Source organism: Adiantum capillus-veneris, chromosome 19, assembly GCF_014529385.1.
Source record: "Adiantum capillus-veneris isolate H3 chromosome 19, ASM1452938v2, whole genome shotgun sequence".
NCBI lineage: Eukaryota > Viridiplantae > Streptophyta > Polypodiopsida > Polypodiales > Pteridaceae > Adiantum > Adiantum capillus-veneris.
The window spans coordinates 139,465,483-139,537,571 of NC_140949.1; the positions used below are offsets into that span (position 1 = coordinate 139,465,483).

Below are 72,089 nucleotides of genomic sequence, written 5' to 3' on the forward strand. Positions count from 1 at the left end.
TTTTGTAAGGTAGAATAATTTAAAACAAAATAAATTTTATGAATTGAAATACCACACAAATGCTAAGATGTGGAAGAGATGCATAACCAGTACCAAGGAGAGCCTTGAGTGTTGCCTTAGATTCTCTTTTTTAGAGGTAGATTGATCTCACCTTTCTCCTCCTCTCTTTACTACGCAAAGCAACCGTAAGATAGTCTAGGGCTCTCCCAAAAACATCGTAGAGCTTGGCGATGCCCACCAATGTGAAGTATGCTTCACCAAGGCATGACACCAGATGGATATTTTTAGACAAACATGGAGTGCAAATTTCTTGCCAAGCATAGTGTCTTGGAATGCAAGAATAGGAGGATATGCAAAAGAAGAGTTGAGCAAGGAAGCTTTAGAGCTGTAGAATGTGGTTGATAGATGCAACACAAGGATAATGCCTCAGATGCAATCAGTTTTTGTTACTATGCACCTTGCATGTAGTCATTTGGGTTTATTAATAGAAGCCCTTGGTTGGCACATAAAGGCATTCTATAGTACAAACACCTGAATTGATTATGGCTAAGAGACCCTTATTCTCTTGGAAATAGGGGCAAGGCCTAGGCTTCATATCATCATTGGAAAAAGGATTGTAAGGCAACTAATACGTTTACACAACCCGGTAAGTAACCTACAACCAAAGTAAATACATTCTTGAAACTTGACCGAGCTTTGTTGTTGAGTCCTACTCAAAGAATGCATTTACCTATGTTACTCTCAAACCAAAATTTATGTCAAATTTATTATACTATGCTTGCAATAATCTCCCAAAGTGGATGCAATGGTGCATTTTGCCGAAATAAAGCAAATTGTCAAACCCCTAATCTGGTAGATTAGACACACACCTCATCATGGAAAGCATAAAAGGAATCAAAACCAACCACACTAGGAGGATTAAGAATTGGACACCTGTAAAAATTGGTTGTAATAATTTGATCTTTGCAAATTCTATCCACATAAGGCCAATTGGATAAAATTTATATGTTTGTTGTAATTGTCATGTACACGTGCACATATCTTGGACAGTACACCCTCATTTTGAAATTTAATTTAATTTGTATTGTCATGTGTACACGAAATTAGGTGGCATAAAATTCAAGAAATGAAAATTCCAAAATTCTTCTCAATGAACAATATTCCTCACAGGAGGCAGCTCTATTATCCCTTCGAGAAAAAGATCAACATAGTCACCCAACCAACTAGGCTCATTAGACGGTTTCTCAGGTTCATCTACTTTATTCAACTTCACAAGAAAAATGATTACCCTTTTTGCAATCCTGTAAACATACGACTTGTTGATACTACATGTGGCTCTGCATTGCCATTAACTCCCTTAATGGTGACCTCTCGACCTTGAGTATCAATGTAAAGCATACATCCAATCTGACATGTCACACAAGCTTTATGCTCACAAAGCCAATCCATACCCAAAATTCCATCAAAAGTACCCATGGGCTAGATATGAAAGAAAGCCTAGGCACGTTTACGATCAAGTTTAAACGGTAGATTTCCCACAAAAAAAAAATTGTTACAAATTCCTTGTCACTAGCTAATTCGAAAGTCAATTTTTGTGGTGTTTTGTATAAAGGCAACATCGACGTTTTAACACAAGATGTAGACAAGAAAGAGTGAGTACTGCCAGTATCAATAAGTAAGGTAAAAGACGTACCCTCTTATAATATTGGTGCCTGAAGGATCTCTATAGTTGCATGCACACAAGCCCTCTGGAGATTAGATTGTTGAGATTTAGTCACATCTTCCACTGAAAAGTCGACTCCCGACTCTATGGATAATCTAACTCTTATGCTCTTGGTAATTACCCACCATGACCACCACTCTTCTTGAATGTAGTTTCAGACAATCCCTCTTGCGATGATCAGGTTCCAAACAATAAAAACACATTTTCTTTAATGGCCTTTTGCAATTCAGTTGGAGAAATAGAGAATTTTTATGCCACCTAATATCTTAATTTCCTAAATTTGTGAGTCATAGAGAATTTCATTTAGAGTATGCATATGCTAAATGAATCACTAACGTGAGAATTTTCCCTCAAATAAACATGAGATAATTTTTTGTATTTGGTCCATACCTTGCAACACAAGCATTCTCTACCTACTAAAAAGCATGATAACCTATATCTAAAATTAGTAGACCTTAATTTCAAGCATTACAAAGCAGACCATACTGACTTTTAAAATTATTAAATTGCGAATTTTGAAATAATTGACTAGGAAAACAATTGTTTTTCTCACACGCTTCCATCTTCAAAAGTCTTTCCAAAGAATGCAGTTGAAGTATAAAGGAACATTCCCCAAAAATTGTCAAGTTTTTTCCATCTCATAAGTGACTTAGTGGAAATCAAACTCTTCAAAAGTCATCCTACATACTCTTATAACAATTCTTGATAGTTGCTTCGTTGACACAATATAATAGTGTCCGATTACCAACCTAGTGTTAACTTCCAAGGTAGCCCCTTCAGTCAACATGTTCCAAGAGATGACACCTCTGAGAGGATGCCCATCAAGAACTTCTTGTGCTTTCTTGTTCGCACCACATTTGGCATACATATCGACCAATTTTCTCAGCCATGTCAACGTCTTGAGTTAGTCAGATATTTGAGGCAGCTCAAGTGCAGAGAGAGTAACAACAACAAAAATAAACAAAAAGCTGCACTGCAATTTGGAGCAGTCTAACTAGTTGGTGTATGCTTATACCGATTTTGGAGGGCACAACTTACCTCGTCGGAAGCGATTCCCCTCTGATACGCACAAAGCAACTCCAAGAGAGCAAGCACGTTAAGATCTGCAAGACCAGGGTAAAGGCCAAGACCCACATGGCCAAGTGACTCACAAGAATCACAAGTTGGTAGCAAATCTTCACAGAACAATTGGTCACAACAAAACATGAGAGAAGCAGCTAAACTTGTTTTGTGACTCTACCAAACCCAAAAAAACCCGCACAAACTTTGTTAAGGGTACTGATCTGATATTCGATGGTTGAAACAATTGTGTGCAATCCTACTTGATTTTGATGCAGATCACAGTAACTTAAGATACTAATTATATCTCATCTTGAGCAATTGCATCAGTTAGCCAACAGGGACTTTGAGATCCTCTTTTGATTTTGGACATGAAAAAGGTGAAGGACAAAATTTCACCCCCAGCAAGTGTGACCTGAACTTGAACTCTGGCAGTGGGAATGAGTCCTTTACAATAAATGTTTTGATTGCCAATGTGGAAGCTCTTGAGACAAAGGAGTTCTTTAAATCTGCACACAAAGCATCCTATAAATTATCTAGTTCTAGGAAGCTGATTGCTCTCAGTAAATAGAGTTGCTACCTGGATTTAAATTTCAAAGAGAAATGGCCAAAGTGATATAAATCTGCAGGGAATCCAAAATAGCATGAGAGAGTTCCACCCTCGAGCATTCCTTCTGCATTTGCAAAGTGATACATGACCTGCATTGCAAAAGAGAAGCTTATATATTTGAAAGGAATTTCAGGTAGATTTGCCAAGCAACTACATTCATTTCTAAGCAAATAAGATCCTTCTATTAGTTATAGCCTGTCCCACATTGATCCTTACAATGAGGGAATATGTACCAAAAGTGGAGACTCTCCCAACATAAACAATGGCTTCATCAAAAAATGAGAGGAGAGAAGAGACATACAGGAGGTCGATACTGCTAGAGAAGACCATGCTCCACTATAAAGAAAGGTCCTGGCTGTCATAGACCAATGAAAGCCTGTCGTCACCTCTCAGCCTGGTATGAGCTGTCCTGAATGCTGTCATACTGTACTTTGACTGTATGAGTCGGCTTCAGCCAGAGAGCTGGAATTGTCCTGCATGTTGCTCGGGCTGACTCCCCACAATTCGGACGCAACAAGTACATCCATATAAACAAGAGACAGAGACTGCACTGTCACGTGACACATCCAACCCTATGTGTCCGTGGACAAGCTACAGCATGACAAGGGTTCAGTTTAGTCAAGTTAGTCTAGATTTAGAAGTGATCTGGCACTTTTGTGAGTCTGTTCGCAGACTGTGCATGTCCAGACACTTAGTGTAGATGCATATCCTCTGGTTGCACACAGCATGATCATAAGCATTCCCATCAGAATCCATTAGAATCCTTCAGGGGAATTTTCCAGTGCATTTAGCCTATTTTTGACATTTTTTACTTATTATTTTTAAGTGACTTTTGTTGGAAAGTAGGTAGGGCAATTGAGTAAGTTTGTATATAAGCAAACCTAAACTAGCACTAATTGGCAGAAGAGGCAGCAGGAGCACCTTGCTCAACAGGCAACTTCTCAGCAAGGCCAACCCCCGCAACAACTCTGGCGTTTTCTTTCAACAGAAGGCCTAGCGTTTTTGCACCAGATCAGCCAGCGTTTTTTGCAATTGCAGATTCCCGACGACAGTAGACAACAGATCAGCCCTAGCATTAGCAGATTCCCACAGCAACACAGCAGATTTCCTAGCGTTATTAGATTTCCCCCCAAGGTCAGTTTTCAGCCCTAGCGTTTTTGGTTTGCAGATCAACCTCAGCGTTTTTGCAGATCTTCGCGACAGATTCAGCCCTAGAACTAGCGTTTTCAGTTTTCAGCCCTTAGACACCGCAATCAAGTCCCGAACCTCGCAGATCTCACCTTCCCGTAGCAGATCCTCGCCGCACGGTCAGTTTCCGCAAGGTTCACAGTTTCAGCCCGGAAAACGCAGATTTCAGCATCTGCGTTTTCAGCGCGTCGTCGTCGCATCGCCGCCATCGACATCGTCATCGACATAGAGTCAGAATTCAGCAGATAAAGATTTGCAGATTTCAGCCCTTAGCAGTTTCAGACTTCCGCCCGTCTCGTCGTCGTCCTCATCGTTGTCGACATCGTCGGCAAGTCCAAGCATTGTAGAGATTTGTGCAATCATAAGTCGACCACTCTCGCCATAGTGAGTGGGGCCTTCGGAGGACGGTTTTACAACGTATCTGGTGTCGTATTCTCTTCTCTATCTCTCAATCTCACGCACTTCCATTCACTGTGTCCATTCACTTTGTTTGTGTCCACTGCATTCTCTCACTAAAGGAACGGAAGGCTCTCCCTTCCATAAGAACAAAAGGAACCTTGAGCACAGTTCGGAGTACTCGTCTTGAGCAAAGCGCAAACATTCATTCTGCTGCACCTAACATTGGTATCAAAGCTTTGGCAGTGTTCTGTATCACTCAAGGAAAGAACCACAAGAATCACAAGAATTTTTTTGCTTGTTACGGTCGCACGAACCCAAGTTCGCTTGGGCGTGTCGATTCATGATCGTGTTTTTGAAGAGTGACAGAAATCCCAAGAAACAAGGGCTTGTCCAGCCTCCCCTTGTGCCTCTTTTCACTCATTGAGAGCGGACCGTGCACTTAGCGGCCGGCCAATCAACGTGAGGTGGGAAAAAGCAACCTTGGTGTGAGCGCAAGGCCGCCAAGGGGTGCGCCCGCGGAAAAGAGCAGATCTCGGGTAAAGAGAAGATCCTTCTCGAACACAGATTGCAAGCAAAAGAAGACTCTCAAGAACCTCAAGAACTCAAGAACCCCAAGAACCCAAGTTCCTCGTGAACTTAAGAACCCAAGACCACAAGAACCCATAAGAACCCACGACTTCAATGGATGGTCATCACTCGAAGCGGAATGGATACTTCGCTTGGAGATGATGAGCATGAGAGAGGCGAAGAAGAATTTTCCCCACCAGGAGGTTTTTCCGAGCCTCCCCCTTCCCCATCTACGCCAAGGATTGCACTAACTCCTATGGAGGAGTTGGAGCATATGTTTATGGACAAGAAGTTAGAACGCGAAGCAGAAAGAGAAGCAGACAGAAAGGCCTACAAAGAAGAAATGGCAACCATAGAGCGTCAATACGACTTGGAAGAAAAAGAAAGTCAAGCCAAATTTGATCCCGAGAACAAAGCAAGACAAGCAGAATTTGATCGCGAGAACAAAGCCATCAAAGAAAAGAGCGACCAACACATGGAAGAGTTCTTGCGACTCTTTTCTCAAGTGCAGGCACAAATGCAAGAGATTCGGGAAAGGGAGACTCTCTCAGTCTCTTCTTTTCCAAAGCATGACACACATGATTTGCATGATGATAAGCATGATGAATTGCATGATAATGATGAGCATGATGATTTGGATGATAAGGACAAGCATGATGATTTGCATGATCAAGATGTGATTTCTCACAAGCATGATGATTTGCATGAAGATGATGTGATTGTTCACAAGGATGATGAATTAGTTGATGCTTTTTCTAGCGAAGCTAACCTCGTTGCAGATTCGATCAATCACGAAGGATCAATCTTGGCTCTCGAGCCTAGGTCCAAAGAACCTCTTCAGGAAGAACCGATCTTGGCTCTCGAGCCTAGGTCCAAAGAACCCTCACAGGAAGTTTTATGTGTTCGCATAATTAGTACGCAGGCATTGTTCGAGTGTTTCATTCGTGATCGTTTCCAATATTTTAGTCAGCGTCTTTATATGATCCCTTTTCCTAGGCATGGCATATTGTACGTTGAGCACGTTTCACTCATGAATGAGCACAAATGTATGCGGATTGTTCATGAAAAGCTGAAAAGTATGCATTCAAGGAAGTCACATTCCATGTCTCTTCCTTGGCATGACACAGTTTGTAGAAAGAGCACATGAAAGTATGAGCACGAAGCATGGGCATTTCCGTTGTAAATTGGCACAATTGATTTCTTTAGATCAGAAGAGAATGATTCGATCTCATTGTTTGCGTGTGTGTGATGAACGGTTTGGCACTCCGTCTCTTTGTTCATCTACATTGCATGCACAGTCTTTGAGGAAGACAAGATTTTTTCCACTCACTTTACATGGAATAGGTATGTTCATGGTTTTGTGTTGGAAATGGTTTCACGAATTTTCAGCCATGGAGATTCTTGAAGAAGGAAGAAGCAGGACTCTAGACGAAGTTGAAGCATCGAAGGAGCCATAGAAGACTTTGTGTCGCTTTCGGCGCGGCCCAAAGAAGCAAGCGTTGCAGACCTTTCTGAAGTTCAAGTATCACACGACCCACACATCAAAGTGGGCCGACGAAGAGTCCTTTCGAGGATTCCGGATGCTATTGGCGGCCTCCCTCGACGCCATACAGTTCGGTACCTCACTTTCAAAAGGAGGGGATGTCACGTGACACATCGAACCCTATGTGTCCGTGGACAAGCTACAGCATGACAAGGGTTCAGTTCAGTCAAGTTAGTCTAGATTTAGAAGTGATCTGGCACTTTTGTGAGTCTGTTCGCAAACCGTGCATGTCTAGACACTTAGTCTAGATGCATATCCTCTAGTTGCACACAACATGATCATAAGCATTCCCATCAAAATCCTTCAGGGGAATTTTCCAGTGCATTTAGCCTATTTTTGACATTTTTTACTTATTATTTTTAAGTGACTTTTGTTGGAAAGTAGGTAGGGCAAATTGAGTAAGTTTGTATATAAGCAAACCTAGACTAGCACTAATTGGCAGAAGAGGCAGTAGGAGCACCTTGCTCAACAGGCAACTTCTCAACAAGACCAACCCTCGCAACAACTCTGGCAGTTTCTCTCAAAAGAAGCCCTAGCGTTTTTGCACCAGATCAGCAAGCTTTTTTTGCAATTGCAGATTCCCGGCGACAGTAGACAGCAGATCAGCCCTAGCGTTAGCAGATTCCCACAGCAACACAGCAAATTTCCTAGCGTTAGCAGATTTTCCCCCAAGGTCAGTTTTCAGCCCTAGCGTTTTTGGTTTGTAGATCAACCTCAGTGTTTTTGCAGATCTTCGCGACAGATTCAGCCCTAGACCCAGTGTTTTCAGTTTTCAGCCCTTAGACACCGCAGATCAAGTCCCGAACCTCGCAGATCTCACCTTCCTGCAGCAGATCCTCGCCGCACGGTCAGTTTCCGCAAGGTTTACAGTTTCAGCCCGGAAAACGCAGACTTCAGCATCTGCGTTTTCAGCGCGTCGTCGTCGCATCGTCGCCATCGACATCGTCATCAACATAGAGTCAAAATTCAGCAGATAAAGATTTGCAGATTTCAGCCCTTAGCAGTTTCAGATTTCCGCCCGTCTCGTCGTCGTCCTCATCGTCGTCGACATCATCGGCAAGTCCAAGCATTGTAGAGAATTCTGCAATCATAAGTCGACCGCTCTCGCCATAGTGAGTGGGGCCTTCGGAGGAGGGTTTTACAACGTATCTGGTGTCGTATTCTCTTCTCTATCTCTCAGTCTCATGCACTTCCATTCACTGTGTCCATTCACTTTGTTTGTGTCCATTGCACTCTCTCACTAAAGGAACGAAAGGCTCTCCCTTCCATAAGAACAAAAGGAACCTTGAGCACAGTTCGGACCACTCATCTTGAGCAAAGTTCAAACATTCATTCCGCTGCACCTAACATGCACATAAGCTCCCATTGAAAATCCCTCTACAAGGCCTTGTCTCTGTCAAAAATCTAGCATAGGTACTGATGAGCCTACCTTGCTTGAAGCCGAATAGCTTCCTTCGAATGATGAGGAGGAGAGACGCAATCAGTTGCTCAGGCATCAAGTCTAGCCCTATCTGACAGGCCACAGCCTAAATATCTCGCAGGCATCCGAGCAGTGTCACATGCATGGGATATCTCTCAGGTACAGTAGAATGTGGCTGAGGATCTTACGTTTCATCCCTGCACTCGGTAAGGCTTGGGTTTCTAATCACAAACTAACTGTGATAATCCATAAGCCTCCTAGATCCGTAGGGCCAAGATGGAGCCTCCTCAATAGGGAATATGAATCACACAAGGAAAAATAGTCAACACGATAATGGCGTCAATCACGGATGGCCAAGAAAACCCGCCTATCCAAATATACCTAGATGAATCCAGGATAAGCCCATTTGCCTTTAAAGGAAAGAGCATAGACTCATGGTAGTTATCCACAAGACAAAATAACCATCAGCTCTATCATGCATAGTATTGACTAAAAACTCTGACATCCCCACTAACATCCTTGATGCCCTCCCACACATCCACACCACACACACACACCAGCATACATCAATACAAAGATCTGCGTATTGGTTTCTCTCATGACTCTGGAAACGTAGGGAAGACCCATCCATAATGAAGCCTAGCACTAAAAAAAAAAGCATACATAGGGAAAATTAGTACAATAATAAGGTGGTTAATAGGGCATACGCGCCACAGAGAATCAAAAGAAACAACACAATATCCAATGCTTGTAACATGGACGAAAACTTCACAATGTGAAGTTTTGTATGTATGTTGTACGACTGAAAAACATACCTAGATGAATCCAGGATAATCAAATTTCAAGGAACGTGCAAGGGATAGAGTCTAGACTCATGGTAGTCATCCACAAAACAATATGACCATCAGCTTCATCATGATTAGTATTGACTAAATACTCCGGTATCCCCACTAATGTCACAAGTGCCCAATAGTGGGTGTAGAACTTAGACACTAATATATGCTCCATACAACAACACCACACACACACACAAGCATACATCAATACAAAGGACTGTGTACTGAGTTTTTGTCATGACTCTAGAGATGCAAGGCTGACTCATCCATAACGAAGCCTGGCACTAAAGAAGCATTAAATAGCGAAAACTAGTACAATAATGGGGTGGTCGATAGGGTATACACATTGCAGATGATAGAAAGAATTAACAAAATATCGATCGGTCGTAGCTCGGACAAAACTTCACAATGCAAAGTTTGCATGTCAGCTATACGATTGAAAAATATACCTGAATGCATCGAAGATAATCCCAGATTCACCTTTAAGCAAGAGTGCAAGGTATAGACTCATATAGTCACCTACAACATAGTATAATTGTATAACTATCAGCTCCATCATGCATAGCGTTGACTACATACTAAGACATCCCTAATAAAGTTGTTTGTGCTCAGAACTAGGGACTAACATATACTCCTACACATTTACACCACACAAACACACAAATGAGCATACATTAACATAAAGCTTTGCGTAGTGAGTTTTTATCATAACTCTAGAGATGTTTTCACAAACTGGTGACGTGGCGGACTCACACACACACACACAAATTGCTGACATGGCAGCCATCCGGGAAATGCGCTAACAGGTTGATGTGGCAGTGTGAACGGAATCCCACCATATGCGTTGACTGCTGACGTGGCAGCATACGGACAGTACGGAATCCCGCCATATGCGCTGACTGCTGACGTGGCAGCGTACAGACAGTACGGATCTCAGATTTTGTTGGCAGCTTTTTGGAGATTAATGCTTTTGAGTTTGAAAAGCTTTTGGGGCTCTGCTTTTGGCATCCCATGTAAAGTTTATAAGTGGCCTTAGGGGCTCACTTCTCAGAGCATTTGGACGTAGAGTCTGAGAGCGAGCACCCGAAGGCTCCATTGTACTTTGCTCACAGATTAATATAAAAATAGATACCGAAAGGGGCGCCAGTCTTTGGGGCCAACATCTCTTGGCACGGAACTACGCTGGGCCGTGTCGACTCTCTGTTGTTTTGTGAGTTAATTTGAAGTGAATCTCTGCTGTGTCGCGGTAGAATCTTGACTTGGGGTGTCCAAGTTTGTTACAGTGGTGTCAGAGCACGGCCAATTTCTCTTCTACCGGAAAATCCGATCCCTTATTTTGCGAATGGATTCCGGAAAGAATCAGTCGACTTCTTCTGCATCTCCTAATGCGGGAGGAGACCACGCAGAATATTTAAGCGACTTAATAGAGGAAGAGTACGGGCCACCTCGGCCTACTCAGTATGAACTTCAAGAGATGGAGCGTCGACAGCAAGTTGACGAGTGCACAAAGCAGATGATTAAATTTGCGAAAGACCCTCACTTTGCAAAATTTGTGTCTCAGCAATCCATCGCTGCAGTGCACACTCACTGGCAGAAAGCAACCGAACCACCAATCAAACCGGCAATCAAGAAACCTCCTTCTCCGAGGATGTTTACAGAACAAGAACTTCAAGAGGTGGTTCAAACTCAGATCGGTCAGCTTTTGGACGCGAAAAATCCATGCAAAAAGCAATTGAAAAAGCGCAAGAAGGGGACTGACTACCCTAGTTATTTGGGTCGTCAATCTTTTTTTGCATCTGCCAGAAAGCAGAAGAAGCGTGTACGCTTTGAAGGACTACCCAGTTCTTCTTCTTCCTCTTCTTCTGACAGTTCTTCTAGCTCTTCTGACTTGAGCGAGGAGGACAAAAAGGGCAAAAAGCGAAGCAAAAAGCCAAGCAAAAAGCAAAGCTTTGGAAAGGGCAAGAGAAAGGCAAAGAAACCAAGATTCCACCCAATTTCTAATAGCTCTACAAAGGAGTCATCCACTGACAGTTCGGACTCATATGACTATGTTTTATGCAAAGAAGAAGCACTTCTACAGAGCCAACCAATATGACTTCCTCGAAGACAAAAGCAAGAAAGCAAAAGAATTTAAAGGTGGACAGTCGATATAATTTGAATCCTTTTCTGGATTCCGAGATGCTCTGAGGGCTTTGGCCTTCATCCAGCAGTTTGACATAGCCTTCTCGGGAGGGCATTACTCAAAGCACTCCAAGATTAGGAGGGTTGCATCTTTTCTCAAAGGAAATGCTCGAACATGGTGGTCCACTCTTCTTCTAAGGAAAGAAGCTCCAGTCAAGTGGTTGCAATTTAAAAGGCTCTTTATTTCTTCTTGGCTGACCCAGGAGTACGAACGGGATATAAGAACCGCTTGGAACCATCTTCGGATGACCAAGGGAGATTCTTTGGATGCTTATTGCGAAAGGTTTTGGGACTCTTTTCTACCAACCTCTTCATTTAAGAAGGTCACCTTTAAGGAACAGATTGAGCGGCTTTGTTGCAGACTCCCTACAGAGATCCGAGACTACTGCCTTGAACAAAAGTCAAATTCTATCCAAGAATTAATGGGTCATGCGAAACGGGGTTTCTCGATACATTCGGGAAATTTGACTTACCCCAATGATGAGATCTTGACTCAGAGAACACGACAGACCTCCAACAATGAAAGTAGAAAGAAAAAGAGTTCCCAAGAAAAGAAGGATAAGGATGCACGAACACGACTGACTCTTCGAGAAAGAGCAAACTAAATCAGAGAGGGGAAGTGTTTTGGTTGCGGGGAACAAGGGCACATCTCCGCAAAGTGCCCGAAAAAGGCACCACAAGGACCGACTGAAGACAGGCCAGAGAGTTCGAGAGCAACAGAGGAACGTGGTAGAAAAGGCAAGATGAAAGTTGGACTGGTACCAAATTGCATGGGTACTGACCCAAGCTAGATAGATGAAAGTACAAAACTTTGCCCAGCTTGGGGCAAAGTGAAAGATCAAGAAGCCCTAATTTTCTTCGATGGAGGAGCCAAGGCAAACTTCATTTCACTTGAATTGACAGCACGGCTCGAGATTACACCCGACAAGATGGGACCACCAACACAGGCACTTCTAGCGGCGCCTAGACGGGACATAGCCATTACACCTATCATTGGAAAACTTCGGTTGCATTGTCAGGGGTATTTAGGACACGAGGACTTCTACTGTCTACATCATGCCTTTGGAAAGCTGTGACATCCTCCTAGGAGTCCCTTGGTACCATAAGAACAACACCGTGGTCGACTATCAAGCAAAGAAAAGCAACTTTGACTAATGAAAAGGGCCGAAAAATTGTACTTGATGTAAAACTGAAGGGCGAGTCCGTCCCTATGTATCGGCTTCGGCCATGTCCAAATTAATGAAATCTAGTCTCTTTGTTTACTCGATCTACTCGAAAAAGTTGAATGATGAACACAGAATTGAACATGTCCGAGTTTGACAAAGAACGCCAAGATTTTCTCCATACACATGCTGATTGTTTCTCTAAGGGCCTGCCAGGCGAGTTACCCCCATCTTGTCCTGAGGATCACACTATTGATCTGATTCCTTGAAGCACACCACCGAACCGGCCACCTTACCGTGTTAGCCGAGCCCAGAATGAAGAGATCATGAACCAAGTGAAAGACCTCCTGGAAAAGGGTCTTATCAAGCCAAGTACTTCACCCTACTGCTCTTCGGTGTTGTTGATATTAAAGAAAGATGGATTTTGGAGAATGTGCATTGATTACAGAGCTCTCAATAAAATCACTATCAAAAACAAATTTTTGATTCCAAGGATCGATGATATTCTTGACCGACTTCAGGGATCCTCTTGTTTCAACACGATTGATTTGAAAAGCGGATATCATCAGATCAAAATCGCTCCGGGAGATGTCTACAAGACAGCCTTTCAGACAAGTTTCGGTTTATATGAATTTTTGGTGATGCCTTTTGGCCTTACCAATGCTCCAGCGACTTTCAACCAAATGATGGATAGGATTTTCCGAGAGTATAGATCATTTGTCGGCACTTTCTTTGATGACATTATAGTCTCCTCTAAGGATAAAGCAGAACATAGACACCATCTGCTACTACAGGTCTTTCAGGCATTGTGGAATCACAAATTGATTATCAATGCCAAAAAGAGTGAATTTTTCTTGCTGGAGATGCACTTTTTGGGACACATCGTCTCAACAGCAGGAGTACAGATGAACCCGGCCAAGATTGAAACTATACGTGACTGGTCAGATTTGAAGAATGTTCATGAAGTTAGAAGCTTCTTGAGCTTATGTTCTTATTACCGACGGTTCATTTGAAAGTTTGCAGAGGTAGCTTTCCCTTTGCACATTTTGACTCAGAAAGGAGTCCCTTTCTCGTGGGGACCGACAGAGGTGGCTACCTTTCAGACACTTAAAGAAAAACTGACTACCGGACCAGTGTTGACTTTGCCAGACTTGCAAAAGTCATTTGAAGTATATTGTGATGCTTGTGGTCGTATCTGGGATGCAAGAAGGCCATGTGATTGCCTATGAAAGCCGATTGTTTTCAAGGCCAGGATTGACAGCACAGATTTATGAGAAAGAGCTTTTGGCAGTAATCCATGCTCTTACTCAGTGGCAACATTACCTACTCGGAGCCGATTTCATGGTCTTCACTGATCATCAGATTTTACGCTACTTCTCACAGAAGCAGCTTTCGGAAAAGCAGACGCGGTGGGCTAACATCTTGTCACAGTTTCACTTCTAGATTGTCCATGTTCAGGGATAGAAAAACTTGATGGCAGATGTATTGTCACGGAAGCCCCTAGTCTTGGCTATTTCCGTGATTCATCATAGAAGCTTCGAGGACATGATTGATTAGTACGCCACAAATCCAAATTTTTCCGATATATTCACTCGAATACAGAATGGGGAGGTAGTAGCGGGATATTCCATACGGGATGGCTACTTGATGAAGAAAATGATCTTGTGCGTCACACAACCGTTGAGGGAAAGGTTTTGACTGAGTGCCATTGTCCACCTTTTACGGGTCACCGCGGCATGGACACCACCTTGAAAGGTGTGGAGCGTTACTTCTTTTGGCCAAGACTCAAGAAAGATGTCGTTGACTTTGTTCGCAGTTGTTTAGTATGTCAGAAGGTCAAGTTTGACAGGCATAAGGCACAAGGATTACTACAACCTTTACCCATTCCCACCCGCCCCTAGGAAAGTATTGCAATGGATTTCATTTTTGATCTCCTGAACACACAAAGTGGGCATGATGGCATTTGGACTGTCATTGACAGATTTAGCAAGCAAACAGTCAAGCTGGATCATTTAGCGAGATTGTTCATTGCAAAAATATTTCGACTACATGGCATGCCTAAGACAATAGTCTCCGACAAAGATCCCTGATTTACGAGTTTGTTTTGGAGGGCTGTTTGGGAGAACATTGAACACGGTTGCAGTTCTCGTCATCATTCCACCCGCAGATAGATAGGCAAATTCAGTTGTTCTGGATTTACTGAAGTCTAACATCTCTGATCAGAAGACTCAATGGGAAAAAAACTTGCCTTAGGTGGAATTTGCCTACAACAACACGATTCATTCTTCGACAGGGAAGGCGTCATTTGAGATCATTGAAGGTGCTCCGAAGGTTCACCCTTCCTTAGCACTAAAGATAAGATTTTTGAAGCTGACCAATACACGAGGGACTTGGACACTGCTTCTGCCAAGGTCCGGGAGGCTTTAGCAAAATCTCAAGAATGACATAAAAAGGCAGCAGATCGACATCGACGAGATTTGAAATTAAAGGAAGATGACTCGGTGCTCTTACGTTTTGAGAAGGCACGCCTAAGAAAGAAAAAGGGGAAGGAGCGGCTTTTTCCAAAGCTTAGCATGAGGTATTATGGCCCTTTCCACATAAAAGAAAAGATAAATGATGTCACTTTAGACTCAAGCTGCCCAATACTTGGAAGATTCACAATGCATTCCATGTGAGTATTGAAGCCTTTTAAAGGCGATGTGCCCTATGACCATAGCAGCTAAAAAACGCGTTTTTTAAATAGAGTACAAAACGGGACGTTTTAAAACGTTCAGTACGTGGGTAGTTTATAGACTTTGATAAAAGTTGGCTTGCCTTAGAGTTTAGGATCTATAGATGTCAACTTTCCATTTAATTATGTGCAACATTTGCCTTCAATAAATTATATGCCTTTGTGTGGACCCATATAATATAATACTTGTAAAAAAGATATATTTGAAAAAAACCGACGTATTTTATTTTGAACCTCGAAAAATACGTCTAGTACGCGTATTAAACGCGCCGTATTAAACGTCCCGTCTCGTACCTTAGCTACTATACCTATGACGGGGAGCCTAATGAGCAACCCGAAGTGGAGGAAAGCGAGGAGATACTCATTCCAGAACAGATTTTGGCACACAAGGACAGAAAGATAAAAGGTAAAGCAATTAGGCGGTTCTTGGTTAAATTCAAGGACTATCCTGCATTGCATGCGAAGGGGATGGAGGAGGTGGACCTAGCAGATACTCCTCAAATTTTGGCACTTTCCCTTGAAGCATTCGGTTTATAGCATAGTCTCTTCCGATAGAACCCCGAAATCAGCGAGGGTGAATCTAGTGCAGCGGGTTTGCACAAGAGGGGAGCCACTCCGCTCCTTTGTCAACGAATTACCCCGATTTTGAATGGAGTCACTGAAGTACCATTTGGGTTTCAGGGATACTAATGGGCTAAGTAGCATTCTGCTGTATGACTTATGACAGGAATTCCCGAAAATGAATATGATTGATTTGTACTTAACTTGTTTGAGTACAGGAACTGAAAGACGAAATGACTGCAGCATTTTGGTCTCATAAAACTCTACAGACATGATTGCAATAAGGATTAGTTAATCGGGCATCTGTGAGATCCCGAATGGATCTACATGCGATTACTAAATACGTTGCCAATGGTCATGGTCTGAGATTCGGAATGAATTTGTTTGTGATTTGTCATGTGATGTCCTGTGATGTGAATGTCGTTTTGTACAAGTGCTAGATGTGTCGTGTCTAGTGTGTCCGCACTCACAGTCAGTGTCTATTAAGACGGTTTATGGCCATTGTCTGTTTTGCAGGCGTAATCGAGGGCGATTACAATTCTTTCAAGAGGGGGGTATGTCACAAACCGGTGACGTGGCAAACTTACACACACATTGCTGAGGTGGCAGCCATACGAGAAATGCGCCGACACGCTGACATGGCAGTGTACGGAATCCCGACATTTGCGCTGACTGCTGACGTGGCAGCGTACGGACAGTATGGATCTCCGCAAAACGTGCTAGCAGCATACGGATTTTCCGCAAAACGCGGTGACAGCTTTTGTTGGCAGCTTTTTGAAGATTATTGCTTTTGAGTTTGAAAAGTTTTTGGGGCTCTTCTTTTGGCATCCCATGTAAAGTTTATAAGTGGCCTTAGGGGCTGAGTTCTCAGAGCATCTGAACGCGGAGTCTGAGACCGAGCACCCAAAGGCTCCATTGTACTTTGCTCACAGATTAATATAAAAATAAATACCGAAAGGGGTGCCAATCTTTGGGGCCAATATCTCTTGGCACGGAACTATGCCGGGCCGTGTCGACTCTATTGTTTTGTGAGTTAATTTGAAGTGAATCTTTGTTGTGTCACAGTAGAATCTTGACTTGGGGTGTCCAAGTTTGTTACAGATGCAAGATAGGCTAAGCCATAATGAAGCCTAGCACCAAAAGAAGCATTAAACAAGGAAAATTAGTGCAATAATGAGGTAGTTGATAGGTCATATGCACCTAGAATGATAGAAAGAATTGACACTATTGCCTGGTCGTAGCTTGGACGAAAACTTCACAATGTGAAGTCAGTATGTCCACAATATGACTAAAAAAATATACCTAGATGAATCTAAGAAGAAAAGTGCAAGGTATACACTCATGATAGTCATCCACAAGACAATATAACCACCAACTCCATTGTGCGTAGTGTTGACTAAATAATAAGACATCCCCACTAACGTCATCTATGCCAATAGTGGGTGTAAAATTAGGTACTAATATACGCGCTCGCGCACATGAGCATACGGGAAAATTAGTTCAATAATGAGGTAGTTGATAGGATATATGCACCACAAATGATAGAACAAATTAACACGATATTGACGAACGAAAGCATCACAATGTGAAGCTTGCATGTCCAGTGTCACAAAGTGATGACGTGGCGGACAGCAGAAACCCTAATTTCTGCCAGAAACCCTAAAATTCCTGCAAACCCTAATTTTTGCCAAAAACCCTAAATTCCGGAAATCGCGGAGGCGGATTATTAAAAATATATATATATATATATTTTTATTTTTTTTTTGGAAAATGATGAGCGACGCGAATTTTGCTTTTGCTTTTTTTTTTTTTTTTATAAAAAAAAAAGAGAAAAGACTCTCTAAGAGAGAGAGAGAACTGATGCTTTTGATTTTAAAAGCTTTTGGGGCTCTGCTTTTGGGCATCCCTTGTAACCTTTAAATTAGTGGTGAGGGCCTCACTTCTCAGAGCATCTGGACGCAGAGTCTGAGAGTGAAACCCTAACCGCTCTCTTGTACTTTGATGATTGATTAATACAAAAAGAAATACCGAAAGGGGCGCCAGTCTTTGGGGCCAATATCTCTAGGCACGGAACTCCGCCGGGCCAGTGCAAATCTATTGTGATCTGTGAATTGTTTTGAAGTGGTTATTTGGTGCTGTCGCGGTTGATTCTTGACTTGGAGTGTCCAAGTTCGTTACAGTGGTATCAGAGCACGGCCGATTTCTCTTCTACGGGAAATCCGATCCCCGAATTTTTTTTTCCGCGGCACCTATGGCTTCAGGCAATGATCAGTCGACTCCCTCTGCATCTGGAGATGCGGGCTGGGATCACAACGAAGATTCAGGCAGAGAGTATGGCCCGCCTCGGCCTACTCAGGCGGAGCAAAGAGAGATGGAGCGTCGTCAATTGATTGGTGATGCAACAAAGATGATGCTCAATTTTGCCAAGGACCCGAAGATGGTAAAATATATGAACCAGACCTCTTTGAAAGAGGTACAGATGGAGTGGCAGAGAACCACAACACCACTCCCGAAACCCGCTCTCAAGAAACCTTCTACCTCCAAGAAATATACGGAGAAGGAACTGGAGAACGTGGTTGATGCACGGATTGCTCAGCTTTTCGACGTGCAAAAGAAAGGCAAAAAGCACGGCAAAAAGCAGAACAAAGGTACTGACTTCCCGGGATATTTGGGTCGTCAGTCGACATTCGACAAAGCAAAGAAACGGAAGAAGCGTGTTCGATTTGAAGGAGTACCCAGTTCTTCTTCTTCTTCTTCTGACAGTTCTTCTAGCTCCTCGGATTAGAGCGAAGAAGACAGAAAAAAAGCAAAAAAGCGAAGCAAGACACAAAGCTTCGGAACGGGCAAGAAAAAGGCAAAGAAGGCTACATCTCGCCCAAAGACTGACAGTTCTACTGAGGACTCGTCTACAGACAGCTCAGATTCCGATGACGGAAAGTTTTATGCGAACAAGAAGAATTTTTACAAAGCCAACCAGTATGACTTTCTCGAAGATAAAAGCAAGAAAGTCCGAGAGTTTAAGGAAGGTGGCCACTCGATCAAGTTTGATACTTTTCAGGATACTCAGATGCTTCGAAGGCTTTGTCTCTTATACAGCAGTTTGACATCGCTTTCGCGGGAGGACGCTATTCAGAGCACTCCAAGATTCGAAGAGCTGCCTCTTATTTTAAGGGGAATGCTCGCACTTGGTGGTCCACGCTTCTATTAAGCAAGACTGTGCCAGTTACATGGCTGAAATTCAAGAGGCTTTTTATTTCTTCTTGGTTGACTCAAGAGTTTGAGCGAGATATACGAGCTGCTTGGAACCATCTCCGGATGACCAAGAGCGATACAGTGAATTCTTATTGTGAAAGATTCTGGAGCTCTTTTCTACCCGCCTCTTCATTCAAGAAGATCTCGTTCAGAGAACAAATTGAGCGGTTTACCTTGGGTCTACCTACAGAGATCCGAGATCACTGCTTGGAACAGAAGTCAGCTTCTATTCAGGAGTTGATGAGTCATGCGAAGCGGGGCTTTGCCATTCACTCTGGCAGTCTGACTTACCCCACAGATGAGGCCATGACACAACGAGCCAAACAGACTTCTGGGAATGAAAGTAGAATGAAAAAGAGCAACCCAGAGAAAAAAAAAGGATGCACGACCCAAGCTTACTCCTGAGGAGAGAGCTCGCTTCATCAGAGAGGGGAAGTGCTTTGAATGCGGGAAACATGGACATATTTCCGCAAAGTGCCCTGATAAGGCACAGAAAGAACAGAATGATAAAGACGACGACAGGTCTGAGAGTTCGAGAGCAGCTGAGGAATGTGGCAGAAAAGGCAGATAGAAAAGCAGAACTGGTACCACATGGCGTGGGACTTGCACCGAATCAAATGAATGAAAGTACAAACTTTGCCGTTTTTTTTTGGGGCAAAGTGAAGGATCAGGAAGCTCTTTTGAAGGAGCCAAGGCCAACTTCTTTTCACTTGGAATTGGCGGCTCGATTTGGAACTGCGCCCGACAGACTGACGCCACTAGCGGAGGTAGTTCGACTGGCACCCGGATGGGATGTTGCCATTACACCGAGCATTGGCAAACTTCGTTTGCAATGACAGGGGTGTTCAGGGCACGTGAGTGACGTTCTACTCGGGATCCCTTGGTACCACAAGAACTACGCCGTGGTTGACTACCGGGCCGAGAAAGCGACTTTGATAAATGAAGGGCTTAGAGATTGTACTTGATGAACTTCAGTTTTCTTACTCATTCTTTTGGGAGAACTGAACCATGGATAAAAGTTGAATATGTTTTGACCTGAAGAAAAGAACGCCAAGATTTTTTTTCTCCACGCTCATGCCGATTGCTTTTGAGAGGGCCTGAAGATCATACCATTGATCTGATATCTGGAAGCACACCACCGAATCGGCCACCTTATCGTGTGAGCCGAGTACAGAATGAAAAGATTATGAACTCAGTGAAAGACCTCTTGGAAAAGGGTCTTGTCCAGCTTAGTACTTCACCGTATTGCTCTCCAGTGTTGTTGGTTTTGAAGAAAGACAGATCTTGGAGAATGTGCATCGATTATAGCACTCTCAACGAAATCACCATCAAGAACAGATTTCCGATTCCTAGGATCGATGATATACTCGACAGGTTACAGGGATCCTCGTGCTTTAGCAGGATTGACTTGAAGAGTGGATATCATCAGATCAGGATAGCGCCAGGAGATGTCTACAAGACAGCTTTTCGGACGACTTTTGGGTTATTTGAGTTTTTGGTGATGCCTTTTGGCTTAACCAATGCTCCTGCGACATTTAACCGGATGATGGACAGGATTTTTCGAGAGTACAGGCTATTTGTTGGCACTTTCTTTGACGACATCATTGTTTTCTCGAAGAATGAGGCAGAACACAGAGATCATCTGCTTCAAGTCTTTTAGGCATTACGAGATCACACGCTAGTGATTAATGCAAAGAAAAGTGAATTTTTTTCCTACCATGGATACACTTTTTGGGACACATTGTGTCAGCAGCAGGAGTGCGAATGGACCCGGCCAAGATAGAGAATATCCGTGATTGGCCCGATTTGAGGAATGTCCATGAAGTTAGAAGCTTCTTGGGACTGTGTTCGTACTACAGGCGGTTCATACGAAAGTTTGCAGAGGTTGCTTCCCCTTTGCATATCTTGACACAGAAAGGAGTACCTTTTTCGTGGGGACCCACAGAGGTGACTGCCTTTCAGACATTGAAAGAGAAATTGACTACGGGACCTATTTTGACTTTGCCGGACTTGCAGAAGTCATTCGAAGTATATTGTGATGCTTGTGGTCGTAGTCTGGGTGCGGTCTTGATGCAAGAAGGCCATGTCATAGCTTACGAGAGCCGTTTGTTCTCTAGGCCGGAGATGACAGCACAGATTTATGAGAAAGAGCTTTTGGCGGTTATCCATGCTCTTACTCAGTGGCGGCATTACCTACTCGGAGCGGATTTTATTGTCTTTACAGACCATCAGAGTTTGCGCTACTTCTTGTCACAGAAGCAGCTTTCGGAAAAGCAGATGCGGTGGGCGAACATCTTGTCATAGTTCCACTTCCAGATTATCCATGTGCAGGGACAGAAGAATGTGGTGGCAGATGCTTTGTCTCGGAAACCGTTGGTTCTGGCTATTTCCGCGATCCATCATAGGAGCTTCGAGGATATGGTCGATTAGTATGCCACAGATACAGGTTTTGCAGATATTTTCACACGGATACGGGATGGGGAGACAGTAGCTGGATACTCCCTTCGGGAAGGCTACTTGATGGAAAAGACTATGTTGTGCGTTACACAGCCGTTGAGGGAAAAGGTTATGACTGATTGCCATTGTCCACCTTTTACGGGTCACCGCGGCATTGCTACCACCATGAAAGGGGTAGAGAGAGATTTCTTTTGGCGGAGACTGAAGAAGGATGTGGAAGAGTTTGTGCGCAGTTGCTTGGTATGCCAGAAGGTCAAGTTTGACAGGCATAAGGCACAGGGATTGTTACAGCCTTTACCCATACCCACCCGCCCCTGGGAAAATATTGAAATGGATTTCATTTTTTTTTATCTCCCGAGAATACAGAATGATCACGATGATTTTCCGATTACATGGCACGTCTGAGACGATTGTCTTCGACAGAGACCCCAGATTTATGAGTTTGTTTTGGAAGGCAATTTGGGAGAACATTGGCACGCGGTTGCAGTTCTCGTCATCGTTCCACTTGCAGACTGACGGGCAATCTGAGATTGCCAATTCAGTGATTTTAGATTTATTGAAGTCTTGTATCTCGCATCAGAAGACTCAATGGGAAAAGAACTTACCTTTGGTGGAATTTGCCTACAATAACACGATACACTCTTCGACGGGGAAGACGCCATGAGAGATTGTTGAAACTGCTACGAAGGTTCCATCCTTCCTGAGCACGAAAGATTAGAAATTTGAAGCGGATGAATATTCGCGAGATTTGGATACGGCTTTTGCCAAGGTTCGCGAGACTTTGCAGGAGTCTCAAGAACGACAGAAAAAGGCAGCGGATCGCCATCGTCGCGACTGGAAATTGAAGGAGGATGATTGGGTGCTCTTACTTTTGAGAAGGCACGCCTAAGAAAGAAAAAGGGAAAGGAGAGGCTTTTTCCAAAGCTTAGTATGTGATACTACGGACCTTTCCAGATTACTGACAAGATAAATGATGTCTCCTTCCGATTGAAACTGCCGGATACTTGGAGGATTCACAATGCATTGCATGTGAGTCTCTTGAAACCTATTAAGGGTGATGTGCCTGATGATGGGGAGCCCGATGAGCAACCCAAAGTGGAAGAAAACGAGGAGATCCTTGTTCCTGAACAGATTTTGGCACATAATGATACGAAGAAAGGTAAAGTCCGAAGGCGGTTCTTGGTTAAGTTCAAGAACTTTCCTGCATTTGATGCGAAGTGGATGGAGGAGGAGGACCTAGCAGATACTCCTCGGATTGTGAAACTTTACCTCGATGTTTTGGTTTAGCATAGTCTACTCCAAACGGAACCCAGAACTCAGCTTGGCCGAAGATCTGGTGCAGTGGGATGCACAAGAGGGGAGTCACTCCACTCCTTTGTCAACAGATGCCTCGATTTTGATACTAAAGTCACTGATGTCTCTTTGAGCTTCAGGGATACTGAGAGCTGACAGTATTCTGCTGGATGACTTTATGAAATGGAATTCCTGATTATGATACTGATTTGTTCTTGACTTCTTGTGAGTGCAGGAACTGATAGCCGAAATGACTGCAGCATTTTGGTCTGATTGATCTCGAATAGACATGGTTGCAATAGGGGTTAGTCAATCGGACATCGATGAGGTCCCGATTGGACCTAGATGTGATTGCTAGCTACATTGCCGATAAATCATGGTCTAAGATCCGAATGAATGTTGAATGTCATGTGATGTCTGGTGATGTCCTGTGATGTCGTGTGATGTGACTGTCGATTTTGTACATGTGCTAGATGTGTGTTCCTAGTACGTAGGTACTAACAGTCAGTGTCTGCTAAGACGGTTTATGGCTTTTGTCGGTTTTGCAGGCGTAATCGCGGTCGATTACAATGCTTTCAAGAGGGGGGTATGTCACAAAGTGATGACGTGGCGGACAGCAGAAACCCTAATTTCTGCCAGAAACCCTAAAATTCCTGCAAACCCTAATTTTTGCCAAAAACCCTAAATTTCGGAAATCGCGGAGGCGGATTATTAAAAATATATATATATATATTTTTATTTTTTTTTTTGGAAAATGATGAGCGACGCGAATTTTGCTTTTGCTTTTTTTTTTTATATAAAAAAAAAAGAGAAAAGACTCTCTAAGAGAGAGAGAGAACTGATGCTTTTGATTTTAAAAGCTTTTGGGGCTCTGCTTTTGGGCATCCCTTGTAACCTTTAAATTAGTGGTGAGGGCCTCACTTCTCAGAGCATCTGGACGCAGAGTCTGAGAGTGAAACCCTAACCGCTCTCTTGTACTTTGATGATTGATTAATACAAAAAGAAATACCGAAAGGGGCGCCAGTCTTTGGGGCCAATATCTCTAGGCACAGAACTCCGCCGGGCCAGTGCAAATCTATTGTGATCTGTGAATTGTTTTGAAGTGGTTATTTGGTGCTGTCGCGGTTGATTCTTGACTTGGAGTGTCCAAGTTCGTTACATCCAGATTCGCCTTTAAAGGAAAGTGCAAGGTATAGACTCATGGTAGTCATCCACAAGACAATATAACCATCAGCTCCATCTTGCATATTATTGACGAAATACTAAGACATCCCCTCTAACATCATCAGTGCCATATAGTGGGTGTAGAATGAGCATACATCAAAGCTTTTTGGTGCTTAAGCTAAGTATTCAATGATGAGTCTAAAGATGGTGTCACAAACTGTTGACGTGTCAAGCCCTGAAGAACGTAGCCAACTTGCAAATCTCCGCCAAGGGGCCTCGACCCTAGAAGAAGCAGCATAAGAAGAAGCAAAAGCAACTGATGACGTGGAAAATCTGTACAGACAGCCCGGATGTCGCGCTGATTGCTGACGTGGCAGGCTGTACGGATTTCCAAAAATTGCGCTGACATGCTGACGTGGGTGTAAAATTAGGTACTAATATATGCTCCTACACACACGCATGCGCGCACAAGAGCATACGGGAAAATTAGTTCAATAATGAGGTAGTTGATAGGGTATATGCACCACAAATGATAGAACAAATTAACACGATATTAACAAACGAAAGCATCACAACGTGAAGCTTGCATGTCCAGATTCGCCTTTAAAAGGAAAGTGCAAGGTATAGACTCATGGTAGTCATCCACAAGACAATACAACCATCAGCTCCATCTTGCATATTATTGACGAAATACTAAGACATCCCCTCTAACATCATCAGTGCCATATAGTCTAAAGATGGTGTCACAAACTGTTGACGTGTCAAGCACTGAAGAGCGTAGCCAACTTGCAGATCTTGGCCAAGGGGCCTCAACCCTAGAAGAAGCAGAAGCAACATAAGAAGCAGAAGCAACTGATGACGTGGAAAATCTGTACATACAGCTCGGATTTCGCACTGACTACTGCTGACGTGGTAGGCTGTACGGATTTTTAGAAATTGCGCTGACATGCTGACGTGGCAGATGTACAGATTTTCGTGATTTACGCTACCAGCTTTTTGGCATTGCTTTTGGACCAGAAGCTTTTGAGTTTGAAGCTTTTCATTGTAATTGCTTTTCAAGCCAAGTGCTAAAAGTCTGTCTGTCTGTTCTTTTTTATTGGCACGTGGTGCCCGTCTTGTGACAGTGGTATCAGAGCATCAGGCGTGTGCTTTTCTAAAAGCATACCGATCCTACCAAAGAGCAGACAGAGCAAGATCGCACTTCCAAAGCTCATTGGAAATTTTATCTTCATGCTCCGACCCGACCCCACCCCAGCCCACCCGACCCCACCCTTACTTCATCGCGACCTTATGGAATGAACCTAACCCTAATTTTTTGGTGCAAGTTTCAGGATGGAGAGTCAGTCGACTTTTCGAGCTTGACTGACGTCGAGATTTCTTTTTAAGTTTGAAATCTGTTTGAGAACTTGTTTGGTGATCCTGTTTGGAATTTGTTTGAAATGGATGGTATCTGTTTTGAACCTGCTTTGGTGCCGATTTGAAATGTTTTGACTCTGGTTTTAATAACTAGTTTCATTGATTGGTGATTTTACTCCCGGGTGGGTAGTGACAAATGATGTTTGAGAATGCTTGCTCATTCATACTCATGGCCCGGACCCTTGTGGTTATTTGCAGGGGGAGTATTGAATGATTGAAAAGTGTTGCTTTTACTCATGGCCCACACCCTTGTGGTTATTAAAGGGGGGAGTATTGTTATTGTGTACTCATGGCCCGGATCTGCATGGTTATTTACGGGGGGAGTATTAAGAAGTCTGAGCAGTGGTTACTCTCAGCACCTCCAAACGATGCAAACTGCGGTCTAGGGGGCGTTTGGTTGTAAAAAGTCTCTATCTCATGGCCCGGACCTTTTTAGGTTATTTGCGGGAGGAGTGATAAGGGAGTCGTTGAACAGCTCATGGCCCGGACCTCGATGGTTATTTGCAGGGGAAGTGTTCATCGGCAACTTTATGTTTCTATGTCTTGTAACATGCATATGTGAGCATTTGTGTTGCATTGTGATGTGCCATCTACTGAATGTTCCTGATTGGATGAGATTGCCTGGGTATGTAATTTTAGTGCATCAAAACACCCGTGGAAGATCAATGCGGTCTGGGTGTGATGGCTAATTTTACAACGCCAACATATCAAAAGTTCCAACTTGGACAAAAGGAGAAGCCAACTCCTTGATCAAAAGAGCCGAAAGGAGAAGCCAACTCCTTAACAAAAAAAAAATAGCAAATTGATTGCCCCTCGGAATGTCCCTCGGAAAAATTTTGAGCTAACTTGAGTTGTTTTGCAGATATGCTGTAAACGCGGACAATTACTTTCTTTCAAGAAGGGGGGATGTCACAAACTGTTGACATGTCAAGTCCTAAAGAACGGAGCCAACCTGCAGATCTCAGCCAAGGGGCCTCAACCATAGAAGAAGCAGCATAAGAAGAAGCAGAAGCAACCGATGACGTGGAAAATCTGTACAGACGGCCCGGATTTCATGCTGACAGCTGACGTGGCAGGCTGTACGGATTTTCGGAAATTGCACTGACATGCTGACGTGGCAAACTGTACGAATTTCCGTGACTTACATTGGCAGTCTTTTGGCATTTGCTTTTGGACCAGAAGCTTTTGAGTTTGAAGCTTTTCACTATAATTGCTTTTCAGGCCAAGGGCCTTTAAATATGAGGTTAGGGCTCATTCTCTGGCATGCTTCCTGGAGAAGGTGCAGAGTCTGGAGTACCGGCTTGTACTGTGTTGATGCAATATAAAGAAATACCGAAAGGGGCGCCAAGGTTTGGGAAAATACTCTCTGGGGTGGAATTCCGCCACTCCGTGTCGCGTGTTGCCTCTCTCTTTCAGTTCAGTTGTTATTGAAGTGCTAAAAGTCTGTTCAGTCTGTTCTTTTCTATTGGCACGTGGTGCCCGTCTTGTGACAGATGGAGTTGTACTATCTTGCTATGCGTGCCGACAAAAACATTACATCTTTAGCTAATAGACTGAAGAGTATTAAAACTAAGTTTTGCATGGTAAGTTTGCTATATACATAATGTAAAGCTTTCCATAAATATAACAATACAATAGCGTGTTCCTTTTTGTTAAGAGTGTCGAATCCCTCTCTCTCTCTCTCTCTCTCTCTCTCTCTCTCTCTCTCTCTCTCTCTCTCTCTCTCTCTCTCTCTCTCTCTCTCGTTACCTTCTCTGCACCTGCATGCTCTCTTCCTTGTCATGGCTCCCCTACGAGTCCATCCACCATAGCTACCAGATCCCTACATTATCTTCAACGATGTCACGTGACACATCCAACCCTATGTGTCCGTGGACAAGCTACAGCATGATCAGGGTTCAGTTCAGCCATGTCAGTCTAGATTAGAAGTTATCTGGCACTTTTGTGAGTCTATTCGTAGACCGTGCATGCCCAGTCACTTAGCATAGATGCATATCCTCTGGTTGCACACAGCATGATCATCAGAATTCCCATCAGAATCCATTAGAATTAGTTAGGGGAATTTTCCAGTGCATTTAGCCTATTTTCCCTATTTCTGGTATTTTTCACTTATTATTTTTAAGTGACTTTCCAACAAAAGTAGGTAGGGCAATTTTGCTAAGTTAATATATAAGCAAACCCAAGTTAGCACTAAAGGGCAGAAGAGGCAGCTGGAGCTTGCCGCTCAACAGACATCTTCTCAGCAAGAACCCGCAGTACCTCAGCAACCCCTTGGCGTTTTTGGTCTCTCCATCCTCGCCTACATTCAGCCTAGCGATTTGGACATCTTCAGCACCTCCCCATCTTGGCGATTTCAGCATTCCCAGGATCGCCATCATTACCAGTCCCCTAGCGTTTGCATCAGCACTCACTAACGCCAGCAGCAATGCACTCACAATAACCTTTATCCAATGGAGCTTATGGAGCTTTGGAGGCATTTCAAGCTCCTTACGATAGGGTTTCCAAAAGTATGAGAGTCTATGGTTAGACTTGTAGACAATCTGTGAGTTAGACCGTCCCAAATCCAAGAATGGGTAATCAGGAAATACTTCGGAGATAAAGATCCGAGAGATCACGTAGCGGCTAATTGGTCATTCTGAAACTTCCAAGCATGGAAGTTGTTCTTGTCCACTTCTTCGCTAACAATCTAATTAAGTCCATCATTGTTGGACGACATGTTTCCAACACTTCACCAAGTCTCTGAGCAGCTCACTAAAAAAAAACCAGTTGCTACCTGTCACAAACCGGTGACATGGCATGCCCAGACACATTCCAGCAGGGTACAGGCCCGGAAAACCCGTTGACAGGCTAACCGTACGGCAACTCCATGATTTGCGGCGCAAAAAGTGGAACAAGCTGTACGAAAATCTGCTTTTGCGCTGACTTGCTGATGAAGTGGCAAAGCGAACAAAAATTCTTGATTTCACGCTGGCTGAAAATTGGCAGCTTTTGGGGCTCAGTTGCTTTATTTTTGAGAATCTTTTGATTACTGCTCATTCGAACACATAATGCTTCTTGTGGGGGTTCTTTGGACCTCTACTCGAGAGCCAAGATCGGTTCTTCGTGATTGATTGAATCTTCGTGTGGGGGTTCTTTGGACCTTGATCGAGAGCCAAGATCAGGTCTTCGTGATTGATCGAATCTGGAACGAGGTTAACTTCACTAGAAAAAGTATCAACTAAACCATCATCCTTGTAAAAATCACATCATTATCCTGCAAATCATCATGCTTATCATTATCATGCAAATCATGTGTGTCGTGCTTTGGAAAAGAAGAGACTGAGAGAGTCTCCTTCGCCGGATTCTTTTCAATCTTTGCCTGCACATTAGAAATGAGAGATGAAGAATGAACAACTTGCTCTCCACGAATGACAAGGGAAGAGTCACTTTTGGCATTAAAAGTGAACGTATCTTCCGCCCAATCAATGAGCGGGTTATGCTCTCGAAACCATCGAATGCCCAAAAGCATATCACATCCTGAAAGAGGAGAGACTACAAATTTTATGCAAAAGGACACTTGTTGAACAGTGAACAAAACATCAAGGCACTCTTGTGTGATGAGAGAGTCCATACCGGGAGAGAAGCCTGACACCTCGAAAGGAGATGTCTTGCGAACCTCCAAGCCGGCTCTTTCGACAAGAGAGTCACTAATCAAACCATGCATATTGCCTGGGTCCAACAATATGACAAAACGCTGACCCTTCACATGACCATAACACTTAATGGGAGGATCATGAGAAACTTGGGTCACACTCGTGTTCTCATTTATTGCATTGACAAATTAAGTGGGTTCTGTGGGTTCTTTAGAGTCATTAGATTCAAGCTTAGGATATGTTCGTTTATGTGACCCTTGATGTGACAATGAAAACAACGACCTTCCTTAGAATAAATGCTTTGTTCTTCCAACGTAATGTATTCCTTGTTTTGAGCTTAGGTTTAGCAATTGTGTTAGCTTTAACCTTAGGTTCATTTGGAGAGTTCTTTTGAGAGACTATTGGAAGATTGGTTAGAAGAGTTACCGTTCTACCATTCTTACTGTTCTTACCGTTCTAAGGGTTTTGAGAAGTCTGAGAGGTACTTGTGGAAGTCTTGTTTTCCTTAGGCTTTCCCTTGTTGTGCTTCATCTCCTGTGCGAGAGCACTCGCTATCGCCTTCTTGAGATCGATTGGGTCGAGGACTTCGACATCAAACCTGATATAGTCGTCCAACCCGAAAATGAAAGCCTCCTTGTGCTTATCATCCGATTTGCGTAATTGGGTGTCGAGCTACAAAACACGATTAGAGAAAAACATAACAGGAATACCATTTTGCTTGAAACTGCACCAATCGTCTTTCAACCGTGCTAGGTACTATGGGGGCATAAACCGCGTCTTGAGCTTGTCTTGGTAGTCGGCCCACTTGAAGGAAAGGGGCGTGCCTTCCTCGGCTTCCTCTAGGTGCGCGGTCAACTGTGCTTCTTGCCATGCGTAGTACCAATTAATGGCCTCACCGGCAAGGTACATAGCTGCCATCAAAACCTTGCTATTTCGTGTCTTCTTAGTTGTTACAAAATAAGCATTAAATTGATGCAACCAAAAATGAATAATCGTCGCATCCATCTTACCATCATGCTTATTGAACGTGATCTTCTCTGTGACGGGGTTGTTGGAGTCGGAATCTCGGCTTACGCCACTTGATGAACTACCAACATCTTTGGCCGGCTTGGATTTCGAGGTGAGAGCCTGTCGGACCAACTCTTGCATGTGTAGGTCTCTCTGCACCTCACGCTCTGCCTCCAAGGCCGCTCGTCCGTCTTCGGCCACCAAGCACACTTGCTCACGCTCACGCTCAATAGCTGCCTTTCTTTCTGCTTTTCTTTCTTTTCGTTCATCGTGCTCGCGTTCCAAGGCAACGCGAGTCGCTTCTTGTTGTGCCATCATGTCCATCATCGACTTGACCAAAGCCTCCATAGGATTTGGTGCAAACTGTGGCCTAGATAGGGAAGGGGGAGGGTCGGAAAAACCTCCTGGTGGGAAAAACTCTTCTTCGCCACTCCCATACTCACCACCTCCATGCGAAGTATCCATTCCGCTTCGGGTGATGACCATACACTTGAAGTCTTGGTTCTTGAGGTTCTTGAGGGTCTTGAGTCTTTGAGGTTCTGGAGGGTCTTGAGGTTCTTGAGGTTCTTTTTTAGCTTGCAATCTGTGTTAGAGAAGGATCTTCTCTTCACCCGAGCTCTTCTCTTTCCCACGAGCGCACGCCTTGGCGGCCTTGCACTCACACCAAGGTTGCTTTTTAAGTTTTCCCACCTCGCGTCCATTGGCCAGTTGCTAAGTGCACAGTCCGCTCTCAATGAGTGAAAAGCGGCAAAAGGGGAAGCTGGACAAGCCCTTCTTTCTTGGGTTTCCTGTCACTCTTCAAAAACACGATTAGGAATCGACATGCCCAAGAGGACTTGGGTTACGTGGACCGCAACAAGCAAAAAAAAATTGTGTAGTTCTTTCCTTGAGTGATACAGAACACTGCCAAAGCTCTAATACCAATGTAAGGTGCAACGGAAGTGAATGTTGAACTTTGCTCAAGATGAGTGCTCCGAACTGTGCTCAAGGTTTCTTTTACTTATGGAAGGAAGAGCCTTCCGTTCCTTTAATGAGAGAGTACAAGTGATCACAAACAAAGTGGATAAACACTGTGAATGAAGGTGCTGAGACTGAGAGATAGAAGAATACGACACTAGAATGTTGTCAAGACCCTCCTCCGAAGGCCCCACTCTCTATGGCGAGAGCGGTCTACTATTGATTGCACAAATCTCTACAATGCTTGGACTTGCCGACGATGTCGACGACGATAAGGACGACGACGAGATGGGCTGAAATCTGAAAATGCTAATGGCTGAAATCTGCAAATCTTTATCTGCTGTATTCTGACTCTATGTTGATGACGATGTCGACAGCGACGATGCGACGACGACGCGCTGAAAACGCAGCTGCTGAAATCTGCGTTTTCAGGCTGAATCTACAAACTGCGTTGGATCTGACTGTGCGACGAGGATCTGCTGCGGGAAGGTGAGATTTGCGAGGTTCGGAAGTTCTACTGCGTAATCTTGATGCTGAAAACTGAAAACGCTGGTGCTAAAGGTGATCTTGTCGCGATGGAACTGCAAAAAGCTGATCTGCCATGCTAATGCAAAAACGCTAGGGGCTGAATTTGTCCAGGTGCTAAAACGCTAGGGGAATCTGTTGTGTCTTGCTGTCGCCGGCTGATCTGCAATGCAAACGCTGGGGTTGATCTGCAATGGAGAAAACGCTGGCTGTTCTTGGCTGAAAACGCTGAGTCTCCTGCCGAGGGGGGTCTTGTGCATTGTTGGATGTCAGGTCCCTGCTGCCTCTTCTGCCAGAAAGTGCTAGCGCTAGGTTTACTTATATAGTTGCTTGCTAAAATTGCCCTACCTAGTTCCCAACAAAAGTCACTTGAAAATAATAAGTGAAAATTGGCTAAAATAGGGAAAATAGGTCTATGCACTATAAAAATGCTATTGCGAGAGATTTTGGAGCTCTTTTCTACCAGCCTCTTCATTTAAGAAGATCTCGTTTAAAGAACAGATTGAGCGGTTTTGCTGCGGACTTCCTACAGAGATCCGAGATCACTGCTTAGAACAAAAGTCAGATTCTATTCAAGAATTGATGGGTCATGCAAAACGGGGTTTTGCCATTCATTCAGGCAATCTGACTTACCCCACAAATGAGATCATGACTCAGAGAACCGAACAGACTTCTAATAATGAAAGTAGAAAGAAGAAGAGCCCCCAAGAAAAGAAAGATAAGGATTCACGACCCCGGCTCACTCTTCGGGAGAGAGCCAACTACATCAAAGAGGAGCAGTGTTTTGGATGCGGGGAGCATGGGCACATCTCCGCGAAGTGCCCTAAAAAGGCACAGCAAGAACAGAATGAAGAAAGGCCAGAGAGTTCGAAAGCAGCTGAGGAACGTGGACGAAAAGGCAAGATGAAAGCAAGACTGGTTTCAGATTGCATGGATACTAACCCAAGCACGATTGATGGAAGTTCAGAACTTTGCCACGCTTGGGGCAAAGTGAAAGATCAAGAAGCCCTGATTTTCTTTGATGGAGGAGCCAAGGCCAACTTCATTTCACCTGAATTGGCGACGCGGCTCGAGATTACACCCGATCGGATGGGACCACAAGCAGAGGCAGTTCTAGCAGCACCCGGCAGGGACGTGGCCGTTACACCTATCATTGGCAAACTTCGGTTGCATTGTCAGGGGTATTTGGGGCACGAGGACTTCTACATGATGCCCTTGGAAGGTTGTGATGTCCTCCTGGGAGTCCCTTGGTACCATAAGCACAACGCCGTGGTCGATTATCGGGCAAAGAAAGCGACATTGACTACTCAAAAGGGCAGAAACATTGTACTTAATGTGAAACTAAAGAGCGAGTCTGTCCCTATTGTATCAGCTTCGACCGTTTCGAAATTAATGAAATCCACTCTGTTTGTTTACTCGATCTTTTTGAAAGAGTTGAATGATGAACATAGGACAAATATGTCTGAACTTGATAAAGAACGCCAAGATTTTCTCCACACTCATGCCGATTGCTTTTCATACGGCCTGCCAAGCGAGTTGCCACCAGCTTGTCCTAAGGATTATACCATTGCTCTGATACCTAGAAGCACACCACCGAACCGGCCACCTTACCGTGTGAGCCGAGCCCAGAATTAAGAATTTATGAACCAAGTGAAAGACCTCTTGGACCGGCCACCTTATCGTGTGAGCCGAGCCCAGAATTAAGAAATTATGAACCAAGTGAAAGACCTCTTGGAAAAGGGTCTTATCCAGCCGAGTGCTTCACCTTACTGCTCTCTGATGTTGGTTTTGAAGAAAGGCGGATCTTGGAGAATGTGCATTGATTATAGAGTTCTCAATAAAATCACCATCAAGAACAGATTTCCGATTCCTAGGATCGATGATATTCTTGACCGACTACAAGGATCCTCTTGTTTAAGCAGGATCGATTTGAAGAGCAAATTTCATTAGATCCGAATCGCGCCGGGAGATGTCTACAAGACAGCTTTTCAGAAATTGCCAACAAAAGATCTGTACCCAGACAGCTTGTGGTCGTAGTCTGGGTGCGGTCTTAATGCAAGAAGGCCATGTCATTACCTATGAGAGTCGATTGTTTTCAAGGCCGGAATTGACGGCACAAATATATGAGAAAGAGCTTTGGGCGGTTATCCATGCTCTTACTCAGTGGCGACATTACCTACTAGGAGCCGATTTTACGGTCTTCACCGATCATCAGAGTTTACGCTACTATTTGTCACAGAAGCAACTATCGGAAAAGCAGATGCAGTGGGCGAACATCTTGTCACAGTTTCACTTCCAGATTGTCCATGTGCAGGGACAGAAGAACTTGGTGGCAGATGCTTTGTCCCGGAAGCCGTTGATTCTAGCTATTTCCACGATACACCATAGAAGCTTCGAGGACATGGTCGATCAGTATGCCACAGATACAGATTTTTCAGATGTATTCGGTCGAATACAGAATGGGGAGGTAGTAGCCAGATATTCCATTCGGGGATGGCTACCTGATGAAGGAAACGATGTTGTGCGTTACACAGCTGTTACATGAACGCCATGTGGTCTTGGGTTCTTTATGGCTTATGCCCCTTAAGACCGAGCGATGAGGACGGGAGCGCGTCCAATGCGCGATGGACTAAGCGTGGGAGTGGCTAATAAGTCCGGGCACAGAGACTAAGATTCTTTGAGAATAAAAAATTTATGTAGAATCTGGAAGCGCCATCTTGCTATGTCTGCTCTTAAAGGACCGATATACTTTCAGAAAAGCTAACGCCTGAAGCTTTGATATCATTGTAACGGAAGGACACCACGTGCCAATGGAAAAGAACAAGCTGAGCAGACTATTAAGCACTTCAAATAACTGAACTGAAAGAGATGCACGACACACGAGACGCGGAGTGGCTGAGTTCCACCCCAAGAGAGCACTAGCCCCAAACCCTAGCGCCCCCTTTTGATATCTCTTTATATTGCTTCCAATCAATACAACGCCGGTGCTTAGCTCTTTGCACTTCCACGTGGAAACATGTCAGAGACTCAGCCCATGGCACTTATTTAAAGGCCTTGGGCTATCTAAAAGCAGTATATGAAAAGCATCCAGTTACAAAAGCATCTGGCCTTCCAAAAACAGTCAGTGCCAAATTTAGCAATTCCGTACAGTTTTGCCACGTCAGCAAGATTCAATGCAAAATGCGAAAATCCGTACAATGCCACATGGCAGTCAGTGCAATTCGCGGACATTCATACAGCTACCACGTCATCACGTTTTTGCGTTGGTTCTTGAGTTTGTGTGTTGGTCTTGGTTAGTTAATTGTCTTGTGTCACTTCAGCCCCATCGGACGAGGTCCCATAAGTTGGTAAAAACCTTTTAATAAATTGGCCCCCACTTGACGCGGATCTGCAAGTCGGTTCTGGTCTTCAGTGGCTTGACAAGTGAATAGTTTGTGACACACACACAGAGATGGACGCAACCTTCTAGTTCTTCTTTTCTAAAAGATAAAAAGTCTACAAAGCATAAAAGGGAAAGTACAACATCATAAGGGAAAACTAATACAACGGTTTAATGTGACCCGCTCGTGAGTGAGCTAGATGATAAGTGTGTTATCACTCCGGTAGGTAGACCAAGTCGGTGTAGTCCAATTGTAGTATCACAAGCGAAGATACGCGTATCCACCAAGGCGCACTAGTAACGGTGACAGTCCGTGATAGTCATCCAAGAATAGCACATGTTGAGCTTGACATCTCACCAATGCAGTGCAGCACATAACACCTTCGAAGGATCTTCTAACCAACATGCACAGGCTTTGCACTACTATGTTTATTGGCAACAAATCAGTCCTATTCTCATTGAAGTTAACCGAGGTAACTGAGGGAATACATTCCTCAAAGGTACTTTATGTTTCTTCCACCATGTCCGTGCATGAGGTGTGCAAGCTTGACACAAATGTAGTTTTCACAAAGCATTTGGTTCCAATTCACAATCTTAGCTTTGACGAGGTCAAAGGAGGCACACTGGATTAAGGACTCTATAAGTTTCGAGCTCTTTTCTCGTTGAAGCCTGGCGCCCTCATTGGGCAGCCCTAGAGGGGGCTGATGAGTTCTCTTGGGAGGCAGATAGGAGGGCAGCTAACTTCGCCTTCACCAACAATCTTCAATAGCTCCTCATTGAGAATTCTCCCTAGAGAGTGCTCTTTGAGAGAACAGAAACTCCAGAGGATCACCCTAAAACAATTTCAACCAAGACACATGGCGCACATTAATAAGAGGGCAAGCATAATAAGATAGAAACGTCATTTACCTTTTTGGTGATCAAAGCTGAACTATACATAGGAAAAGATAGTTTAAAATAAATTCTTACAAACTTGCTTGAGACATTTACTATTGATCCTCAAGTGCACCCAATCACCAACCAGGGTGCAAAGGCACACAATCATAAGAGATATTCAGTAAATTGAAGTGGGGGTTTCAAATTCTGGCACAAAATAGGTGAGGAGATTGTTGCATCTATACTATCTATACTACTATAAAAGGGGGAGGGATCCCCCCCCCCCCCCTCCCCTTCCCCGGGGAACGTTGGCAAGCAGGTTGATCCGGCCAGTGTGGCCTGAGCGAAACGGCAACACACGAGAGAGAGAGAGAGAGAGAGAGAGAGAGAGAGAGAGAGAGATGGCTGGCCGTTTTAATCTACCAATGAAGGCTCAACCTAGGATGCCCTAAATTGAGAAAGCTTAAAGTGCATAGTTGCTTGCTTAACATACTCACTAAAGATACATGGAAAGCTCACAGCTTCCTTTTATTAAAACTTCTTTTCCTAAGCAAGGGATCTCCAATGCAACCAAACTGAAAGCTGCAAGACAGAAAACCAGAAAGCGTAGCTTAGTAGTAAAAGAGAACTCATCCAACAGACCATTAAACACTTAATAAACTTTGCAGATAAAGTTGCAGGGATGCCGAACAGAGCATTAACTAAGATCTGACATAAGAAACTTCTCTTGTTTACCTATAGACGACCTACTATTACCATTACTACTATACTATCAGACCATTGCGAAATCTGCTGCTGATTACCTCAAGGCCATGGTCTCTTCGTGGCTCATCGTTCTTAGACAAAGCATGTAGTTGTACTTTGACAGCATCCTCAGCTGTCAGCTGTAAACAATACAAAAAAAAATACTTGAAACTAATCTAAATCTGCAAACTCATTGCAAATCCCTTTCTTGTGGACTCTTTACCCGAGGGTGCGGCCCAAAAAGTGGTCCTGAGATAGCAGCATCATTCCTCTCTACACTGCCGTTGTCCACATTGCATTAATCAACGAGTCTGTAGAGTGTTTGGTGAAGCAGCATAGACTAACTCGTTTTGCCTCGGCGTGCCACACATACGAATTTAACAATTTTATCCATAAAGCTCACTTAACAATTGCAGGAAAGACTCCAAGGCATTTAGGCTCCACTATACAGCATGCATCCTAAAAATACGGTCCTGTGATAAACAAAATAAAACATCTTGATTAAAGGCATTGAATGTTGCCTTAAATGCCCTTTTCTGCTGCATTGTCCTTCTTGGTTTCACAAGCTTCAAATGTGGTGCCCTTGCAACGGTCATTCTTTGGGTCATTTATTCCCAATCACATGGTCATGAGCTAATATCCAAGCATTTCTCCTTACATACCGAGACCACTTCCTTTGCTCTGATAATTGTGATTTCTTTCTGCACCCTCTCCAATTCAAATTTTGCTTAAGCATTTCCTACGCCATTGTCTTGCTATGATCACATGATCTAGAGTTTCAAGTACTACAACTAAGATGTAATCCCCCTAGCCTCATAGCATTGGAAATATGCCTGTCCGCAGGGTGTGACTCAAGAAAGAGCTCGAATATTACTACAAACAAGAAAGTGCCAGTGTGCGTGTAAGCGCGCACCTTTCTTGACTTTGAAAAGAGCATTCAGACACCAGCAACCGGGCTTTCGGTAGATTCAGTTTGAGAGGGCCACTAAATTTCAGCTGCAGAAGGGTCATTTGTGAAGAAGCCCACCATGGCATAGAAGTTGAGCTGCAATACAAGAAAAACTGGCTCTTCTTCTCTGCTTCTTCTTCATCTCTCTCTCTCTCTCTCTCTCTCTCTCTCTCTCTCGAAATTCGAATAGACGTACCAGGCACACAATATCATGGCCGAACGATTGCATGTACGCAGTATATCTGATACCAAATGCTTCATTCGCTGCGTTTCAATTTGAGTCAGGAATTACATTTGGAGTGAGTCAACGTGTGCTGACATGGTGGGGCCATCCTTCAATCATATCACACGAGATCAAGGATCCAAATTTGCGAATGAGGAGCAGGGCTAGAAAAATACATTTTTCCTAACCGAAGAAAATAAGGGCAAACTTGAAATTCTAGTGGTTTTTAGGTCAAAATTTGAAGCTTTTACCGGTATTTACACTAAAACTTGTGTAAATTTGTCGGTTTTCTGCAAGGCAAGCTCAAAATCTAACCCGGATTTTATGATTTTAGTCGGTTAAAATACATTGTACCCCGGTTTTTTTCTAACACTGATGCGGAGCAGTTTTGATCTCAGTCGTCTGATCGTCCAATGAAGTAGGCTGAACTAGGGATGGATAAATTAAGGGTGGGTAAACTAGGGCGAATCGACATGGCCATCATTTGTCATGTCGACATGGTCACCCACGCATGCTAGCATGACAATAGGCCTTTCGTGTGGCATTGGGCAATCAGGAAGTTTCTAGTTCGACCCGTGCCCCGCGAAGACGGTGAACTAGGATGAACTCGGGCAGCAATTTTTCCCCCTAGTTCATTGTGGCGATCGGACAGTCGAGATCAAAGCCACACAATCCCCCTCAACTTGGACCCTAGATCCCCTTGGGCCGACCCCGTGTGAGATAGTGACAAGAGTGGGGCCATAGTGTTGTCGATGGCTCATCTTAGTTGGCGTTACCGGGTTTCGAAAGTTATGGTTTTTCGAAGAGAAAAAATATTTAGCATAGAGGATTATGGATCATCTACACCATGTGTCGTACTAAACTCGTGCTTTTCAAAAAGATAGCAATGACATAGCATGCAAGGTAGTATGGGGCCATGAAGGGCACATGTACTCAAACGCCTTTTCTCTCTCCTTCTGATCTAGGGTGTCGTTGATAGTAGGGTTACCAATTTATAAAGGGGGCATCTTCCCTCTCTCCTTCTCCCATGTGGTAATGCAGGACAAATTGTTGGTGGTATGATACAACATGCAAGGCACGAGTACTCTTGCAATGAGCGTGGTGCTTTGATCGATTGTGGAGTGGCTTCAGGCTTTGCCTATGTAGGGACCTATGAGCCATGTCTCTAGCCTGCAAGGCATGGATCATCGATGTGAGGGTCGAGATGTGTTCTTATGCATCAAACCCTTCATTGCTTTTTTGGCGATCACAAGCGTATGGTCATTTACTAGTCCAATAAGGGATGGTCCTCTGCCCTGAACCACGTCCTATTGGCATGAAAACTACATGGTCCTTGGCTCTTTCCTTGAGGATTTTAACAACACCTTGTAAGTAACCATGCAATTCAAACAGTAGTTGGGTGTCAGCTACAAGGGGCACAGCCTATGCATGCATGCACAAGAGGGAGAAAAGAAGCATTGTTGCAACTTCTCAGCTTGGTTTGAGCAGACAAATTGAAGCACCTCCACTAGAAGGCTTGCAATTCAATTTGCAATATAAGAACATTGCAACAAAGTTGACATGCATGAGCAACAAACAAAACGTATGGCAAAATTTTAGTTCAGTGCTCTTGGAGAAAACTGTCATTTTTGTAATGCTTTGGTTGCTCTGTGTGGGAAAGTAGCACAAGTTCCTAAGAAGGATCCTATCTAGAATGTAGTCTCATAGAATATATGATTGCAGGATAGTACCCATCGAGGGCAATGCACTAATTTGTGGGGTGGTTTGAGAGAGAATGCAAAGCGAGGCTTTCTCTCGGATTGCATGTATAAGACGATATGCCCAACACATGTTGCCGGAGGAAGATTTGGAGTGTCATAAAGTTTTCAATGAATGCAATAGATTGGCTTCTCCACAAATGCAATTGAGGATAGAATTTTGTGCTTGAAATCAGTGAAATTGTAGCTACGAATTTGATGGGAGAGCATATCTACATGGATGACATTGCTTTGGTCGACATGTATGCCAAAGTGAGGTGTACACAAGCACAATAGGTTCTCGACAAGCTTCTTGTATATGATGTGATCTCTTGGAAGGCATTATATGAGGCTAGGTCAAGAAGTTTTAAGTTTTTGTCCTCGGGGACGGTTACGGAGCGAGCTCAACGAAGTGAGCTTTGGAGCGAGCTTTTTTTTAAAAAAAATCCCACCACCACTACCTCCCATTGCCGCCCCTTAGCACCCATCACCACCCACCACCCTAGCCCACCACTGGTGGTTAGTTGTGCTAACTTACTACCACCATGTGCCGCCCCTATTCCTACCACCACTGCCCATTGCCACCCCTCCCTCCAGTGGAGTAGCCAAGGACCTCTCTCTCTCTCTCTCTCTCTCTCTCTCTCTCTCTCTCTCTCTCTTTTCTCACCAACTTTCTCCAAGTCAAGACACAAACACCCTACATGCTCTTACTTCTTGAGTCCAGATTGCTTCCCATTGAGGTCTTGGGCATGCAAAGGGTTGTGGAGTACATGCGTAAGACACAACGTAGCCCTTTGCATCGACTTCCTAGAATCGCATATGAAGCAAGTCAAATGGTTCAAAAGACATGCAAGAGCAAAATACTAAGTTCGGGGTGGATGCTTGATATCAAGAAATGGTTTGGATGATGGGATGCATGTCACTTGGTCAAGGATGCGTCGATCGACTCCCAAGTTAATGAGGCCTTCTTACAACGCCAATGTATCACGGCTTGGGAGAAATCCGGAGGTTCTCGCTTCAGCCATTACACCACACATGTTGCCCCAAACTACAAATCTCTCTTCTTCTCGGAATGAGGTAACCGAACCCATTCCTACATCCTTGAGCCCATCCCGTTGAGTGCGATCTGCACCATTGCCTCCATTCGTCTTAGCTCCCATTCTCTACGCTGCGAGACAGGACGTTGGGGCACTGGCGAGGAGTGTCATCGACTTTGCACCTTATGCCCTCGTCAAGTGCGAGAGAGTGAGTACCACACACTACTTGAGTGCTCAGCTTTTGACCACATCAGGTCCTCTTTTCCCCATATATTCAGCCATGATCTCTCCCTACATACCTTCCTCTCCCAACCACGATGTGGACTCTCTAATGCGATGCTCATTTCAGCCATTTTTGAGCATCGAGAGTCACTTATGAACTCCACTCACACCACGTGACATGTTCATTTGGTCCCATAGGTCATATTTGACCTCCCAGGACGATAATAGAACTATCTATCTATCTATCTCTCTCTCTCTCTCTCTCTCTCTCTCTCTCTCTCTCTCTCTCTCTCTCTCTCTAAAAACCCAAAACATTAGCAATTTTGCTAGTGCCTTTGTTTTTTTTAATTAATTAGACCCTCTCACCGCTCCCCCTCTCTCCCTCTCATGATCCCTCTAACCCATTCCCTCTCTTGCCCCTTGTTCTCTCTCTCTCTCTCTCTCTCTCTCTCTCTCTCTCTCTCTCTCTCTCTCTCTCTCTCTCTCTCTCTCTTTCTTTCTCTCTCAAAAAACGCAGCCGTTTTTTGATCTAGTAGACAACAGTCCACTCTTTTGATCATAACTTCTTCATCCAAACTCCGATTTGGGTGATCTATAGCCTCAATCGAAGAGCACGAAGTCCTCTACGCATTGATGTAAAGACAGAAATTTTCAGAGTTATGGAAGGCATTTCTGTAGCAGCCTTTTCGAAGTGAACAGGTTCAACAAAATTGATTCTCATCTCTTAGTTTACATACAATGTCTTCCGGCACTCGCAAGGGTTCTTCTTCTTCAACAAGGTCCACAACCATTGTGGAAAATGATCCAAAATCTCCTAAGTGTGGAGATAGCAACACAACCACCCAACCAACGACATCGGAAACCATGATCATGGCATACTTGGTATCATTGCAAGAGACCATAAACAAACAAGGCGAAGACTTACGAGCACTTGCAATGGAGAATGGCACACTAAGGGTACTTGTGGTTGAGAATGAGAATCTCAAGAGGACACTTGAGATCCAAACAACACGTTTGATGCAACTTGAAGAGGAAGTCAAGGAATGTAAACGCTCTCTTGTGGACTTGAATGCTTTGACGGAGCGGATGAGCAAAGTAGAGCATGACCATGTATTGAAAGAGGAGAAATTTGACACTATGAGCCGGGATGTATGCGACATGAAAAATGTATGCATAAACAAGTCTTGGGCTGATGTATGTGGTAGCAATGTGGTTTCTAATTCCTCACTCATGCAAGCTATGGTTCAAACAAAGAATGTTGAGAATGTGGATGTGGAGGAGTTGAAGGAACGGGAGCGACGTTCCAAGAACATTGTTATTCGTGGAATTCCCGAAGAGAAGTTAGAGACACCTCCTTCTCTTGCCATTGTTATTGAAGATTTCTTCAAAACCCACTTTGGCATGTCCGGAGTTATGGTCTATGGAGCACATAGAGTGGGGAAGCAAGGAGCTCCTCGCTCGGGAGAACGGCCAATTGTATGCACCATGCCGGATGAGACGAAGCGAAAGATTATCCTTGATAATAGTTGGATCTATTTGAGGGATACAAAATGTTTTGTATGTGAAGATCGCACTATTAAGCAACAAAATATGCGTCGCAAGGCATATGAGGAAAAGAATAATAAAAACAAGGAGATCTCTCATGAAGAAAATGTGCCCAAGGAGGAGGCAAGTCTCTCAAGCAAATAGGGATGTGTGACCTATGAGACCGAGTTACAATTGAAAATATGCTTTTGGAATTGTAATGGATACCCATGGAATGCGGGGGTTGGCATTGATGAACTAACAAGCAAAGCCGATGTTGTACTTCTTGTTGAAACTTGGGAGCATGATACACAAAGGATTAACGGCTTGGAGGATTACAATGTACATTCATTGATGTAGTCAAAGAATCTCAAGCAACGAAGAGGACAAGCAGGGTTAGCATGTATGGTTAAGAAAGGATTGGAAGATTTTGTATCAATTGTGAAAGATGACAAGTACAAACGTTATGTATGGCTGAAAATTATGACACCAAAAAGAGCACCCATTTTTGTAGCGAGTTGCTACATTCCTCATCATGATTCTCCCTTTTATGCTTGCATGGATAGAGATCAACCATTTTCTGATTTGGAAGAGGACATTGCTTATTTCAAAGGTGAAGGTGATGTTATTGTATTTGGGGATATGAATGCTCGCACAAAAACATTGCAACATGATACTCAACAATTTGATATGCCATACATTTCAAGGGAGTTGGAGGAAGTTCACTTGTATGATCGTACTTCAATGGATGAGAAAGAGCCGGATCACTATGGAAAGTTACTTTTACACATGTGTAATAGCACGGGTATGCTCATTGCCAATGGTGTATCTTTGTGGAGTGGAACCAATGGATTTACATGTAGGAGACATAATGGGGATAGTGTGATTGACTATATGCTACTCTCTGAAGCCATCATGTATCGCATAAAGAGTTTTATGTTTGGTCAATGGACCCCGGAATCCGACCATCGCACCTTATGTATTGACCTTTCATGTGGAGAAGCAACTAAGCATGATAATCTCAGCCAAAGGAAAGAGAAGTTATCACTATGTACAGATTTCAAACGGGCACCAATGTACATTGAAATGGTTGAGCAAAAATTATGGATGACAAAGCTTCAATGTGATGCACCATTGGAAACTAAATGGGAAGCTTTCAAGAAAGCTATTTGTTCTTGTGCGGAAGAATTCTTTGCCATAAAGCATCTCCATGGTATCAACAAAGATAGATCACGCAAAAGGTGGTTTGATAAAGAATGTCAAGATGCTCGAAAGTCCTTGATAAAGCTTGATGCAACTATGGACAAAGACAACTATCAAAGTCATTTGCATACATACAAGGCATTGATTCAAAAGAAGAGAAGAAGATGGGAAGTAAAGCAATAAGAATTTCAAGTCCAAGAAAAGGCACATGCATGTGGAAGATTTTGGAGAAACTTGAGAGGCAAGCGGGTTGAGAATTTTGGTAACTTGAGTCTAGTGGATATGTACACACATTGTAGGCAATTATATGAGCAAGCAAATACTGAAAAAATGCCATTTTATGGTTCACTCCCATGTATGCCGTCTTTTTTTACTATTGAGGATGTATGCGGTGGGCTTGAAAAGTTGGCCACTCACAAAGCGGGAGATCTTCAAGGTATCAAGCCGAGATGTGTGATATGTTCAACCTTGCACTTCAATATGGTATGCCTTATGATTGGAGTACTAATTGGGTTAAGCCTTTGCATAAAGGAGGGGATGTAAAGAATGTAAGCAACTACTGGACTATAATGATTGGGTCTCTTATGGAAAAGTTGTTTGGGTGCATAATGGAGATGAAATTGAGTGATTGGGCTGAAGAGAATGACAAGCGTGCAAAGGGACAAGCGGGTTTTTGTCGATGCCATAGCACCATTGATCATCTTGTCACTCTTCGTGTTCTCATGGAGGAAAGTCGGTTGAAAGGCAAGCGATTGTATTGTTGTTTTGTGGACTTTAAGAAAGCCTTTGATATGATTCCACGTAACAATTTGTGGAGAAGGATGGAAGAACTCCAAGTGCCAAGTGAGTTTATGCTTGCGGTTTCTCGAATCTATGAGAAGGTGATTTGTCAATTGCGCATGGGAAGAGAAATTTCAGAAATTTTTGTAAGCACTATTGGGGTTAAACAAGGATGTCCATTGTCACCAACTCTCTTTGGTCTATGCATCGATCAATTGGAACAAATGGTACTTGACTTTATGCAAGAAGAAGGCATTGAAGAGGTCACTATTTGCAATGCGGTAATCATGCTTTTGTTGTATGCGGATGATGTAGTGCTTCTAGCACACATTTTAGAAGATGCACAAAAGCTTATGGTTGTCCTTGAGAACTTTTGCTTGCATAGTGGGCTGATTGTAAATGAATCCAAAACAAAGGTTATGCTTGTGAAAACCAACCATAAGGATAAGCCATGCATTGTGTACAACAACGAGACACTTGAAGTTGTTGAGAGCTTTAAGTACCTTGGCCTTGAGGTTCCATCCAATCACAAGTGGCATGAATGTGCTATGCGTCGTTTGGAAGCGGGAAAGAGAGCATATTATGCATTTGAGAACATGTGTAATGCGGGAAACATCAAGTGTTGGGTTCTCAAGAAGTATCTTTTTGATGCATTGGTGACACCGGTTCTTCTTTATGGAGTTGAAGTGTGGGGCGGGAGCATCTCAAAGTCTACTTGGAAAGAGTTTGAGAATGTCCAAAAGCGTTTTCTTACAAACTTTCTCCAAGTTAAGACACAAACACCATATATGCTCCTACTTCTTGAGTCGGGATCTCTTCCAATTGAGGTTATGGGCATGGAAAGGGTTGTGGAGTACATGATAGAGATGCGTCAAAACCCCTCACATCGACTTCCTACAATTGCATGGGAAGCAAGCAAAAAAGTTCAAAAGACGTATAAAAGCAAGATCTTGAGCACGGGATGGATGCAAGACATAAAGAAGTGGTTTGGGAGATGGGATGCATTACACTTGCTACATGATGCTTCAATTGACTCTCAAGTGAATGAAGCTTTTCTACAACGCCAATGTATTACGGCTTGGGAGAAATCCGGTGGGTCACGCTTCATACATTACACCACCTATATTGCCCCCAACTACAAAACCATGTTCTTCGCTGAGAGAGGAAACCATACTCACACTTACATGCTTGAGCCTATTCCCTTGTCCGCGATACGCACTATCGTAGCAATTCGGCTTAGCTCCCATTTCCTTCGATGCGAGATAGGGCGTTGGGGAAATGGAGAAGAGTCAAATCGATTGTGCACATTATGCTCACTGCAAGTTCGAGAGTCTGAGTACCACACACTACTAGAGTGCTCAGCTTTTGATCACATCCGAACTTGCTTCTCTCACATTTTCAGCCATAACTTAGACCTACACACTTTCCTCTCCCAGCCAAAGTGTGGGCTCTCCATTGCGACTCTCATCACTACAATTTTGGAGCATCGAGAGTCACTCATCAGCCATACACATACTACATCACATGTAACTTTGGTCCCATAGGTCATATTTGACCTCCGAGGACGATAATAAAATCTATCTATCTATCTATCTATCTCTCTCTCTCTCTCTCTCTCTCTCTCTCTCTCTCTCTCTCTCTCTCTCTCTCTCTCTCCAGCCCGCCTCTTTCCTCTCTCTGGCCCCACCTCTTGCTCTGCATCCACCCCTCCCTCTTCCCTACCTCCTATCCTTCCCCTTCCCCTCTCTCTCTCTCTCTCTCTCTCTCTCTCTCTCTCTCTCTCTCTCTCTCTCTCTCTCTCTCTCTCTCTCTCTCTCTCTCTCTCTCTCTCTCTCTCTGCCCCCACCACACCACCCCTCGAGTCCCTCTAATCCTAGAGAGAAATGAAACAAAATGGAATGAATTGTTATATTAATTGAAATAATGAAATGCTATATTAAGCGTTTTCATAAGGCAAAAATGACCTATGAGACCAAACTGATACAGCCTTGGTGGATCTAATACAATGCATGGGTACAAAGTAAAATGAAAGAGAGAAAGAGAGAGAGGGGGGGGGGGGGGGGGGGGGGGGGGGGGGGGGAGGGAGAGGTAGATAGATAGATTTTATTATCGTCCTTCAACGTCAAATATGACATATGGGACCAAAGTTACATGTGATTTAATATGTGTGGCTGATGAGTGATCCTTGATGGTCCAAAATTGTGGTGACAAGAGTCGCAATGGAGAGCCCACACTATGGCTGGGAGAGGAAAGTGTGTAGGTCTAGGTCATGGCTAAAAATGTGAAGGAAGTAAGTTTGGATGTGACCAAAAGCTGAGCACTCTAGAAGTGTGTGGTACTCAGACTCTCGAACTTGTAGTGAGCATAATGTGCACGCTTGATTGGACTCTTCTCCATTGAGGCATCATGTAGTAAGTGTAATGCATCCCATCTTCCAAACCACTTCTTATATCTTGCCGAGAGGGGGGGGGGGGGGGGGGGGGGGGGGGGGGGGGGGGGGGGCTATGAGAGGGGGAGAGTGGAGTGTGCTTTTGAATGATTTTTTTCCTTTTTTTTTTGGGCTTAAGCACCCTTTCTTTCCCTCTTAAAAAAAAAAAAAAAACCTACATTCTACTCTCCCCCCTCATAGTCCCCCGCCCTCGGCCAACCCTTCCCTTCCCCCCCCTCTCTCTCTCTCTCTCTCTCTCTCTCTCTCTCTCTCTCTCTCTCTCTCTCTCTCTCTCTCTCCCTCCCTCCCTCTCTCTCTCTCTCTCTCTCTCTCTCTCTCTCTCTCTCTCTCTCTCTCGTACCCAGACATTGTATTAGATCCACCAAGATTGTATCAGTTTCGTCTCATGGGTCATTTTGGCCTCTTGAAGACATTTAAAATAGCATTTCATTTCATTTCTCTTTGGGATTGGAGGGACTCAAGCGACAGTGTGAGAGGAGGCAGAGAAAGAAAAAAGGAAGATGCATTGGGAGAGAGATCGGAGAGAGAGAGAGAGAGAGAGAGAGAGAGAGAGAGAGAGAGAGAGATCGGAGAGAGAGAGACAAAAGGGGGCGACAAAATTGTGAGGGACAGAGGGGAAGTGGTTTTTTTTTATAAAAGAAAGACGGGCTCACCCTCTCCAAACCCTCTCTCTCTCTCTCTCTCTCTCTCTCTCTCTCTCTCTCTCTCTCTCTCCCCCCCCCCCCGCGCTCCCTCTCTTTCTCTCTCCCCATGCCACCCCTCTTTCCTTTATCTCTCTCTCTCTCCCTCCCAATCCCCCTCCCGCTATCGCTCTCTCTTTCTGTCCCACTCTCTCCCTCTTTTACAAAAAAAAGGGAGGCACTAGAGATACTACTAGTGCTTTGTTGTTTTTAAAAAACTCTCTCTCTCTCTCTCTCTCTCACACACACACACACACACTAGGACGAGAGGGAAGGGCATGGTGGCAAGGGGGCAGAGAGAGAGAGAGAGAGAGAGAGAGAGAGGGGGGGGGAGATAGGGGGAGAGAGGGGGGGTGGAACTCACTCCAGGAATGGACGGAAGGCAAGGGCGGGATGGAAAGAGAGAGAGAGAGAGAGAGAGAGAGAGAGAGAGAGAGAGAGAGAGAGAGAGAGAGAGAGAGAGGGGGGGGGGGGGGGGGGACAATAGAGAGAGGGGTGGCGGGCGAGAGAGAGAGAGACATACGCACAAAGGGAAGACAAGAAGAGAGAGGGGTGGTGTGTGTGTGTGTGTGTGTGTGTGTGAGAGAGAGAGAGAGAGAGAGAGAGAGAGAGAGAGAGAGAGAGAGAGAGGTTATAGAGTGACAGGAAAGAGAGAGGAAGAAGGGAGTAGGAGAGAGGGGGACTTTAGGGAAGGGATGGTGGTTTCTAGAGGAGGAGCTAGAGGAAGGGAAGGTTGTTAGAGGAGTAGATGGAGAGAGGAGGTGGAGGAGAGGAAGGATGTTGGACGAGGAGGCTAAGGAGGAGGATGAAGGAAGCAAAGGAAGCACATGGGTGGTAAGAGGAGGAAGGGGAGGTAGGGAGGGCGGACCTATAAAAAAAAAAAGCTCACTCCAAAGCTCGCTCCATTGAGTTGGCTTGAAGACCTAACTCTTTGTCCTCTTTGTGCCATGTAGTCTCATGAATAGCATGATTGGTGCCAATAGATGGGATACACCTAGATGAATGCAGCTTTTGCCATTTTCATTCATGTATGAGATGTGATCTCTTGAAATGCATTGTTTGCAAGACAAAGGTAAGTCAAGATGCTTTGCACTTCTTGACATCAATGCGCACAATAGGCCGAAAGAAATCACAACACAATTTTGATAAGTTGTAACAAAACCTCACTGGACAACACATGGTAGTTTATGCAACTCTCCATGATCATGAGACAAAATGATTGAGTAACACAAAGTTTTTGCTTAAAATGAAGGTGTAGCATGCTCATCCATGTGCAACCATAAAATCTTCATTTTGTGTGTTTCTATTAGGATGAATGCAAATGAATAAATTTCACGGATAGATAGATTATTAGGAAAGGATCTTTCGATTTGAAGCATCATCCATGACATTTTCTTTCCCAGGTTGGTATTGAATAGTAGATTACAAATTTGAATGAAAGAGGCTCACGTAATGTGCTTATCAGAAATTAAAAGTTGAGAGAACAAATATGTAATGCTTTGTTGATCCATTTTAGTGACAAAACCATACTCTATTAAATAATGATTCCAAATTTTAAGTGCATGTACAATAGCTATGAGAATTTCGGGTGATTGTTTAAAATAAGTGCATCACATATCCTTTTCCACTAGTATCAATTACAACAATAAAGAAACAAGAAAAATCAAGCAGTGTTAAAATAGGTGTATCAATGACTCTTTCAAAGTTTGAAAAGATCGATCATGTACATCAGTCCAAACATAAGGTATGGGTTTTTCAAAAGAAATGTGAGATAATGTGGTTTGTATGCAAAGGTCTTGCCAAATTTTCTATAATAAGTACATAAGCCAAGAAATGATCTTAGATTTATAGATTTCTAAGAATTGGTTGTGATTTGATAGCCTCAATTTGCTTAGGATTATATGTCCTAGATACTCATTGTCATATTGAAAAAAAAGAGCTCTCTTTAGGGTTCAAATACAACTCATTCGTTTGCAACAAATCAAAAACATGTGTAAAGTACTCATTATGTTTATCTACAAAGGTACAAAAACTAGTATGTCATCAAAACAGACAATTACAAAATTTTGATAATCAATGAAACTATGTTTCACCATTTATGTGAAATTAGTAGGTGCATTAGTTAACCCGAAGGACATTACAAAAAATTCATTGTACTCTATTTGAGTTCTAAATTCAATTTTGTTAATGTCTTCTTGTACCATTGCGACTTGGTGATATCCAAACCTGAGATCAAGTTTACTAAAGACGATAAGTCCTTTCAATTTGTTTAATATTTCATCTACCTAAGGGATAGCAAGTCTGTATTTTTTTGTGATCTTATTCAAAGATTTGTAGTCTATAAACATATGAAAGGTATCATTCTTCTTCTTGACAAGAAGAACAAATGCTTCATATAGTGAGCTACTAAGCCCAATAAGGCCCCTACCTAGCAATTCTTGGATTTGGTAACTGTTTCTTTGTGTGCAAGTGGATTTACACGATAAGGTGCACGGCATGGGTGGAATTTCACTTCCAAAAATGTTGTCAATCTATGGTCTTCTGGTCTAAAAGGTAGTAAACTAGACAACAACTCATTCATAAAGAAATCTTGAAACTGTGTGATAAACATCTTGTGTGGTTCGTCACATGTAGGTGTTTCATTAACAAGAACTAAACATGTATTTTTTGGTTTACAAATTACTCTCTTGGCATTAGTGTGAGTTAAAACTACAATTTTTTAATGGTTCAGTGACTGCTTTCAAGTAATTGGTTCATTGTTACTTAGGTGTAAATGAGAGAGAATGTATCGGGTAATCAATTTTTAGATTAAACTCATGATGAAATGTCATATAAAGAATCATGTCGATACCATGTAGAGGTGCAACAAGAAATGTTCTTTGTTGATTGAAATTTTGCATGCTCTTTATTAAATACTCCACTTGGTGATTGCAATTTTACTTTTGGTTATTGAACACATTTTTCACTTTATGCTTATATGTGATTTGAGAGAGAGAATATTGATGTGTTAAACGTGAAGAAATAAAATTATGATTGCTTTTGTCATCGAGGAAAAAGTGATCTTTGTGCCTTGCACTTTACCTTTGACCTTTGACGATGCATGCAATGAAATAGGAATACTTAGATTTTCTTCATTTTGATTGCCATCATAATTTGGCTCATATGCTTCTTCAAAGTTAGCTTTTGTAGTCAAGGTATCTTTGTCTGGAGGTCCTTGCTCTATCATGCTGATTGTAGGAGATTGAAAATTGTTGGCACAATGGTTGTTGTTTTTGTGAGGCTTGTGGTTGTTATAGTTGTTGTTGTTGACTTTTGAATTTGGACACCGACTTGCAAAATAACCAAAGCAATGATATTCATAACATTGAACAACATCTCCATTCATTTACAGCTCATGTTTAAGGTATGGAGAGTGAATCATTAAGGGCTGGTTGACTAGGAGTCATTGTAATTGCTTGGTTGAGTAGGCGTGTGATTTGTTTTCAAAACAAATGGCTTCTTGAAAGCTCTAAGTTTGTCAAAGTTAGAAGAATTTTGGGGGGATTTCCTCCTTGATTAGTAGTTTGAAAACCATTGGGTTGTCAATATCTACTATTCTTCTTTTCACTATTAACCATCAAACAACTTCGTTTTGAGCTTCCTCTTGCTAACATATTCAATTGCTTGCAACTAAATTAGACAATTTCAAAAATGATTGACATAAGCATGCACATTTTCATTTCAAATGTGCTTAACAAGATCCATCACCTATGTGCTTCAGATCTGTATTGTGTAAGTAAAAATTGGCATTCGAATAGCTTTTGGAATGCATGCCATGTGCAAAGTCATGTGATGTTGTTTTATGGAATTCTACCATAAAGGAGCTCTATGGTAAGATGATTAGAAACACAATTAACCATATCATGCTCAAAAAAATGTTTGCGGTAAAGATAATCACTTAGTTTGCTAATCCATGCAAGTACTTTGCATGTTTCTGTGGCTCCATCAAACTCTTTGGAAGAAAAGGCGAATGATTCATGAGAGTGCTTTCCAATTGAATGTGTCTAATCCGCTCATATGCCATATTCAATTGCAAATGCAATAATTGCTTGTAAATAGTATGTGGTAATGGTAAATGTGTCAATATGTAGATAATAAGAAAGTAACAAGAGTTTTTAAAACAAGAACGATAAAATTTTACTTGTTTGCTGAGAAATCGATGTCTTATGAGCATAATAGCTTGCCAACACCAAAAAATTGGAGTTCGTGATCAATCTCAACATTGAAGTGTGTTCAAGTCCATTTTTTGTAGATGTCTTTTCTTTTAAGTCTATTTCAATAATCGATGTAATCACGGTAATTCTTGAATAACAAAATGGGTCGTCAGACCGGCAATAAAGTTGCTTACGGGTTGGCAATATTTTTTTCCAAAAGCTCAATTTTCCAATTCAAAAGTCAATTATTTTTTATTTCTTTTGTAATTGTTGCAAAATAATTTCAAAAACTCATGTTTTTTCTATTTGGCAGCTTTTAATTAAATTGGAGTCCAAAATTTTGCCAAGTTCTTGTGGTTTTAGGGTGTGGCTTCAAAGACCACGGGCAAGAGGCCTTTGTTGTGAGAATGGTCCCTTGATCTTCAATGGCTTATGACGTTAATGTTTTATAGTTTATGGCCACCGTTTTTTTAAAACAATCTAATGATTTGCATCAACTAGATTTACAGGATTGTTCCCACAAACCCACACCTACATGTTGTAGGAGTTAAACCACAACGAGTGTGCCCCTTGCCTTTACTGCAAGGCCAACTCCCCTAGACACTTTATGAACACCTTTCATGAAGTGTACAAAAGACTTGTGAAATAGTGCCGACAATAAGTAGAGAGAGTAGAGTGATGGCATGTGAGGAACCGACAATAAACTGATACTTCTTGACCATTAACATTTTCATAGTGTTGTAGTTATTTTCCAATAAGATAATATGGCTCCATTGTACATATTTAGTGAGAACCTAGCCTGTAAAGGGGCATTCAATACGTGATTGGTACCATACATGAACTAAAGTGCAAAGAGGGGCCTCAAACTTCTGGCATCTAAATAAGTCAATAATAAAAATAAATTCAACAAAATAATTAACCATAACACACCACCTATCCCAATTTTAATGCTAACCACATACAACAAGAGGGTGTTACACTATTGAGCACCCTCCTATTGTATGTGGTTAGCATTACAACTGGGATAGCTAGCGTTAGAAAATACAAAACACAAAAGAAATTATCCTAGTGCTCTTCACTGGATCTACTAGCCATTACCCTCTAAGTTGGATGATTGGGACCTCCATTTGTCTCGATCATCCTCAGTGTGAGTCGGCCACCTTGTTTCTTCTTTTGAGATGCTAGTTGCACACTCCTCATTCACTCTCCAACCATAATCCTTCTAGCTAGCCACAAGCTCTAGATTTGTCTCTCCATGGACTTCCTGTATCAACAACAATCAAGTGAGATCGGCTGAAAATTTTGTACATAATGTAAAATTTAATTTCATATAAAATAAACTAAAAAGTCTTAAAAGTACTCACAAAAAAGTGGGCTAGAGGGTGTATCAACTAAAGGGCTTTGTAGCCCTAGTAGCTGTTAGATTGGTCACTAGTGGAATGGGAAGTCAACCATAGTAATTGGTATACTTTGAGTATATATAAAAATAGATCCAAAGCTAGACTGTTTTTCATTTTGATAATGCTAGATCCTATACTAGATCCAAAAGCTAGATCCTAATACCATTTTGATAATGCTAGATCCTAATACCATTTTGATAATGCTAGATCCTAATACCATTGTTCTTTCATTTTTGTATCATTATATACAAAAATAGGTTCCCATTATTGTCTGGAGTCTTCTCATAATCCCAAAGTTTGCTAAGACATATAAGCCTTAAGACCTAAAGGAGGAGGTTGCTCAATGATGTGCTCTATAGGAGTTGGTGGTTCTATTGCTTATCCCCAAATGTTCACATTGTTGGCATTATTTATGTGAATGTATCTAGTCCCTTTTGGATCCATGTATGTTACCTTGCTTGTTGGTTCTCACTTATTCCTCAAGCACTATACTATATAGTCATTGATCCTTACCATATAATCTTCAATCAGGTGTAGGTAAATTCAAGCCCATTCTAGCTATATAAACCTCATTAGGGTCTAGGTAAATTCAAGCTCCATGCCCATTCTGTTATGTGGTGAGTCAAAATATGTTTAAAACGCATGGTGGTCCCTACACTCGATTGAGACTGAGTCTATAAGGAATCCATATATGAATGCAAGCCTAAGTAAGTGTCTAAGACTTCTTAAGAATGGCAAAGAGTCGGTCCCCTTGATTTACATTCTCTTTAGTAGAGGCCTTACTGTAAATCCCTCGCCAAACCCCAATTGTCCAACACTCATTAGGTCCTAAGGGGACATAAAATATACAAAAATGATAATGCAACATATTCTAACCTAACTTATGCCTCCGTCAACTTCCTTAGCTTCTTGACGTAGTTTTGAGCTTCTTATAGCTTAAACGGTAGCTCTAATGTCTAGTATTGTGTAGTAACTACAACACTGAATTTCTTTTAGCAGTATCAAATTCCTATAGGTGTCATAAAAGTGAGATCTTAGAAGAGTTCTAGAAAGATCTAGAAACATGAATAAGAATCTAGAAGGTTCTAGAAACATTTAGAGAAATCTAGAAGGTACTATAACATTCTATTAACATCTAGAATCTAAAAGGCTCTAGGAAAATCTAGAGAATCTAAAAGGATCCAAAAAGTTCTAGAAGCACCTAGAAGGATGTGGTTCTAGAAGGTTTTAAAAGTGTGAGCTTTGAAGAAGAATCTAGAAGGTTCATGAAGAATCTTGAAGAGTCTAGAAGATTCTAAAAGAACTAGAAGGTTCTACAAGGAAGAACCTAGATAGTTCTTAACCTCCCTAGACTCTAGTATAAATAGAGATCTTGGGCTACAAGCCCCTCAATCTTGCCAACACTAGTTGTGAGGCTCTTGCAAGGTAAGTCCTCTTTTAGTTCTCGTCTTGTTTTTGAGTCTTGTTGTTGTAATCAAGTCTTGTCATGTACTCCAATCTTGTCATCCAAGGCTTGTATCAAGTTCTCTTAGTCAAGTATTAATTCTTGTCATCAAGATTAAGTTCTGTAATCAGGTTCCAAGCTCTTGTAGATTGTGAAATCCTTATCTCACTCTTCTCTAGCTCAAGACATGCTCATAATAACTTTGCAAGAACACACTCCTTAATATTCATGAGACATGGAGTCTTTATTGGAAGATGTGGTGTCCACCTTGCAAAACTTGCAGCAACAAATTCAAGAGCTACACGAGAGCAATGCATGATGACAAGAAAAACTACCACATTCCTCCAGTCCAGTAATGCAAGAACTTCAACATCAAATCCAAGAGTTATGAAAGAATACTAACAATGTCCATAATCAAACCATACCTTCAAAAGATCTACTACAAAATATAACGGAGCCCAAGGTCAGCCTACATGAAGAGTTTGCTGGGGTGAGATCAAAATTTAGAGGATTTTTCCAACAAGTGAAGCTATTCATACACATGTAGCATGAGTGCTACCTTGATGGTGCTCCTCGACTTGGTCTCAGGTACAACCCTCTCCACCCTTGCTTGAAAGGGACTCTTCTCTACTCTTTGACTTTGAGGCCTTTGTAAGAGAGTTTTTAGCAACCTTTAGAGAAGTAGATAGGGCAAGAGTTTCCAAAATCAAGATTCACAAGCTATGACATGACCCTTGCCCTACAATGGTCTATGCATTTTAATTTAGGCAAATCACTCGTGATTTAACGTGACATGAGGATTATTTTATCAGTCAATTCTAGTGAGGTCCAAGGGATGGTGTAGAAGATCTCTTGCTTACAATGTCGAAGGTTCAAACCATATGATGATAGGATCTTTGAAAGATGACTTGAGAGAAGATGTAGGAGGCATCCTTGTCAACTTCCTTTCCAAAAATATCCTTTATTGAAGGGAGCTCAAGGAATCAAGAAATTGACATGGAACCCATGTGAATTGATGCAAACACGGTTCAAGCCACTTTCACCACAAGAGAAGCAACAAAGAAGAGTAAATAGGCTATGCATGTATGGTGGGATTCCTAGATATATTGCTCAAATTTGTCTAAACAAAAGAATACTTAAGGTACCAAGCATAACAAGTCCATCAAGTTTAAACAAACATAGGTGTCCAACCTACCATGTGCAAACTAAACTCAACAAGGTCTCTTCATACCCGCTGACGCAAATCTAGTATCACAATACTAATAATAATTTGTCTTAGTAAAGATCAAGTGGAGATGAAATCTCTATTGAATGTGGTGCTATAGCTTATTTCATCGATGAAGAATTTTCTAAGTAGCAAGGATTAATGCTTGCAGAAAAACCAACTCCAACATCTGCGGAGGTGATTGATGGGTGACCGCCCACTTACTTTATTAGACATCAAGTATGAAACCCAACCTGTGGAGATGAAAGCTCTATTGAATGTGGTGCCATATCTTGTTTCATCAATGAAGAATTTTCTAAGTAGCAAGGATTAATGCTTGCAGAAAAACCAACTCCAACATCTGCGGAGGTGATTGATGGTTGACCGCCCACTTGCTTTATTAGACATCAAGTATGAAACCCAACCTTTGGAGATGGCAATAAATGAGCAGGTCTATAAGATAGCCTTCAATGTCATATCTTCCCCAATAAATGGGTTCATTATTGGCATATCTGAAGGAGTACGAGCGGAAGTGCGACGCGAGAGAAAGTGTGAGAAGAAGAGCACGACGATATGGTGAACTCGCTCTACTATAAAATGTGTAGAGCATAGTGAGTTCTTATTAGGTTTTAACAAAAGAATATGTGTACATACCTGGCGGCCCGCCCACTTACCTGGGCGACCACATTGGGCTTTATACCCCAACAACCTCCCACTTAAAGTCCAATGTGGTACTTTAAGTGTGAGAGAAGCTACTATACAAGCTAATATACAAGAGATGTAGAGAAGTGATGTACTACCCTACACCTAACTGCTTGCGAAAATGCGCAGAGCTCTCTGAGGGAAGTCCTTTTGTAAGTAGATCAGCAGGATTTTCTGTGGTGTGAACTTTGACAAGCTGAAGTTGCTTATCCTCGAGCATTTCCTTGATGAAATGATACTTCACATCTACATGCTTTGTCTTTGAGTGATAAACTGGATTGCGAGCCAATTGTATAGCACTTTGACTATCACAATATAACACAGGCATCTCTTCTTTGATTCCCAAATCCGTTACTAGTCGATTAAGCCAAATTGATTCTTTGCATGCCTCTGATGCTGCAACATATTCAGCCTCTGTAGTAGACTGAGTAACACAATCTTGTAATCTAGAACGCCATGATACTGCTCCACCAGCCAATGTAAAGACATACCCTGACGTAGACCTTCGGTTGTCTAAGTCACCTGCATAATATGAGTCTGTAAAACCCTTTACACTTAGCTCCTGACTCCCATAGCATATACGCATACTCTTTGTAGCTTTCAGGTATCTCAATATTCCTTTCACTGCCTCCCAATGTTTCTTGCCTGGGTTTGACATGTATCGACTTACTACTCCCACTGCAAATGCAATGTCAGGGCGAGTAGCAATCATTGCATACATCAAACTACCCACTGCAGACACATATGGAATCTTATCCATTTCAGCCTGTTCTTCCTCAGACACAGGACAATATTGTTTGCTAAGTTTCACATATGGTGGCAATGGAACACTCAATGCCTTTCCCTTCTCCATATTGAAACGTTGCAAAACCTTGTCAATATACTCTGTTTGAGATAACCAAATCAACTTTTTTGATCTGTCTCTCTCAATGCGCATACCAAGTATATGACTTGCCTCACCCATGTCTTTCATGTCAAACGATTTTGCCATCTTTGACTTCAAAGCTGAAATTTCTTCCAAGTGCTTACCAGTAATCAACATGTCATCCACATACAAGATAAGGATCAGCCAACTGCCATCCTTAGCCTTCTTTGTATATAGACAGTGATCGAACTCACTACGTTTGTAGCCTTGAGAAAGCATAAACTTGTGGAATTTATGGTACCATGCCCTCGGTGATTTTTTAAATCCATAAAGACTCTTTAACAACTGGCATACCCAATCTTCCTTGCCTTTCTCAACAAACCCTTCTGGCTGCTGCATGTAAATTTCCACATCTAAATCAGCATGCAAGAACGCTGTCTTGACATCCATTTGGTGCAACACCAAATCTAATATGGCAACAAATGCAAGAAAGCATCTCAATGTAGTCATCTTGACCACCGGAGAGAAGACTTCATCAAAGTCAATGCCTTGTTCTTGCTTAAAGCCCTTGGCAACAAGCCTTGCTTTGTACTTTGGCTGACTATCATGAGCGGTGATCTTATACCTGTAAACCCATTTACAGGGTAGAGCCTTTTTGCCCCGTGGTAATTTAACTAGCTTCCATGTCTGGTTTTTATGCAGAGTTGTCATCTCTGACTGCATGGCCAATTGCCAATTCTCGGAGTCCTTCATTTGCACTGCTTCCTTGTAACATGAAGGCTCATTGCAATCAGTCAACATGACATAATTCATAGATGGAACAAACCTATCAGGAGGTCGTGTGACACGTCCAGATCTACGCACAATAGGTGGCTCAGGCTCAGCCACAACCTGTGGTTCCACTCTATCCTGTCCTTGCTCCTCTTGAGCCCTGACATTTTGTCTTGCACTTGCAGGTCCATCTTCTTGGAAGACAACTCTTCTAATCTCCTCAACCCTCTCTGGTTTAGAATGATATTTGGATTCATTAAAGTGAACATCATTGCTGCGGACAACCTTTCTGGATTCGGGATCCCAAAGTCTGTACCCCATCTCACCAGAATTACCATAGCCTAGAAAGATGCACTTTCTACTGTTTGGCTCAAGTTTGTTCCTAAATTCCTTTGGAACGTGAGTATATGCCTCACAGCCAAAGACTCTGAGATGCTTGTATGAGGGCATTTTGCCTGACCATACCATCTCTGGCTCTGAATCCTTCTGCAAAACCTTGCTAGGAGATCTATTTACAAGATGAACAGTTGTTGATACAGCTTCAACCCAAAACCCATTTGGCAGCTGTGCATTAGACAACATACTTCTGACCTTCTCTTGTATGGTCCTATTCATCCTCTCAGCAACACCATTTTGAGGAGGATTGTAAGGAGCAGTAAGTTCACGTTTTATACCTTTTGACTCACAAAAGTCCTTAAAGGCCTTTGAAACATACTCTCCACCATTGTCAGTGCGTAAGCATTTAAGCTTCTTGCCACTCTGATTCTCCACAAGTGTCACAAACGTTTTGAAAACACTAAACGCTTCATCCTTGTGCTTGAGAAAGTAAACCCATACTTTCCTCGAGTAATCATCTATAAATGTCATAAAGTAAGAAGCTCCCCCTAGAGATAGGTTAGGCATAGGTCCACACAAATCACTATGAACAAGTGCCAACTGTGTATCTCTTCTACTGCTTCTATGCTTATGTGGCTGCTGTGTTTGCTTACCATATAGACAATGTTCACAGAATTCAAAATCATTAAATGAAAAGCCAGGAAAATAACCAGAACGAGACAAGATTTCCATTCCCTTCTTGGACATATGTCCTAACCGGCTATGCCACAAAGAAACGTTCGGCTGCTCGGTTACATTGATTACATTTTTAGAGACATTTGATACATAAATCATGTAAAGTCCTCCAGACTTTACTCCATGTGCTACTGTCATAGAACCCTTGGATATCTTCCACATGTTTTGTCCAAAAATGGTGACGTAGCCAGCATCATTAAGTAAACCTGTGCTGATCAAGCTCTTTGTAATTGCGGGAACATGTCTCACATTCTTCAGCGTGAAAGAAGAGCCATTCTGAAACTTCAATTGAACATCTCCAACACCTAAGATCTCACATGTCTGCCCATTGCCTAGCCGAACATGATCTTTAGTGGTCACATAAGAGGTAAACCACTCCTTGTTTGGAGACACATGAAGTGATGCCCCTGAGTCTATAATCCAGTCACTCAGTGCATTTCCATCAGATGTTGTAAGAAGAGCTGAGTCCATTGTATTCTTCAAGAAGTAGATGTCTCCTGACACTAGACTGTCATCCTCTGCAACAGTGTTTGTCACATTTATTTCTTGAATCTTTACTGAGGACTTGTTCTTCTCACCATGGTCTTCAGCTTTCTCTTTGCCTTTTTCTGCTTTCCATTCTCTGCAGTCTCTTTTCATGTGACCCTTCTTGCCACAATGGTAGCATTCTATGTCACTCTTGCCTTTAGCACTGCGGGACTTGCTACGAGACTGATTCCTCTTTCCACCTTTGTACTTTTCTTTGGTCCTTCCCCTGACAACTAAGGCTGTTCCTTTGCCTTTGTCCATTGTCTTTCTATTGGTTTCTTCAGTAAGCAGACTTCCTTCTACACCTGCTATGTTCAAACCATCTGGAGGTGCAAAATTACTCAAAGCTGTGCGAAAAGTGTCCCAACTTTCCGGCAATGTGATCAACAAGAACATAGATCTAACAGGTTCATCAAACTTGACACCTTGAGCTGACAACTGACTATAGATTGTGTTGAATTCATTCAGATGATTGGACATAGGTGTCCCTTCTTTCATCTTCAAGTCAACAAGCTTCTTAAGCCAGTATACCTGTGAAGCTGCACTCTGCTTCTCATAAAGATCACTCAGCTTTAACCATGCTTGATAAGCCGACATCTCGTCTGCTACATTGAAGTTCCATCCAGCTTCTTGATATTGTAAAGAGCAGTGTCCTGTGATCCAGCCATAGCTACGCTTCACAGTAGTTTACTTTTCTAGGAAAAATTCGACAGAGTTTCCCCTGTAAACTGACCTTTGAACCAATATCAACCTGTCAAATGAACCAAGAAAGCTTCAGATTCTGCACAAATTTTGGCAGAGTCTCCTTTGTAAAATGGCTCTGGTGTACTAAAAACAGACCAAAAAACAGCTCAAAAAACACTGTCTCTCTGACACTGTAAGCTGCGGGTAAACCTATCCTGCACCTGTACTGTCTCTGACTGTCCTGTCACTGTCCTGTAAGCATAGACTGCGACAATGCCTCAGCGGCAGTAAATCAAAGATGCAATCCCAACTGTCTAACTCACAGTCAATACATCCTAGCTGCCTATCTAAGGGTGCTCGAGGGATCGCTCCAAGACCTGTATCACCGAAAGGATCTCAACATTCGAGAATCCCCCAGCTCAATAAAACCTCACTCGACCCTCAACAAAGGCTGTAGTAAATCTGACAGTACATAGACTTCCCACAAAGTCATACATCCACAAATTTCCCACTATATGCTGTAACCGCTGCGGCGGTTGTTTGCTGCGTGACTCACAGCCAGCAAACCCTCAACAGACATACATCATCTCTGACAATACATCCCATGTGGAAGTACCTGCAATGTCAGGATGAAATCTGGAATATCAAGCAGCAAACACAAGCTACCTGATGAACTAGTGGATGTCGCCTACAGTCTGTGTGTAGATGCGCCCGTGTCGTATGTGACACGCCTCCAAGAACTGTGAGTGGTCCTTCAATGTGTAGACAGCCACAAATCAACACTCTGGGAGTGTCGATATCCTCAACACCTGCAGTCGTAGGCCAAAAACCCCAAATTTGCAGAGTCGGATCTGCACCCGCCGAGACCACGTAGTCGAAAATGGCATGCACAGACCTTTGTCGAAGCCGAACGGCGGCCGAGATGACCTCAGAATGAAATTCTGACAACACCCAGCCCTTCGAGATCTCCCACGAGATTTGGGGCCGTGTCTTCGCCTGTCGAATTTCACTCCAATCTGAGTTGGTGACTCTAGCCTCTTGTAGTGCTGCCCCGAGCCTCGATCTGAGCTCTGATACCAGTTGAAGGAGTACGAGCGGAAGTGTGACGCGAGAGAGAGTGCGAGAAGAAGAGCACGACGATATGGTGAACTCGCTCTACTGTAAAATGTGTAGAGCATTGTGAGTTCTTATTAGGTTTTAACAAAAGAATATGTGTACATACCTGGCGGCCCGCCCACTTACCTGGGCGACCACATTGGGCTTTATACCCCAACAATATCTTGGCTTGAGTCACACAATCCAGACATTGATTGAAGGTCTTGAAGTGTTGAGAAAAGACGATCACAACATGACAAAAGCAAGCATGTCAAACCACTCTAATTAGATCTAGGGTCTTCTTACATGCAACCAAAAGAAACTTTTCATTATTTGTATATGCAATACTAGTTGACTCTTCCATAGAAAGGAAGAGTCAAACCACTCTAATTAGATCCAGGGTCTCCATGCATGCAACCAAAAGAAACTCGCCGTTCTTTGTATATGCAATACCAGTTGACTCTTCCATAGAAAGGAGTATGGAACCATTGCTACCTCAGTATCATGACTATGAGGATGTAATGGAAAAGGAAGAATTGTGTGCATGCTTTGCAAGCAATGATCTTATGATTGTGGTATTGAACTACAAGAAGGGACTCAACCAACCTTTGCTACCCTCTACCATTAATTCCACAAAAACTCCTTGAGTAACTTGGAAAAGCTAAGGTTTTTACCAAGATTGATCTTTGTAGTGTTTATAATGTTGTAAGAATAAAGGAAGAAGATGAATGAATGACAACTTTTTAGACCAAGTATGACCACTTTGAGTATGTTGTCATGCCATTTGAGAAAGTTTTTTTTCACCGAATAGAGGTGGAACTCTTGGGTTATATCACCGAATAGAGGTGGAGCTCTTGGGTTATATCATCTTTGAGAATGAAATTTTAGTGAATTCAAAGAATATTAAGATCAATCTGTAGTGGGAAACTCTCACCTCTTTATGACATGTTCAATGCTTCTTGGTTTTTTCCAATTTATATAGAATCTTTATCAAAGACTACTTCAAGATTTCTACTCCTTTAACAAGTTTGAGTGGGAAAGGTGAATTCACATGGAATTTAGAAGCAAAATAAACTTTTCAAGTACTTAAGAAGGCCTTCACAATAGCACCAATTTGATACATGATGCAAATCCAACAAAACCATTCTTCTTGAAGACAGATGCCTCATGGGAGACAATCTTGTCAGTCTTCACTCTCAAAATTTCTCAAAAACTAAAATTACTTATGAAATTCATCACAAGGAGCTTTTGGCTAATGTTGTCTTTTTTGGGATTGGGTGACATTTTCTTGACGGAGCACCCCACAAACTCACGGTATATACAAATAGTAGAAACTTGGATTACTTCATGACCTCTCAAGTCCTCAATCTCTGACAAGCTAGATGGAGTAGCTTCTTATCTAGATTTGACTTTGTCATTTATTATCATCTTGGAAATAAACAAGGGAAATCTGATGCTTTATCACAAAGATCCTATCTTGCACCTAAGATGGGAGACCCTGCCTATTGTTGGGTTAAAGGCCTGTGTGCCCGGCTGCCCGTTGTTTAGCCGCCCATGTACAACCATTCTTTTACTCATTCATAATAACCATACTCATAACTACACATTGTAGTGTGAGTACCGCCCCGCCACACACTGTGTCTATCTCCTTCTTCGTGCTGGCTCTCTGTGTGTGTGCTCTCCGATCCCAACAAGTGGTATCAGAGCTTGGTAGTGAGAGCATTGAGAGCTTCATCATCATTCTTGAGTGTGATAAAAATTGATGTTGTTTCATTGCCGTTTTTCGGTCTCGCGCACGCGCGCATTTCTAAAGAGCAGAAGGTTTTTCCGAGCTTGGAATTGGAAGGTTCAACAATCCGCGAGTATTTTCAGCAGGTGTCGTGGGGTTTAACCCCCCTTTCGGAGCCATTCGTGCCATCAAAAATCCCATTCGAGCTGCAGACTAGGAGCTGCGTTTTTCAGCTCTCTTTGGTAGTTTTCTGCTGCTAGAGCTTCCATAGCCATTACAGGTGCCATTGCTGCAGTGTCTTCCACTTACGTGAGCCCATAGCTCATTTGAGAGTGTGTAGCCTCTTCTTGGAGTGGCCTCATACACACAGATAGAGTGGGAGTTTGGCGGCATTGTCTTCTTTGACTACAGGTACAGGTGCAGGTACATGTACAGGTTACAGGGAGCTTTGGATACAGGTTTCTTCTGTGGTTACAAAACATGTATTTTGACTGCGGGACAGCCATGTATATGGTTGTGGTTTGAGTGGGAGCTTCTACTTTTTTGGGCAGTCTGTTTATGCGTGTTCTTGAGCTACAGGTTTACATCATCTATGTATGTTGATGGATGTGGATATGGCAGTTTGACAGACACTCTTTATGCATGATATTGTGGAGATTTGGTTCACTTATACATAGAGCGGGTTTGCTCTTGCTTGCAGTGTTGCGGTTTGAGTACGGACAGGTACTTGGTTGACAGTAGAGATTGGACTTCGTTGAGCTTGTGCATTGGTTATATGCTCACTTGGATCCATTTATGCTCACGGATTTGTGTAAGCTTGGTCAGCTTATGTCTCTATTGTGGTTATTCAGACATGGAGTATGTTTATGCCTCTATGACAGCTCATTGTTGATGCATTTTGTGGCACGGTTTGCCTAGGCCGGTTGAGTTACAGGTGTCACAGGTTTATGCATTTGTTTGTGGATTTCTACGTACGTTTTTTGACCATATTATGGGCTGATTTATACTCTATGCGTTTGCTCTTTGATTGAGCAGCAGGTGTTGTCAGATTTGCAGCACTACTTTGTTGTGGCAGTTTGTTGGTTGGTTACAGGTTTCTGATTGTTGCATTCTTGTTGTAATGGGCACTAAAGAGGACACAATTTTCAATATTGAGAAGTTGGATGGTGCTAACTTTTCATATTGGAAAGATAAGATTTGGGATGTCTTGGTGCAGAAGAAATAGATTCGACCTCTAGGAGAGGGATGATTGGGAGGAGTTGGATGAGATGTGCAGGTCTACCATTAGGCTTTCCCTTTCAAAGTCTGTTTATTACAATGTGAAAGATGCACAGGGTGGAGCTTATGAGCTATGGAAGCGGATTTGCGATATGTATGATAAGCATTCGGCTGCTTCTATGGTGTATTGGATTAAAAAGCTTATTGATTTGCGAATGGAGGAAGGTGCTTCCATGAATGCGCATTTGAATGAGTTCAATACAATTTTCAGCCAACTTGCTACGCAGAAAATTACGTTTGAGGACAATGTAAAAGCTATGTTTTTACTTGTCACGTTGCCTGAGTCATGGGACACATTTAGGACAACCATAAGTAACTCGGTTCCTACGAATGATTTGACAAGTATTAATGTGGAGTCTAGTCTTCTCACGTAAGAGATTAATCGAAAGAATAATGCAGGTAGTAAGTCTTCTAGTGCAATGGTTGTCAGAGGCAGGACTATGGACAAGTATAAGTCCAACAGGGGTAAATCTAGAAGCAAGTCCCGTGCAGGCACAAGTAAAAAGGATGTGGAATGTTTTCATTGTGGTAGAAAAGGCCATTTCAAAAAGGATTGCTACAAGTGGAAAAGGGAAAATGGAGATGGTAAGAAGAAAGACCATGATGCTAAGGACAAGCCTAAGTCCAATGTCAAGATTGAGGAGTTAAATGCAACACAGGGAGAGTGTAGCTCTCAAGATGACCATGTATGTGCTCCGACTAGTGCTACTAGTGAAGAGCTTGGTGATGTGTTGCTTGCATCCTATTTTGATGATGCTTTTCTTCTCACTCATGAGAGTAGTATGCCTATGGATTGGGTCATTGACAGTGGTGCTTCTTTTCATGTTACGCCTCATAGGTCGTGGTTTCATGACTATGATGCTTCGAGCACATGTACTGTCAGGATTGCCGATGGGCGTTCTATGCAAATTCATGGCATTGGGGATATTCATTTGTCTATGCCAAACTCTACTACGTTTGTCTTGTAGCGTGTGCGTCATGTGCCGGCTCTTGCAAAAAGCTTGATTAGTGTGGGTCAGTTGGATTCACTTGGTTTCAATGTATCTTTTGGTGACAGAGGTTGGAAGCTCACTAAGGGCAGCCTTGTTTTGGTTAAAGGTGCTAAGAGGAATACGTTGTATTCCCTTTCTGTAGCTAGTGTGGCTGATCACATTGTGGGGATCACTGAGCAACCTCCTGCTTCTTTATGGCATCAACGTTTGGGCATATGTCACTGAAAGGTTTGAAGTTTTTGGCACGTGCGGATTACATTCCCATTTCAGATTTTGGTGGTTTTGAGTTTTGTGAGCATTGCCTTTATGGTCGACATGCTCGGTCTTCTCATAAGAAGAGTGTTCCACATAGATCTTTGGAAAAGCTAGCTTTGGTGCATAGTGATGTATGTGGGCCGATGCCCAATGCTTCTCTTGGAGGTGCTATGTACTTTGTTACGTTCATTGATGATGCTAGCAGGAAGGTATGGGCATACCCCATTCGTAAGAAGGATATGGTGTTTGATATATTTAAGCAATGGTTGGCTCTTGTTGAGAACCGATCGGGTTGTAAGTTGAAGTGCTTACGTACGGACAATGGGGGTGAATTTATGTCTCATGCTTTCACTACATTATGTGTTGAGAAGGGTATACGGCGTGAGCTTAGTGCTCCCTATACACCTCCTCAAAATGGTGTGGCAGAGCGCATGAACAGGACTATACAGGAGAAAGTCCGTAGTATGCTTTCTATGGCTAGTTTGTCAGATGGATTTTGGGCTGAAGCAGTTGCCACTTCTGTGCATTTGATAAATCGTTCACCTAGTGTTCCTTTGGGCTTCAAAGTGCCTGAAGAGGTATGGACAGGTTTTCCACCTTCGTATGGTCACCTTCGTGTTTTTGGCTGTGAAGCTTATGTACATGTACCTAAGAAAAAATGCAGCAAATTGGATCCAAAGAGCAAGAGATGTCTCTTCTTGGGTTATGGTAGCTATGGTGAGATGGGTTATCGATTGTGGGATCCTATTGACAGGAAGATTGTGCGCAGCCATGATGTTGTTTTTCATGAGGACTCTATGTATAGAGCATCACCGCGAATGGTTGAGGTTCGGCGTGTGATATTTGAGGAGGATGGTCATCGTTATGATGGTCCCATGGCTGCTCGTGGGCAGCCCATTGATCCTCAGGTGGGAGATCAGCCCTTGTTGGGAGATCATGTAGATGTGGGATAGCCAGATGTACCTCCTGCACAGTTTTTGAGGCGTTCAGCGCGGCGTGCAAGACAGCCTCAGCGTTTTGTACCTTCTATGGATTATGTATTGTTGACTGATTGCGGGGAGCCATCATGTTATGATGAGGCCATGTCTAGTGTTGACAAGCTCAAGTGGGAGCAGGCTATGCAGTCAGAGATGGATTCGTTGATCCAAAATGATATGTGGGAGCTTACTCCTTTGCCAAAGGGTAACAACACACTACCATGCAAGTGGGTTTTTACAAGATAAAATTGTGTTCAATGGATGCAAAGCCTAGGTACAAAGCAAGGCTTGTGGCTAAAGGATTCAAGCAACAGAAGGGCATTGATTTTGATGAGATCTTCTCCCCAGTGGTGGTGAAGATGTCTACTTTGCATATGTTGTTTGCTTTGGTAGCTACAGAAGACATGGAGTTGAAGCAAATGGATGTAAAGATAGATTTCTTACATCCGGACTTGCACGAGGATTTGTACATGGAGCAACCAAGTGGGTTTGTTATTCATGGTTCAAAGAAGATGGTATGCCGGCTTCTTAAGACCTTGTATGGGCTGAAGCAATCACCTCGTGAATGGTATCGTAAGTTTGATGCATTCATGAATTCATTGGGCTATGTATGCAGTTATGAGGACCCATGCCTCTATACTCGCAAGGCTGCAGATGGTAGTCTTATTGTTTTGGTTTTGTATGTAGATGACATGCTGATTGCAGGGAAGTGTATTTCTGATGTGGATGCCTTGAAACATAGGCTACATGAGACCTTTGCCATGAAGGATCTTGGGGATGCCAGTCATATTTTGGGTATGCGGATCACTCGTGATCATTCTTGCAGGGTGCTCTTTCTTAGTCAGAAAGAGTACATTGACAGGGTGCATGAGCGTTTTCATATGGAAGGGGGGAAGGCCATTAGTACCCCGTTGCCTCCATATGTAAAACTCAGCCATGATGACTGACCTCAGACAGATTTGGAGACTGCAGAGATGTCTCAGATTCCCTATGCGTCAGCTGTTGGTTCCTTGATGTATGCCATGGTGGCTACGCATCTAGATCTTGCTCATGCAGTTGGTGTGGTTAGCAGGTACATGTCTAACCCGGGCAAGCGTCATTGGGATGCAGTGAGAGGTATTCTCAGATACTTGAGAGGGACTTCATAGTTGTCCCTATGTTATGGTGAGAAGGATATGTCTGTTTGCGGATATACAGATTCAGACTATGCAGGGTCAGTGGACTCGAGGAAGTCTACTAGTGGCTATGTGTTCACAGTTGCAGGTGGACCGGTTTCGTGGGCATCACGTTTACAGCCATGCGTTGCTTTGAGCACTACAGAGGCTGACTATATGGCTGCCACTGAGGCTGCCAAGGAGGCCATATGGCTCTCACGACTAGTGGGAGATCTTGGTATGGCTGGTGATGCTCCGATGCTACATTGTGATAGCTAGAGTGCCATAGCATTGGCACGGAATCCTGTCTTCCATGCGAAGACAAAGCACATTGAGGTGAGGTATCACTTCATACGAGAGGTGCTAGAGGACAAGCGCATAGAGCTTGTCAAGGTACACACTGACGATAACCCTGCTGATCTACTCACGAAGTCGTTAGCCTCACAGCGGTTTGCACACTGTAGATCGCTGATTGGTATGGCTTGACTTCTTTTGCTGTACTTTGGCCACTTTAAAGGCACACCGTCTTTAAGTGGGATATTGTTGGGTTAAAGGCCTGTGTGCCCGGCTGCTCGTTGTTCATCCGCCCATGTACAACCATTCTTTTACTCATTCATAATAACCATACTCATAACTACACATTGTAGTGTGAGTACCGCCCCGCCACACACTGTGTCTATCTCCTTCTTCGTGCTGGCTCTCTCTGTGTGTGCTCTCCGATCCCAACACCTATGACCAACAAGAGTGAGTACTTTTGAGGCCAAAATAGCTCAAGCTCTTTGAAATAGTGAATAGCATAGCCATATGACTCTAGCTTCCTTCTCAAGGTGAAGGAAATTTGCAATGCCCCCTTGCTCATGAGATCAATCTCAAATGCAAACAAGGGAAAAAAGGAACTTTACAGGACTTTGAAGAAGCTGGTGGATTATTGTATTATAGGGGACTTCTTTATATACCATCACAAGAGCTAAGATTGCAAATTGTGGGACGCATGTCTAACCTTACCATCCTATCTTATTGCAGTAGTAGTGAGAACCACGATTAATTTGTCAAACCATGGGACGAATCTGACTCGACTAGTGCATAGAGGCTACAAGAGGTTGTCAATCTCTCGGAAAACAACTAACAACTTGCATCTACCTCAAGCTACCAAAAGCCAATCGCTCATCGGCAAGCAAATCACATCCGTTAAAGCATCAAATGACATCCAAACGTAGCGAAACTTCTAGGACAAGTTTATAAGACCTAAGCACTCATGCCTATGGCTTCAAACCCCACTTTAGGTCAAGTTCCAAAATCGCGATTATTAACAGCATTGGATTTTTGACCTAGTCGTTTTCGACCCAGAATGCATCTAAATGCTTAGCAATGATGCCCCAATACCCCGCCTATGCTTAGTTTTTGATTTGAACATGTCAATTCATAGTTATGATGAAATTAGGCCGCGGGTCGGTGATGCCAAAAGCTACAAAATATTGTGAATGGCTTGCGTCAATGCGTAGAGCTCTTACCTGCGGTTGCAATGCAACAAACACAATCACAATGTGACAACCGGAGAGGGAGTAGGAAGCACGAGAAGGAGAGAAGTGAGCGCCGTTAGCTCAAACTGTGTATTTCTTATCCAAAAACTTACAAAAATTGGCTTTTATACCTTAGCGAAGGTTTTTGGGTGGTCAAAACTAATAATCTGGAGTTCTACCAAAGCTGGGAATTGACTGGCTGATACAATCTGGAAGCTTGTAGCCCGGCTCATTAATTACAAGGTTTATCAGAGAAAATAGGAGTTACAATATTCCCGATTTATCAAAATAATAAATGCTTTACAAGGAGAACTCCGAAAAATGGTGTCCGCGTTAGCTTGCTGCTAACATTCCCCCCCTCCTCGCCTGTGTCGTCCCTTGACACAGCTTTATGGGCTGAAGTAGTCTTTGGGTTGACGGAGGGCGAGGAGATCTTTAAGTGCTTCCAGTGCCTTTTGGTATCTGATTCTTCGTTCTTTGTCAGGCACTTGCAAAAATTGCATGGTGACTTGATTCTTCAGTTCCACCTCTGAGTAGCCTACAAACCTGGATGTGAGGTTGCTTATCACCGGCGCAAATATCTTTGTCCAGGTGAAGAATCTAGTGTAGAATGCTTCTTCAAAGGCTAGCATATTATGCGAGGTCAGGAACATGCATCTGGCATAGAATCCGTAAAGGATTTCTTCTGAAGGTTGCCCACTCAGATCGTAACATAAGCCTTTGTTTCCTTCCAATAATGAGAGCCATGGGGCTCCTGTCTGCTCAGGCTCATTGAAAACTTGTATGCATGTGAGTAGCATCCTGCAGATCTTATATAACATTGCACAGGAGAGATCTGGCAGACTCTTGAAGAATGACATGGCGCTCGTTAGGGTTTTCACCATGTATTCCTCTGTCGCTTGGCCTCTCTATGGAGCTGGTAGCCTAGGGAAGTTGAGCCAAGTTGGCCTTTTCTTCTGTAGTGCTTCATGCGCTTGCCATGTCCTTACTCTGGGTATAGGACAAAATGTTGGATCTCTTTGTAAGGCTGCAGGTGCTCTTGTGAACATAATCAGGTATCTCGGATTCTTGTTCAGCCAGCTTAACCTCCACTTTGGGTGGTCTTTATCTGCGCTATCTTCTTGCATATCCTTGTACAACCTTTCTTTTACTTGTAAAATTTCTACTTTGATGAGAGGGTACGACAGGGATAGTTGGTGCCATTGAGCGTTGATTTGATTGGGAGTGAGTTGAGTGATGTTGATAGAGTGTAAAACTCTCAACTCCCAATCCATAGCGGCCTTTCACTGCTCATCCACCTCTAAGGTGATCTTCTCCTTCAGTGCGTCTTCTTCAGCTTTTGATAGCTGGGCCATTGGCACTGTATCTGCATCTGTGATGTGAATCTGAAAATCTTCATCACCACTCGGCTCTACTGTGGACTGCGTCTCAAACTCAGCCAAACGAGATCGAGGGAATGTCTTTTGCTGGCGGCTCTGAAGTGCCTGCCTCTTCCTACGTGTCTAGCTTTCCATCTCTGAGGAGCTGATTTATCCATTTGAGTTCTGTTATCTTCTTTAGGAGCTCCTCCTCTCTTTGAACCCGCATAAGTGCTGCCAGGTCTCTGCGCTGTGACTGTTCAAGCTTTAATTCTAGTTCTAAGTCCTTGTTTTTCTTTTCAAGTGCCTTGTACACTTCATTAGTTCCCTTGATCGAGGCCACGACTGGGTTTTCTCTGATTTGCCGTAAGAAAATGGCATGATCATTGATTCTCTGTTCAGAATATTACAGGGAAGCATTGGCAACATCTAACTGCACTTGACTTTTTTGAGCTGAAGAGAGGTCATAAGAAGTTCGTTCGTGATTTTTGTCAGCTACTCGTCTTTTATCTTGCAGGCATCAGATAGTTTGTTGAGGAGGTCACCTAACTCCTCCATTTATTTTTGTTGTTTATCCTTGGCTATTTGATGCTGTTCCGCTTCTACCTTCAGCTGTTGCACTTGCCTTTGGAGATCAATGATGATAATCATCATGTCTTCGAGCTCTTCTTGAAGAGCGTTGATCACCATTTCTAATTCCTTGGCCTTTGTGATGCGGTTCAAAGCTGCTGAACGGAGTCTCTCCGTCATTTCTTGCATCTGGCGTGCATATTCATTGACCTGTATTATAACTTCATCATTTGACTGCCACTCCTCCTGTCTTGCCAGCTCGGATTTGTCTGCAGCCTCATGTGTTGCTTCTTGCTGCATCGTAATTGCTGGTGGTTCTTGTGTGGAGGTAGATGGTCGCTCTTCTTCTTGGCCATCCTGAGGCTTTGATGCCTCGATAGTTTCTGACTGAGTAGAAGTAGATGGTGTGGTCATCGTGGAGAGGGTTGAGCTACAAGGTCATCATCTGGCAGCACAACCCTCTCCACAATCAGATGGATCTTGTACAAGGTCAGGTAAAAGGTCACAGAAATCAGATGATGACCTTGTAGCTCGTGGAGAGGGTTGTGCTGCCAAGATCCATCTGATCGTGGAAAGGGTTGTGCTGCCAAGATGACCTGACCTTGTAGCTCGTGGAGAGGGTTGTGCTGCCAAGATCCATGTATTCTGATCAAGGGCAGGCGGTAGGTTGTCGGCCATGCCGATGGCATGATAGGCTATTCTAGTCAACACTTCTGGTGCGCCTAAGTATGTGATTTTGCCCTCGTTCTTGGTGCCCTTCAAGGTTGTCAAGACATACTATGCGTGGTCCATAGGATGCCTTGTTGTTGACT

General features: G+C 42.9%; 1 protein-coding gene across 1 annotated transcript; it reads right to left on the reverse strand.

The window, feature by feature from the left end:
- Positions 1–2,930: 2,930 nt before the first annotated feature.
- LOC147434961 (uncharacterized) lies at positions 2,931–37,987 on the reverse strand. The gene is made up of 6 exons (XM_086490061.1): positions 37,830–37,987; positions 37,598–37,729; positions 36,908–36,962; positions 36,744–36,824; positions 3,363–3,481; positions 2,931–3,291 (listed from the first exon to the last, which is right to left on the reverse strand). The coding sequence occupies exons 1-6, from the start codon at positions 37,892–37,894 to the stop codon at positions 3,084–3,086; spliced, it is 660 nt and encodes a 219-aa protein (XP_086346187.1). The 5' UTR covers positions 37,895–37,987; the 3' UTR covers positions 2,931–3,083.
- Between the last annotated feature and the right edge of the window lie 34,102 nt (positions 37,988–72,089).

Bases quoted from the DNA above. Each gene is read 5' to 3' on its own strand.
- LOC147434961 (XM_086490061.1), bottom strand. From the start codon at position 37,894: ATGAAGCATTTGGTATCAGATATACTGCGTACATGCAATCGTTCGGCC. The intron at 37,730-37,829 runs GTACGTCTATTC...CTTGTATTGCAG, and splicing joins GCCATGATATTGTGTGCCTG to CTCAACTTCTATGCCATGGT. The intron at 3,292-3,362 runs GTAGCAACTCTA...CTTTGTGTGCAG, and splicing joins TCTTTGAAATTTAAATCCAG to ATTTAAAGAACTCCTTTGTC.